This window comes from Erinaceus europaeus, chromosome 22, assembly GCF_950295315.1.
Source record: "Erinaceus europaeus chromosome 22, mEriEur2.1, whole genome shotgun sequence".
In the NCBI taxonomy this organism is placed as follows: domain Eukaryota; kingdom Metazoa; phylum Chordata; class Mammalia; order Eulipotyphla; family Erinaceidae; genus Erinaceus; species Erinaceus europaeus.
In genome coordinates this window covers 10393270-10465358 of record NC_080183.1, presented here as the reverse complement: position 1 = coordinate 10465358, position 72089 = coordinate 10393270, and positions in this window count along the sequence as shown.

Sequence of the window (72089 nt, the reverse complement as noted above, 5' to 3'; positions counted from 1 at the left end):
AAGAAGTAGCTTTGCAATACTGAGTCTACCTTTACTGAACAAAAAGTTGATATATGTTCTTTTCAGACTCTGAACTCCTGTCAGTTGATGAGCAGTTTACCAAATATTGTCTTTTAGTCTCACCTCATGGTGCGTTGCCTGAACTTCTCATGAGGGAAAACTTCAGAAGCAGATGCCCTCTAGAGAAAGCCTGCCTAGACTTTGTTGTGTGAACGTACCGAATGACTTATTTTTTCAATAAAAGTCTCTGTGTGGCTTGGTAGTTATAGGTTACCTTCTCTCTAAATTGCCCCCGGGGCCACAGAGATCATTTCCAAAGTGAGTCATCAAACAGTGTAGACCTAACCCTCAAGGGAACAAGACCTGTTGGCATTCTTGTTGCTTTGGCCCCTTCCGCCCCTGCCTCTGAGAGAAATGGTTTGGTCCTTGCTAGTTTCCTGACCCGTTTTCTCCCTGCCCCCTATGCTAAGGACATCCAGAGTCCCAGCAGCAGCAGCAGCAGAGAAAGAATGATAGGGAAGCACATGGTGTGGTGATTTGCCCCTTTGTGAATAAAGATATACAGCTTCCCAGCCCAGCCGTGTGTCCCCGAGTCTGTCTCTGTCTACCACCGTGACGCTAGCCCGGCCTGCTGAAGCCAGCCCGAATTTTAACAACAAAGATCTGGACGGCAGGAAGAGAAGGCTTACAGGAGACTGGGGAGAGGAGACTAGCAGACAGCTGTCACTCTGTGTCCCTTAAGAACACACCGTCTAGTGGAGACTTGAAAATTCCACACTGGAAGGAGAAGGAGGACAGGCAATTTCCATAACTCATTTCTTTGTCTGTTTATAGAACCATGCTGTCATACAGGTTGCTAAATTGATCTGTTAATTACATGCATTGTGGCCCAAGCTATGACTGTCACAAGAGACATAAATCAGGTCTTTTTGATACACTTTTAACCAGAGTATTTCCCTAGGATACACTTGAGTACAATTCCAATGTGACAGAGAACTTACATAGTAGTAATAGAAAGTTTTACTTCACCTGTAAATAAATGCAAAGCTGGCCTGCTGTGGAATTTGTAAAAAGGGTGACAGTGGCTAGCAGACTCTGAAAGAAATACATCATTTTTAATGAAGTTTGCTCAGTTAATTTGAGAGTTCATAATTATTGTCAATATAGCAAAGATTGGTTCAATTAGGGATTCTGAAAGTTCATTAAACTGCAGGCTTCAGTGGATATACAATTATATACACATATACAGATAATTATGCTTTTACATACAGAAAGATATGTGTAAACAGAAGGACATGCATTCAAGGTGTCAGTCTTTGGAATGAATGGCTCTCGTTTCTCTACCGAGTAATTGTAATAACTGATTTCCTGCAAGTGAAACTTCAAACTGTCACTGATCTGTCCTATAATATTAATCTCAGCATCTACCCTTAGTTTTACTTATCATAAATCTTTTCACTCTGCGTTACAGTACTCAAGTCACTGTTCTTAAACAAGAATGTACACAAAGCAGCTAGCTTATGCTATAAACATAAACATTTGCTTTGCTAGATTACTTGAATTTTTAATACAAAAACATATAGTCATGTAAAATCCAACACAATGTAAGAATGAAAATAAAGTACACTGACTAATAAAATTTACTTAATGTTTTCCCAAAACTAGATGATTACTTGGAATTATTCAGATAAACATTTATGATTCATGCATATTGTTGTAAATTTGTTCTTGTGAAACTAGTTATCTTGGGAATACCTTATATGGATGTTGGAGAATTATACAGATGCGAGACCAAACCAATGTGAAGCATAGCAACATATGGAAGCAAGTTTAAATGTGAAAATCCAGTGAGAACTAGTAATTCTTCTTTAGATAAGGAGAGATGTTAAATATTTTTTTTGTACACAAGCTAGTCCTTATAATCCTATCTGAACTGAAAATATAACAAAACACTTTACTTGAGTTTAGAAATTATTAAAATAAAGAACTGAAATATAAAAGCATAAGATAAGGCTAAAATATATGACAGATTTTTTTGTGTGTGTGAAATAAACTTTGTATGTGTTTGGTGTGTGTGTGTGTGTGTGTGTGTGTGTGTGTGTGTGTGTGTGTGTGTTCCCAGATACACATATAAGTGTTGACTCATGTGAATTCAGAATCTCTCAACTTACTGCTGGTCATCATTATATAAAGTAGGGGTTAATACTTGTGGAAAAAAAAGGCAGGGTGGGGAGAAAGCAATATTAGGCAGAGGAAAAAGTTACTTTAAAACAGGGAGGAAAGGAAAATTTACTTTAAAACAGGCCTCACCAAATCTGGGAAAATTTTGACCAACACAGTAGTCAGTCAGTTTTGATACAAGCCCTTGTATCTTTTGGTAGTGGGTGAAATGTGCTAACACTTTCTTTACTGCCAAGACTTTGCTGGGACGACACATCTGTGTGATTGCACCACTCCAGATTTTTTTTTTATCTTAAATATTTTCCACACAAAGGGTGAGAGGCAAAGAGGAATAAAGAAAATGAGAGATAAAGAGATACTGTTAGGTTCGTAATCCAAGAAATTCACCAAGAGACCAGGGTGATGTAAAGACAAAGAGCTTTATTTACTAGCCCAGGATAAGGGCTAGGGCTGAGACCCCACAGCTGTACTGGGTGCTCAACCCCCTATCTAAGTCTTACTAGGGTTTATATACAATTCAGGATACATGGCTTACGTGATAAAGCACATGACAGTGTTACGATTATGGTTATCTGTTACATATGTATGGGGGAAGTGAGGGTCCTTTTTACAGCCCGGGGTTATCTGCTTTTCCTGCCTCCAGAGGTGTCTTCCTTTGTTATGATCCCTCACAGTGCCTCCAGCTGGACATGTCTTGTTATGACCTCTCACCTCGCCTCAGGGGTCTGCATCTTCAGTTTGCCTTTAGATTGCTGGAGTCCAGGCCTACCTATCTTTTAATTACCAATTTACATTTATTAACTCTAGCTCAATTTCAACAATACCACAGCACTTCTCTACAATGCTTGAGACTTTCATTTTGTACAGTGCTCCCCTTGCCGTGGCTGGGGACTAGCACCTGATTTCTCACATATGATATGGTATGCCTCTTAGGTGAGCTAGCGCTTACCACACGTACACATATTATGGGGACATGTGAAATCACATCCTCTGAGCTAACAAAATTGTTCACTTAGTGTATCCTCTGGTGATGACAATAAAACCATAAAAATAAAAGAAGAACTTGTAATTTCTGAAACATCAACCATCTTATGAAACAATATTCTGTGGATTAAAAAAGAAATTAAAGCAAGTAATAAAATCCTAAATCCATTGGCTCAACTCTCAGAAGCTTCTGGAGATCCTGAGGTTATGGAACTGGGAGGTGTCTGTTGAAACCATAGCCTATAGCTGGGTAGCAAGCACTTCTTTGAAAGGGGTCTTAGGAAGGTTTCTCTGTGCCTGTCACAGTGAACACTTGTCTAACACACACACACACACACACACCGATAACTGGATCCAAGTGAGTTTAGAGAGTTTGACCTGCCCCCTACCCCAGTCCCCATTAACCTCTGTTGAAAGTTTGAACCTTTGGGACTGGGTGGTGGTGCACCTAGTTAAGTGCACACATTATAGTCCACAAGGACCCAGGTTCAAGCCCCTGTTCCCCACCTGCAAGAGAAAAGTTTTATAAGTAATGGAGCAGAGCTGCAGTGGTCTCTTTCTCTCTCCATCTCGACCTCCCCCTTCCCTCTTAATTTCTGTCTCTATCCAATAATAAATACATCCAATAAGCACAGGACCAGGTGCCCCAGCAAAAGTTTGAGATTACTGTAGGAGACACCTGTTCCAGTGCTGCCAATACCATGGGAACAGGCCTGGTCAGATCACCTTCCACGCCCCTCCCTCCTCAGACAGTCACTACTTGCCCCTGGATGTACAAGTATTCACAAAGTGCATTCCCTAGTCATCTCAAAATTAAAAACCACGTATCTAGAGGTTCCCTAAGTCCCAGAAAACAAGTTAGAGTCACTGGAGAAAGCAGAGAGATGACTAAAAGATTAGTTTCTTAAATGGACTGGACTATACGTCAGCCATTTCTTTTTAAAAATACTTTTATTTACTATTGGAGAGACTGAGAGTAATTGAGAAGGGTGGGGTGACAGAGAGGGAGAGAGACAGAGAGGCACCTGCAGCCCTACTCCACCCATCGTGAGGCTTTGCCCTTGCAGGTGGGGGGACCAGAATCTTGAATCTGCAACCTTGCGCATTGCAATGCGTGTGCTTAACCAGGTGTGCCGCTGCTTGGCCTCGCCATTTCTTATTTTTTAATATCCATATAAATTTGTGACTTAAAGAATAACCCTAAGGGGCCTGGGCAGTGGTGCACCTGCTTAAGCATGTGTAATACCAAGCACAAGGACAGAGGTTCTAGCCTCTGCTCCCTACCTGCAGGAGGTCCGTTTCACAAGCAGTGAAGCAGGTCCGCAGGTAATTCTGTTTCTCTCCCCCTCCCTTCTCAACTTCTCTCTGTCCTAATAAAAAAATTTAGAAAGAATATAATAATAATGATGGGAAAAAAAGTGGCTGTCTTGACAGGTAGGTTTGTAATGTCAGTACTGAACCCCAGCATTGACCTTCATGTCCATTAAGGAAGAACAACCCTGTGACATGCTTAGACATGCTCAGACATGACAGGCTTGGACATGATAAAGGAGGTGCCACCCCCACACCCCCATGGCACCCTTGGTCCTTTGAGGAACTCTCCTGCAGAGCTAACTGTGGTGACCTCAGCAGGAGTTTGGGACTATTAGCCTACAAATGACCTCACCTTGGGGAGGTGTTTCAGAGAAGGGAATTTATAAAAGCAAGGGACTTTGAGCTCTTGACTCTCATTGCCTGAGGCTTCTTCTCCTGGCCAGGAGGATCTCAGAGGTGGTGCCCCAGGCATCCATCCGCCATGTCTACTTCTGGGAACTGAACACGTGTGGTGTGACCCTGCTAACCGGTAAACTACCCCTCTACAACCATGAGCAACTTTTACCAGAGCTGATCATTGTTTACTTATGGGACTAAACTTTGATAACCATATTCAGACTTTATAGACCTAGCGTACGCTTAACCCTTGATGATAATTGCTTATTTTGCCTTTTACCTGTTTCGCCCTAATAAACGGTGTATTGATTAAACCAGTTCCCAGCTCTCGCTGTGAATCCTTTTACTCGCGCAAGCAGCCCTGACCCCCAAATCTCTTTTTAAGTTAATTTTCAACAAAGTCTCAGTCAGATAACAGGCGAAATATTTGGGACTGAACTTAACAACATTAAGCTCAAAATGTATGCCTGATGCAGGATGATGGAAAAGGACCCATGCTGGGGTTAAGAGTGTTTTGCAGGGGTCGGGCAGCAGTGCATGGGGTTAAGTGGACATGGTGCAAAGCACAAGGATGGGCATAAGGATCCCAGTTCGAGCCCTTGGCTCTCCACCTGCAGGGGTGTCATTTCACAGGTGGTGAAGCAGGTCTGCAGGTGTCTATCTTTCTCTCCCCCTCTCTGTCTTCCCCTCTTCTATTGATTTTTCTCTGTCCTATCCTACAACAACCACAGCAATGACAACAACAACAATAATGATGACAACAACAAGAGTACCAAGGGAAACAAAATGGGAGAAAAAAAATGGTCTCCAGGAGCAGTGAATTCGTACTGCAGGCACCGAGCCCCAGCAATAACCCTGGAGGCAAAAAAAAAAAAAAAAAGAGTGTTTTGCAGACCCCTATCATGGGGAGATAAGAAGCTGGGCCAATAGCTATACCGTAACCATCAAAACTCCAGTAAAGTGATAAAAGATAAACATAAGAAAAAAATAAAAGTGGAATGGTATGTTCCCTTGTGTTTTAACGCACTTGTCCTTACGAACACCCTTTATCTTGAGTGGGAAAGTGTTGTTCTCTGACTACAGATGAAGGATGGAGGGTTCAGGGACACAAAATGGCCAGCAGAAAGTGATGTAGTTAGTCACCAGAAGACATGGAAGTTGAATCCAAGTAGGTATGTTGCTTTCTTCTCCCTTCTGTTTTTATTTCCAAAAAGGCAGCCACAAAGGATGCAAAGCAAAATATTATATGTAAGCTTTTAATAAAAGCAGTAAGGCCACACTACATATTGCCAAACTATCCAAACAATCTTCCACAGTACGGTTTATTGGAAAGGGTATTCAGCTCAGCACTAGTGCCTGAAATTCAGGCATGGTTTCCCTCCCCAAACCTGCTATCACTGAACTGCTGTTGCTACTGCTTCAGCTATTGCTGCAACCTTTGAGGTGGCTTGTCCAGTGTCTCCTGTGAGCCATGGGCTAGGTGCCCACAGCACCAACACTGCCATGGACTTTGGCTTAAGTATCACTCCTGCCCTCTCCCCCCACTTCCTGGACAACAAAATGAACTCCAAGAAAAGCCAGTTGCTCAGAGCCAAAAAATGTTGCTGATCTTTAGAAAGGTTATATCTGAAACTATTACCAGTCCATTGAATTCTCCTTCAGTCAGTCTCCAAACTTGTGAACTTGGGGAAGTTATACTCCTGCTCTCAGTTTTAAATTGTACAGTTTGGACTTCATAGTCTCTAAGATCCAGCCAATACTGAGGGTTTCAGTACTTTTTTTTTTTTCAATATTTTATCTGGCTCATGGGTAGTACTAGCTGGGCGTTGGACATGGGAGGATTAGAATCTCAGGTTTCAGAATCTTCTGCATAACTGTTATAGCTGTGACCTTCTGCTTTCCTGTAGGGGTATGCATGGTTTTACTTGGGCAGTCGCTTAGTCCTGCTGGTTTTTCACGGACTTTTTATTTTGTTAATTAGATTTCTACTATATATATATATATATATATATATATATATATATATATATATATATATATATATATGGTGTATTTATTAATGAGAAATACAGAAGGAGAAAGAGAAAGAACCAGACATCACTTTGGTACATGTGCTGCTGGGGATGGAACTCAGGATCTCATACTTGAGAGTACAATGCTTGACCCACTGCACCACCTCCCAGACCACTCTCACAGACTCTCCATTAGTTTAATTGCAAAGCACAAAGTAAGAGATTGCTTCTGAGACCAGCCTCAGTAGTGGCTTATGTCTTGCCTCGTCAATGGGGCTTTTTCCTCTTGGCATCACTCATCACTCCCAAGGAATCCAGAAGTGGATGTGGTGACTCCCAAGCCCCACAGCCCGCTGGTACCCATTCTTACCTCTGTGAGTCTGACATATTGTTGCCAGTGGTTTTCAGCATCAGTTTCTATTTAACAGACGGAACGGAACAGAGACTTGAAGTGAGACTAAGTTGCCAAAGAAATATAGCTGAGACCAAAGATCATTGAATTATTTCACTTTTGCTTCTGATAAGAATAATAAAATCACAGTTGTATCAGTTACAAAAACTTAAATAGGGGGGCTGGGTAGTGACATATCTGGTTAAGTACATTTTACTATGTGCCAGGATCCAGATTGGAGCCCCCAGTTCCCACCTGCAGTGGAGTCACTTCACAAGTGGTGAAGCAGGGCTGCCGGTGTCTTTCTGTCTCTCACCTTCTCTAACCCCCCCTTCCCTCTGGATTTCTGATGGTCTCTAACCAATAAATAAATAAAGATAATAAATAGAAGAAAAATAAAGCTTAAACAGTCATTTAACTGTTGATTACTAACAATAGGACCTGAAATTTGGTGCACTTTGTGGAAATGGATTTTTCTGTCTTTTCTTTTTTCTTTTTTAAGCTATTGAAATCTCCCTTAAGGAGAAAGAATTACATGCATATTTTAGAAATAAGCTAAAATATAGGAACACCTGTCAAAACTCTAAAGTAAACTCCAAGACAAATTACTATATAGAAGAAGGTAGGGGATTTGAAGTCAGAGATTTCAAACTCTTAACACTCACTGAAGGATGACATTGGTAAATAGCATAATTTCTGGAAGCCTCTGCAGTGTCATACAAATAGTAATATTTTGTAAATATTTGTTTTATTTATTGATTCCCTTTTGTTGCCCTTGTTATTTTGTTGTTGTAGTTATTATTGTTGTCCTCGTTGTTGGATAGAACAGAGAGAAATGGAGAGAGGAGGGGAAAGACAGAGAGGGGGAGAGAAAGATAGACACCTGCAGACCTGCTTCACCACTTGTGAAGTGACTCCACTGCAGGTGGGGAGCCAGGGGCTCGAACCGGGATCCTTATGCCATTTCTTGTGCTTTGCAACACCTGTTCTTACAGCCCGACTCCCACAAATAGTAATATTTACACTGAAAATTTTGCATGGGGATTAGACAGATAGAAAGTACCATATACAGCTTATGACAAAACGAGGGTCCTAGTAATTGTCATCTTTATCCAACAGGTAGAAGTTTCCCGTACTCCTCTTCCTGACAAATGAGAACTGAAGGATGATATTTGAGTTGGAAAGAACATTACTCCTGGGTGACCTTGAGGAAGAGGTCTAGCTTGGCCACCCTTTCATTTAGAATCAACTGTGCTAGGAATTACTGGATAGACTCATTCATGGGAAACAAGAATTTCCATACCTGAGCTACTGCCCAGAAATGGCGGCACCGCATTGGGAAAGTTCTGAAAACCTTTTGAACTTACTTTCTACAGTTTCTTGGCATTCTGTGCTGTTGGGTCCTCTGCATACCCATGAGCTGGCTGGAGCTGATGCTGGCTGTGCCAGCATATTTTCAACCTGATCAAGGCACAGAGCCCTGAAAATGTCATGAGATTCTGTTTACGTGAGATTTCCAGAATCATAGCAAGCTTTACAGATCCCAAAGGGATGCATCATTCAGCAATACATACACACACACACACACACACACACACACACGCACACACACACACACACACACATATATGGAGAGAGTGAGAGAGCAAGCCAGAGAGAAAGAATCTACTTATTTTGAAATTCAGTAGTTGGCAAATTTAATTCAAATTGAATTAGGAGCTGGATGAGAGTGTGACTTCTTAACCTTTGGTGGTGAAAATTTCTATTGCCTTTCCAATTGAACAACAGCAAGAATGTTCCTAAAACTGGAACAGAATAACACTCAGAAACACTAATGAAGACTTAGAAAAAGGTCCTGAACTGAATGAATATGGCTGTGTGCACTCCTGGATTCGCCTTTTATTATTATTATTTATAAATAGGAAACAGTGATAAAACCGTAGGCTAAGAGGGGTACAACTCCACATAATTCCTACCACCAGAACTCTGTATCCCATCCCCTCTCCTGATAGCTTTCCTGTTCTTTATCCCTCTGGGAGGATGGAGCCAAGGTCTCTGTGGGATGCAGAAGGTGGAAGGCCTGGCTTCTGTAATTGATTTCCCACTGAACATGGGTGTAGACTGTTTGATACATACTCCCAGCCTGCCTCTCCCTTTCCCTTGTGGGGTGGGGCTCTGGGGAAGCAGAGGTCCAGGACACATTAGTGAGGTTGTCTGTCCAGGGAAGTTTGATTGGCATCATGCTAGCATGTAGAACATGGTGGCTAAAAGGAGAATTAACATACAAAGCCAAACAAATTGTTGAACAATCATGAACATAAAGGCTGGAATAGTGCAGATGAAGAGTTGGGGGGTCCTCCATTTTATAGATAGCTAATAGGCATATTTAGGCATATATTCCAAAGGGCCTGTGGCTATACTAGTTTTTTTTTTTTTTCCTTTTTCCCCTGAGCCTGAAATCAGATATGTAGGTGGATCCAAGTTATTGTCTTGGGAGATGATGTCATGGCTGAAAAAAGGACCAGAAATCTGGATCAGGGAAATGAGTAGCTCCCTAATATGGGAAAGGGGTATGTGATCTGGGGCTCATATTCAGCTTAGGAGCATATGTGACCTCTGCATGCCTCTTAATCTGAGCTCACATTCTGTGGTCATGAGTAGGAACATTCCAAGCTATCCCAATGTTGACCCATCTTCCTCAGGTGTAGCATAGAGTATGTTGTCCAGCCTCCCTTCAGAGGATGGAAAGTTCTCTACCATTGTTTATCCAAGTTGAGGGCAAGTTCCAATGGGGGTCCCACAAAGGGGTCCATTTTGTTGTTCCTGATACAGATGGCAGGTAACAATGGAGGGAGGGAATTACTGAAGGTCTAGGCCCAACATGTCTGTTTGGGAATCTCAGGACTCCCCGAGTAGGGCCCCAAACTGATGGGGTGGCCTGATAGTGACTAAAGAGTCTTCCTTAAAGTATGCCAGTCTCTTGATCTTACTCAGCTTTTAAAGTCCTTGCTTTGATATGGACAGCTTTGGAGTGAGAGAGGGAAGTATAATAGGAAGTAGGTGAAGAGGGTATCTAAGTCTAAGTAGACACTGTTTCATTATGAAATTGATACTGAGTCACTGCAGACTATTGTGTACTTTTGCTCTCAGGTATATATTTTGCCTAAATTTATGGATACATGTGAACATTTGCTCTATCTCACAGGGCCTGGTCTATCTAGGTTTTGGGACTTTGTAAGGAAGTGAACCACCTGGAATGGAATTAGAGAACCCTATGAAAGGAAAGGTCTCACGGGAGTAATGAGTGTGAAGAGTTGACATTCCACACCTGATGTCTCTGGACACAGTCTGAAGTGAAGCATGCTGAGGTGGTACTCGTTGCATTGATTAGGTTGGGATCAGTGTTTGCTGGGATGCATTGGATCGACCTTCTCGTGGTGCATCCCGTGAGTACCCATTCATTGGGGAAACTGAGGATCCTTCCTAGCTGACTGAATCCACATGGATCCCAGTCACTTTCAAAGCCAGCAACAAGCAGCTCCTGACAGCTTTCAACCTGACACTGTTGACTGGCTACAGAAGAAGGGCAAACGCTAGAAGAAGAAGTGTTTGCAATGTCACTTGGTATGAATTGAGAGAAGCATGCAAAAAAAGTGAGCCCCATCCTAGAGGTTCCATGACTGGGGAAATATAGGCTCTATAGTGGAAGCAGGAGGTTCCTGCTGTCTTAGGGTTTAAGAAGACAATAGATAGTTATTGCTATAATCACATTATTTGGCAATTTGGTTAACTTTGAAATATCCCTTTGTTAGGATTTGCTGTATCATACACAACATCACCATAATTTATGGTCTTTGACATTATTTGTATATAGCTGTGTCCCCAGTTGCTTCTGTTATCCCTGGTCTAGGCTTTTGAGAGAGTCAACATATCAAAGACTCAGGCTATGTATTAAAAAGACTTAGTCTGTGCTTTAAAAAGTTTGAGACATGCAATTCATTTTCCCCTTTTGGTATTAATTAGTGATTTATATGACTACAAATTAATAGGAGTGTATTACTAATCATCATCATCATCATCAACGCCATCGCCATCATCATTTCCACCACCAAAAGACTGTCCCATCCCATCCCTGCATCCCCCTCCCCATGAAGCCTAACTTCCACCTCCACCCTCAACCCTGGGTTTTCACTTGAGTGAATTCACCTTTATGGTGTTTTTTTTTTTCTTTCTGTCCACTGCATCAGGACCTCATGCATGTGCAGTCTCACCAGCACTGGGCTAATTTTTGTTCATTTCTGTTATTTCAGGGAGAGCAAAGAAGTAGTGAGAGACACCACAGCACCCTCCATATCTTGGTACTTCAAGCAAGGTGGTGCCAGTGTTGAAAACTGGGTCATACGAATGGCAGTGTATGTACCTTAACAACTGGTCTAGCTTTCTCTTCTCTCTCTCTTTCTTTCTTCTACTTCTTCTTCTTTTTTTTTTTGCCTCTGGGGTTATCACTAGGGTTTGGTGCCTAAACGATGAATCCACTGTTCTCAGAGGCCATTTTAACCATCTTTTTCTTCTATTTTTACTTGACAGTACAGAGAGAAATCCAGAGAAGTCGAGAGATAGAGGGAGAAGAAGATAAACACAGACCTGCAGGATTCCCAGATGGGGAATAGGGGCTCAAACCCAGAGCCTTGTCTCTGGTGATATGTCTGGGGTGACATTATGTTGAAAATCTCAGGGGACTAGCACTTGGTCACACCCAGGGGAATATACACATTGCAAAAAGCTAAGAATATAGATTCAAAGCCCCAGTCTCCCCTGGAATGGAAAGCTTCACAGGCAGTAAAACAGTGCTACAGGTGACTCTCTCTCTCTCTCTCTCCCTCTGTATCTTCACCTTCCCTCTCAATTTCTCTTTATTTCTATCAGTGAAATATATTAAAAGATGAAATGTAGTATTTAACAGCACCCATCAGTAGACAGAAAAAAAAAAAAAAAACCCTGTGGGGGTTAGGTGGTGACATACCTGGTTAAGTGCACATATTATATTATGCAAAGACTCAGGTTCAAGCCCCTGGTCCCCACTTGCAGGAGGAAAGCTTCATGAGTGGTGAAGCAGGGCTGCAGTCTCTCTCTATCTATTTATCTCTCTCTTTCTCCCTCCCTCCTTTTTCTCTCTCTCTCCTACTCTATCTTCATCCCTCTCAATTTCTCTCCTCTATCCAATAATAAGTAAATAATAGTAAAAAAGGAAGAAAAGTAATTTTGAATACACTGTGTATCATTTGGAACACACACACACCAAAATCCTGAAGCAAGGAGACTTACCAAAGGTATTCAGTGATATACCTAAAGACAAAAGTACTACATAAATAATTCAATGACTAAATTATAGATCACAGAGAATTAGTCTCATTGCATGGTCCCTGGATGCCTTGATGTTATTATGAGAGCAACAGGAATCTCCCAGTTATTATCTAAGAGAATCATGTGCTTGCTAATTAAAAAAGGAAAACAGAAACACACATGATGAAGAAATATCAAACATCTAATTAAGTAATGCAGTTAAATACCATTTGACAATTACAGCTCTTATCACATGCTTGGTTATATTTGTCTTTGCCTAATACAAATTTAAAGGGTTAGTTATATCCATCCTATACACATTTATTAGGTTGAGAAAAAAATCTTTCCAATATAGAATTTCTAGAAGTAAATATTAAATTAACTTGTAAATTGATAATGAATGTTCATTTTTAACTTCATCATTTTATTGAATATTTATTATAGGAAATCAAAAATAGACTCAACCAAAACTCTTTGAATGGTAGACATTTACTCTCATGAAGCTCCTCAAAAGAAAAATTGTAATTGTTAAGTAGACTCACCATGTTGACTGACTCCTCAGGGAAAAAAAAAAAAAAAAACAGAAGCAAGCATGTTTTTAATCACTATAACCTAAATACTTAGCACAAAAACTTTCTCCAAAGTCACCCAAGGAAAGGAAGTCAAAGTCTCAGGGTTCTGGACTCAAAGAAACCGGAAGTTTCTGACAATGAAGCCCATAACTATTGATCTGAGTTTCACAGGCCATTTTATATGAATATGATGAATTTCTATGTTTTGCTTGATATGAGAGAAATTAGAAGGTAGTACAAAAAATTGCTTTCTAAGTTATAAAACAAAAACATGTCTGATCATCTAGTCTAAGCTCTGTCTGTATTGCATGAAATACTTCCAGGCCTAAGGAATCTCTTTATCAGTCATTGATCCCACTGCATGTAAATTCCAGATTTAGACAGATATTATCTATCAAATTGTTATCACTGCTCCTGGTGGCCTTTTTTTTTTTTCTTTCTATTTTATTGAACAGAACAGAGAGAAATTGAGAGAGGAAGGAAGGAAAGATAGAGAGTGAGAAAGAGAGACACCTGCAGACCTGCTTCACCACTTGTGAAGTGAACCCCCTTCAGGTGGGGAGTAGGGCTCGATCCTGATCCTTGTGTATTTTCTTAGGTGTAATCACTATATCTACATGGAGATAAGAAATGAATTATAGGGAGTCGGGCTGTAGCTCAGCGGGTTAAGTGCAGGTGGCGCAAAGCACAAGGACTGGCATAAGGATCCCGGTTCGAACCCCGGCTCCCCACCTGCAGGGGAGTCCCTCCACAGGCGGTGAAGCAGGTCTGCAGGTGTCTATCTTTCTCTCTTCCTCTCTGTCTTCCCCTCCTCTCTCCATTTCTCTCTGTCCTATCCAAAAACGACAACAACAATAATAACTACAACAATAAAACAACAAGAGCAACAATAAAGGAATAAATAAAATAAATATTAAAAAAAAAGAAATGAATTATAACACGGCAGTATCTGAGAACCAGAGCACAGGCCTTGCATGTATAATGGCCCAGGTTTGGTCCCAGCAACCGTATGCCAGAGATTACCATCGATCTAATCTCTCTTTCTCTCTCAAGAGAAAAGTAAATACATCTTATAAAATAGAGATGTGTCGTAAAAAAAAATAAATAAAGTAATAAGGAGTCAAAGAAAGTGAGGCCAGGGACAGAAATGTTTATTACAGCAGACTTCTTTTACTCTTTCCCCTTGAAGGTCAACTTGGCTAAATGTGTCCACATTCTATTCCCCCACCACCACCCCCATAACACTTCTGCTTTGGAAATGGAAGTGGATTGGGGGTTCATTCAAAATCATCACTGAGAACCAAAAGCTTTGCTTTTACTAGGTCTTTAAATTATTTATTTTACCTACTTTCTAATTATTGGCTGAAAATCAAAACTTTGGCAATGTCATAGGGAACAAAAAGGGAAGGAAGGAAGGAAGGAAGGAAGGAAGGAAGGAAGGAAGGAAGGAAGGAAGGAAGAAAATAAGAAAGGGAGGGAGAAAGGAAGAAATAATACCAACTACAAGGTTTTCTAGCTTCTTTTGGAAAAAATAGGATATTATGAATTCAGGGTCAACGTTTCTGAAACCAAGTAACAGGGACAATTTTGATCTACCATGTAATCTCTTCAAGCTTGAAGTTTCACTGCTCCCTAATTATTTTTTCCAACATCACTGTTCAGTATCACTGCACATTTTCCTCACCTGGTTCAATCTACCTGTGTGAGGTATCATCACCATGGACCTGGGATCAGAAACTTGATGTCCTATGTTTTCTGTTCATTTTTTTTTGTGACTTTATGAAAGTAATTTTAATCTTAATGGTTTCAGCAATAAAATTTGTTATTAATTCTATTTTGAAAGATCATTTCTCTGATTATATAACAGAATAGAAGAGCTTTGTATCAATCCTAAGTCATACAAGTTCCAGACAGAAACATTTTCTATTTCTATAAATTTCATTCTGTTTTTTTTTTTATTTTGCCATTTGTGAGGCTTTACTGCTCCAAGCCAACTGTTTTTTTTTTTTTTTTTTCAGATATAAAGAGAGAGATAGAGTCAGAGAGACTAGGGTAAATAGGGAGTAAGACAATTTCATCAAAACTTACTGAGTATGCTGGAGGTCAGGTCCTTGGCCTAGATCGTAAGAATATAAAATAATAATAATTGATGCACCCTCAAGTAAGCACTGTCAATGCTCTCTCAAAGTTATACATTTTGACAAGTAAATGCCCCAAAAGAATTTACTAACATTCTGTCATTTTCAGTGATAGCAACATCCTAGAACCCAACTGCTACCACACTGGAGGAAACATTGGTGTTTGGATATCTTCCCACTCTCACTGTATCTCTTTGTTTCTATTTGAAAATTCATCCCAAAGTAGTGAAATCTCACTGGCTACAACTATAGCAAAAATATTTTATCAGTGACTATTTTTAATAATTACATCCATCAGATTTATACAGGTTCAAACACAAAGTATTACATAACAGCCAGTATTTATCAAGCAAATGTGATTTATCAGAAGTTCTATTTGTTACTTTAGGTAATCTCTGGACTGACATTTTTCAGACAGCAAGATCAAGACAGAGTCAGTGAGAGGAGAAAAGATACCACACCATTGTATCATGCTCTAATATGGAGGGGATTTGGCTCAAGCCTGGGCTGTACACAATGACTATCCAAGTCAGCTATCTTGCCAGCTCACCAGAAGTTTCTAAAATACAGCACATTAAAACATGTTAAAATATGACCTAGTTTTTATAAGTCCTAGAAAAACAAATAGAAGGCATCTATAATTCCCCAGACATTGTTGCATTTAATACAAATAGATAGAGGTCTTGAGTGAATTTCAGCTTGATTTAAAGAGTAGTCACAGGTGATAGATCAAACTGCACTTGGAAGTAATAACACTGGCATAGTTCTTTTTTTATTATTGTTTTTATTTTAACCAGGGCACTGCTCAGCTCTGGCTTATGGTGGTGTGGGGGATTGAACCTGGGATTTGGGAGCCTCAGGCATCAAAGTCTCTTTGCATAACCATTATGCTATACCCCCACGATTCTTATCTAATTTATATGACAACTCAGAAACACATGTTTAAGGGGTTGGCACCTGACTAGTCCATCATCACATTTAGAGCTCTGATTCTTAGCATCAGCAGGTGCTAACACAAAAAGGTGTCACATAGCCAGTGATCACTTGCTAATGGCCAAGCTGTCATTGTTTCAGCTTTCCCATTTTAAGAATGTTTCTCTCATGGCCTTTCTTTGGTCAGCGCTTTAATATGAGAATGTTACCTTCACAGCACACCTGTTTCTGCCAGGAGGCAGGTGGCTGAAAAAAAGGCAAATGGCCCTAGTTCCTGTGACATTTTGTTAAGCAATGAATAATACAAAATGCAATCTTTTATGGCTCATCAAATCTTGCTAATAAGGCAGATGTCCTCTGTGCAGTTCCTTGGGGCCTAAAATGCAAATATTGATGTGCTGATAATCACTGGACCCTAGTTTGAGTAATTCTTTCTATGTTCACTATTTTCTATTGTACCTCATAAGAAATTCATTCTCCAAGAAGGAATCTGATAGATGGAATGCAACTGATATCAAAGGTTTAATGACCTTGCCTTCAATAAATTGAATTAAATATCTCTTAAGTGGTAATGATTCTTAAGGCATGGCAATAGATAAATGGATCATGACACGAGAACACTGAATGAAGATTGTTAAGCATCGAAACTTAACCCCATTGCTAATTGGCCATTGCTACCTATCCTTTCAGGGATATTGGTTAAATCTCCTCCTAAATATCTTAACTCTAGCTTACTTGCTAGACACAGTCTTTATTGGTAGCATGACACATCATTAAATGACACAACTGGCCACTGTCACAAACATAGAACGTGACGCCAAATGGTATTAACAAAGAGATTTGAATTCTCAGTGACACTAAATACAACGACTAACTTTGACTACTCTCTTGTTTTGCCAATCGTAGTCTCCAGTATGAATTCTTTTTGCTTGTTTTTCAACTTTATTATTATTATTAGTAATTCCATAATGATAAACAAGATGGTGGGGGTAAGAGAGGTATAATTCATACAATTGCCATCAACAGTGTCATATTCTATCTTCTCCATTTGGAAGTTTTCCTATTCTTTATCCCTCTGGGAGTCAGGACTAGAGACAGATCTCTATGGGGTGCAGAAGGTGGTAGGTCTGGCTTCTGTAATTGCTTCTCCACCGGACATGGGCATTGACCAGTCGATTCACACCCCCAGTAAGTTTCCCTACCCCACTAAAGAAAGACTGAAATGGGTGGGGTTCCAGGACACATTTTTTGAGGTATTCTGATTTTTGTTTGTTTAACAGTTTGCCTCCAGGGTTACTGTTGGGGCTTGTTGCCTGCACTATGAATCCACTGCTCCTGGCGACCATTTTCTCCAATTTACTGGAAGGTAAAATGAGAGCGAGGAAGATAGACACCTGCAGACCTGCTTCACCATTGTGATGTGACTCCCCCACCCCCACCCGCTGCAGGCAGGGAGCCGCATTTCATACTACATGTCCTTAACCTGATGCACCATTACCAGGTCCCCGTTTGAATACTTTTCATGTTGTTTTGGTTCTCCCTTAATTCCCTGGTGCTTCACTGTAAAGCCCCAGTCAGACTACAATTTCTATATAATACGTAGTAGCAATAACAATACTGAGTTGTCAGAAGAATCATATTCTATATATTTTCTCTGCAAAGATGTGGCATGATTTCTCCGACAGCCCAATAATGTAGAACTTGTCCACTTGCTCACATAGTGAAATAAACAAATGAATACAACTAGCAGGGAAGACAATGGCAAGAAGAAAGAGAAGATTTGGACAATGATGTGTAAGTTTGCTGCCATCTATAGGCTGACAGTTACAGTCTTGGCCAAAATGAGTGTCAGAAGGATGGTGAAACATTAAACTAGGTAATTCCTTCAGTAGCCTGTGCAGACTTTTTGTTAATTACTATTAGTCTATGAACAAAAACAAACAAACATAAATACGGAAGATGCTGGTAGGTTTCTATCACTCACCAGAGATAAACTTGGAAGTCATATACATAATGTACCCTTTGCCATACAATAGCCTCTAGACAGTATATACTTCCCTTCCAGACCTTTTATATCCCATCTTTTTTTCTTCCTGAAATCCTAATCGGCATTTAGTACTTAGAGCAACTAATTGAGAGATGATTGTTTTTCAAAACACTCCTCTGAAATACTGTGCATGCAATTTCTTCATGTCTTTTTTTTTTCTTTTCTTCCTACAGCATAAATATCCAAGCTTCTGTGAATTCGGGTTATGATAAGAGGTCTGACCTCTGCAGGATTTTGCCGGCCACTCTTCCTCATTCTTCTGCCTCTGGATTTAAGGGCCATTTTGAGACTTCTAGCAATAGCTCTCCAGAAGCTCTGCTGGGAGGAAAAGAAAGCCAACTTGGTCATGGACATGTCCTTACACATGAAATAGGGAACATATTGGGGCAGGGACGTGCTCTGGGCTCTGCTGGTGGCTTACTGGGGGGCCCCCGCAGCAGAAGCCACCACAGGTGGCTCTCAAAGACATCCCAGAGGAAGTATACAAATTGGTTGCTAATCATCCTGTTTCATTCCTGCTGCTGACACATGCTGTCTGAAAGTTTCTCCCAGCACGCCCTTATTGTCTTAGATTGGAAAAGCACGCATTCAAGACTTATCACTCAGTGAGCTTGTCAACCACAACTTGAAGGATGGTAGCTTTGTGCCCAGCACAGTTAGACTTGCATTTGATGACTGCATGAGAAACAAGAAGTGTTTGTCGAGAAACTGAAACAACTAAAAACTGCCACTGTGAACTGAAGTGTACAACAGTCATATTTAGTCATGTTTAAGAACAAGGAACGGGGCACAGCAGGTTAAGCGCACATGGAGTGAAGCACAAGGACCTGGCGCTGAGATCCCGGTTCAAGTTTAGCCCTACCCTACGTGACTCAGTCACAGAAATGTCACTCGCTTAGATAAGTCACAGGGACTACTTCTAGTGCCGGTTTCTTTCACTTGCAGAATGTGCAGTTCAGCCAACTAATGGAATGATGAAGTCACTTCATTGTACTAAGGCTCAACTCGCCCGTATTTAGAGTAGAATGAATTCTGTCAGAAGTATTAGTTAAAATGTGTTCCTGTACATGAAGGCTATGTGTTGACTCTTACCTGTACACATAAGCTGGCGGATCTACAGCTGTTAGAGCTACTAGACTCAGGCAGGAAAGCAATGAAGAATAAGTGCACTCATCCTTCCAGGGCCAACTTTGGGTCCCCTTCCCAGCCCCATCCTAGACTATGGAGGCAACATCTTGGTGGAGTTCTTTAGTGTACTTAAACCCTCTAACTTGCTACACTGGTTTCATCTGAATACCTCATTGGAGTCAAAGAGTTCTTCTTTGGTTTTCCTGAGAACACGCACCTGGGGGTGTCATAGAGGAGGCTCACAGAGTACAGTGCATGTCTTGCCATGGGCACAGCCCTGACAGGAGCTCCAGAAGTAAACGGAGAGTCATGGCATCGGAGGGAGATCTGGGCCAATGGTGTCTCTTCCTCTTTATCTTTTCTCTGTCTCTTGAGCTGAATGAAAAGGCAACTGAAGGGAGATTGGGCAGTAGTGAGTCAGGTTAAGTGCGCATAGTGCCTAGCCAAAGGACTGGGGCAAGGATCCCGGTTTGAGCCCCCAGCTCCCCACCTGCCAGAGGTCACTTCGCAAGTAGTGAAGTAGGGCAGGTGTTTATCTTTCTCCCCTCCTGTCTTTCTTTGTTGTAAATTAATATTAAAAAGGGGTTGGTTGGCGTCTGCTGTGATACATAAAAGGATTCACAGTGGGGAGCTGGGAACTGGTTTAAACAGTATAAGGTTTATTAGGGTAAAACAGATAAAAGGCAAAATAAGCAACTATCATCAAGGGTTAAGAGTATGCTAGGTCTATAAAATCTGAGTATAGTTATCAAAAGTTTAGTCCCATAAGATAGACAATTGTCAGCTCTGGTAAAGGTTGCTGGTGGCTATAGAGGGGTCTAAAATTTTACCAGCCTGCAGAGTCACACGTGTTCAGTTTCCAGGAGAAGTAGTCATGGTAGGATACCTGGTGCACCTATGTCGAGATGCTTCTGACCACGAGAAGAAGCAGCAGCCAAAGAGTGAGAGAGCGACTTCCGTCTGCCTGTACTTTAAAGTCTGGTCAGCCTACCCACAATGCTTTGCACGCCATCTTCTCACAGTCCACCATGCGCCTGCTCAGATCACTGCGTACTGTGTCACCAAGGCTGACGTCAGCACTGTGTCAGGACTTCCATCCATGGTCGCCAGTATACTGTGTCACCAAACACAAAGTGCCTAGCCAAAGGACTGGGGCAAGGATCCCGGGTGGAGCCCCCAGCTCCCCACCTGCCAGAGGTTGCTTCTCAAGTGGTGAAGTAGGGTGGGTGTTTATCTTTCTCTCCTCCTGTCTTCCCCTCCTCTCTCAATTTCTTCTGTCCTATGCAGAAACAATAATGACAACAACAGCAACAACAACTCAACAATGGAAAAAAAGATGGCTGCCAGGAGCAGTGGATTCTTAGTGCAGGCACCTTTAACCATGGAGATTAAAAAAAAAAAAGAAAAGCAACTCAAAGGCAATGAAGTGAAGAGACAGAGAGACCAAGGAACCACTCAGCTCTGATATATGCTGTGGGGGGAAGGGATTGAACCTGAGACCTCATGAGTGTAAGTCCTGTTCATTGCCACTGATGCAATGCATTGGGATGCATTGGATTGACCTTCTTGTGGTGCATCCCGTGAGTACCCATTCATTGGGGAAACTGATGATCCTTTCTAGCCGACTGAATCCACATGGATCCCAGTCACTTTCAAAGCCAGCAACAAGCAGCTCCTGACACCTTTCAACCTGACGCTGTTGACTGGCTACGGAAGAAGGGCAAACGCTAGAAGAAGAAGATTGCCACTGAGCTATTTCCTTGGGCCTCAGCATCTCTACTATGTCATAACCACCTGTACCATACATATTGGGAGACCCAGGAAAAAATAGGAGCAAACATATCCACACAACTTTTAAAACCTGTTTTTATTTATTTTAATGAGAAATATACAGAGATGGGAGTCGGGCTGTAACGCAGCGGGGTTAAGCGCAGGTGGCACAAAGCACAAAGACCGGCATAAGGATCCCGGTTTGAACCCCGGCTCCCCACCTGCAGGGGAGTCGCTTCACAGGCGGTGAAGCAGGTCTGCAGGTGTCTATCTTTCTCTCCTCCTCTCTGTCTTCCCCTCCTCTCTCCATTTCTCTCTGTCCTATTCAACAACGACAACAACAATAATAACTACAACAATAAAACAACAAGGGCAACAAAAGGGAATAAATAAATAAAATAAATATTAAAAAAAAAGAAATATACAGAGATATAGCATAGCATTGAGTGTTACAGAGCGAGAATTAACCACCATCCACTGCAAGGAAGCAAAAGATGTTTATTTATGAATTGCAATCTGGGCCGAGTGGTGACTGATGTTAGTCCACCAAGCTCAACCCTGAGCAAAGCTCAAACCACACAATTTATAGGATTTCTGAATACACTCAGGGAGGGGGAATATGCAAAACTAGAATTCTATTACACACTCAATAGCATTTTACAGAAAACACAGGATCCAATCATTTCAGACATTGCCATGCCCTAAGCAGCCTATAAGAATTGTCTAATTTCAAGCCTTTATGCAAAATAGGGTCATCACTCTTTCTCATTGTCTGCCAAGACCACCTGGCTATCAGCTTCCTTGTTCTTGAGCAAATGGTTGAGTTTCAAGGATTTGGTTAGGCTAGCTATTCTCTTTAAGACAAACAACAGGTGGTGTGTGTGGGTTTTGTCTAGCCTCTTATTTCATGAGAGATACAGGAATTTTCCACTGCAAGCAGAAAAGCAACTATACTTATAACTCATGCTTAAGATTTTACTTAATTCTAAAGTTACTGCTTCTAACATTGAGTAGTTCTACTTTGTGGTCGTTCTAGAGGTTGAGTCTGAGACCTTAGAGCCTTGGGCGTGAGAGCCTTTCACATGACCATTATGCTAGCTCCCCAATGCTCATGCTTAACTTTTCAAGTCATCTGCTTCATGTATCAAATCTTCTGTGCTACTTTAAAATCATCTGACTCCACCTTGTGCTTCAACCAGGGCCCAGTTTCCCAAAGGTTTTCAGTGACTTATGTTCTGGTAGATACAGTTTTTGCAGGAGACCAGTGAAGTAACTCTAATTTTTTCTATCCTGGGCTTCATCTCTTAAGCCTTGGCAGTTGATATGAGTGTGAGTGTGCGTGTGTGTGGTGTGTGTGTGTGTGTGTGTGCCTGTGTGTGTGTGTGTGTGTGTGTGTGTGTGTTTATGAGTGGAGGTCAGTTCTCAGGAGGCCATTTTTAACCACTACACCAAGAGCAAGAGGATAAGTGTTCCCCCTTTCATTCCTGGGGGACTGTTCTGAAGGTTCAGTCTACAATTTCTCAGAAAGCAGAAGACAGTCTTGGTAACCCATGAGAATAGCTTGCTACAGAGATGAAAATAGCCTTTCTTCATTCTTTCTGTTTAACTTCCACTGTCCAATATTTCTGTCTCCTGGGATCTATTCCCAAATAAGCAACCCAGATATTGGATTCTGTTACAAGCTATTTCAAGAACTCCTAGCAGTGAGATCATCTCTAAGAGCAAGAATTTGTCATCAGAATGTCATAGACCTTAGTGAAATCAATTGAAACTTTTTTTTTCTGTTACATTCTTTTAAATCCTAATGCTGAGTCTGTTTCACGTTATGGAATGAATATACAGTCATCAGGGAGATGCATACCAAGTTTAAAAATATATAAATAGATTAAGTTTGGATTAGGGGAAGTTATAGCCCTAAGGAATCGTAGAGTGTGGGTAATCAATCAGAGGTCAGTCCCTCTAAGAGTCACATTGCCTGTGATCAGCTTGAAATGGAGCTGCAAAAAAGGCTGGATTTGGGGCATCTAATATGACCATGGGGAATGGGGCAGAGATGGATGGAATGGTATGTACATCTGGAAAAAAAAAAAGAGTAGCCTCAGGGATTCCACATTTGTAACCACTAAAGGATTTCTGACAGCCAGGTCTCTTGGTGCTGGGGCCAGGGAGAAGGTCCTAGCCTTCCAGCTCTAGCCCATCTCATATCAGTGACTATTATGAGGAGACATGTGGACTCATCAGAGTAAGAGTCACTCTAAACTCATCCTGCACAATCAAAACAGATCTTCCCTTCACAGGAAAGATGGCGGTACATCTTTTGGCTTATAGCAGTACAGGGCAGTGGAATGTTTTGCCCTCCATCAAGTTTACTGAGACAGGAAGAAAGGATGTCCGAATCTCCTATCATCTTACAAATACAGAACTTTGTCCATGACCTTTATAATAATTGGAAGAGTGGTCTGTTTATCTTCCTCTCTCTCGCCAATAAAACTTAGTAAGACTATACCTCTTGTGGACACATTTCATGCATTCTACCAGAATCTGTGTAACAAAGTTACATTTTTTTCAAAATCCAAATAAATGTCTTTTGGTATTTTAATTTTCTTCTGAATGTTTCAATCAACTACAGACTGACAGACCTGTTCACTGGTGATCTTAATTCTTAATAAGATCTTTTCTATGCTTTGAATAATGTTCCCCTAATAGCCTATATGTAGAACTCTTAAGGCCCAATAACTCAGAATGTGAATGAATTTTGAATAAGCTCTCAAAGAACTGATAAGTTTAAAAAAATAAAACTTGCATCTTATCTAGGTCTAATTTAGGGTTGACCCTAATCTACACTAATAAATGGCCTTATAACCTGGATTGATAGCATAATGTTTACACAAAAGACTTCTTTGAATGTTATTTATTTATTCCATAGTGGCAAAGGATTTGAGAGGGAAGGGGGAAGGTAGAGAGGGACAGAGACAGAATCGGACAGAGACAGAGAGACACTAAGAACTTCACAGCTCATGAAACTTTCCCTCTGCAGGTGGGGACCAGGACTTGAACCTGGGTCCTTGAGCCCTATAATGTTTGCACTTAACCAGGTGTGCCACTGCCTGGCCTCCACAAAAAACTTTCAATCCGGAGGCTCTAAGATTTCTGATTCTAATCTCAGCACCACTATAAGCCTTCACTGAACAGTGCTGTGACCTCTCTCTCTCTCCCCCCCACCCTTTCCTCTCAATTTCTGGATGTCTCTGTCCAATAAGTAAGAAAGATTAAAATAAATAAATAAATAAATAAATAAATAAATAAATAAATAATAACCCTCAGTCGGCAAATACAGTGGAATAAGTGTTAAAGGATCCAAGCTATTATTTGGAGGGTCCTTGGTGAATGGTTAGTCTAATGCTAATGACCTAGGACCTTAAGAGCAGTCTCTTCAAGTGTCATGTAAGTTCAACATTTCTGCAAAAGAAAGTTACCCTGATGAAAGAAAGAAGGAAGTTAGCATCCTAGGACACTTTTCTTGGCTTGTGGAAGGCTCTACCTAGCTTTAGCCCTGGAGCTCCATGGAAACACCGTGGAATAGGGGGGAGTGCCCTTTCTGCTAGGTCTCCCTCTCTGAGTATCTTACTGGCTCTGAAAAAAAAAAAAAGATAAACATCAGAGAAATTATGCTTATATGATGAATCGAAGGGTAAATGTCACTTATGGGAACCAGTCCTGGTCTTATGGCTCCTTTCCAATAAAAACTGTTGGAAACAGGAGAGCACATTTTGATGTCTCTGTCACTGTCACAAATCTTAGATTAATCTGTCAGCAAGGACAGTGAATTTTGAGCTCAGTGATTCATACCTCATAGGGATAAAAAGAAACACCCAGAAGAAAATATAAAAAAAATGTAATTTGTAGTCGTTCTAGGACTGAAGAGCTATTTTCATTCTGAACGAATGATTTAAATTTACATAGAGGTCTTGTCCTTTCTGATGACAGGCAAATTTTTCCTTCCCAAACACCATTTCTCTTGAATAATAAAGAGTGACAAGGGGTTAATGGTTGTACAGGCACAGAGTACCTGGGAAAATTTGTTGCCATGACAATGTAATTCACATTATTAATAACTTTTACTTATCTCCTCTCTTGCCAAATAGGTGAAATTTAAGAAAGGCTTAAAATAAACTCCAAAATGTCAGAAAAACTAGAAGACCGTGATTAGCATCATAAATAGTCATATTTCCACCACTTGAGAATGATTAGAAAGAAAGAAAAGAAAATTTCCTGGTAGCAGGCTGAGATTCAGATACACGCTTGGTTTTCTTATAGACAAAATACACTGGTTGTCACTTTGAGTGGTATGTATTCATACAAGCATGTGGAACTGTAATTCATGTTTGGTTCACTTTCTATATTTCAGCTACACTGTGTGCATATTATGGTGTTCTTTTGAATAAGAAAGGGTAAAGTAAAATTAAATATAACTAATGAAGGGTTCAAAGAACACTGAACATACATACTATGGTGGAAGCATTACTGGCTTCAGGTTCATTGATTTAATAAACAATTTTTAGGAGCCCGGTGGCACATATATGGTTAAGCATATGCATTACAGTGCACAAGGACCTAGGTTCAAGTCCCTACCTGCAAGGGGAAAGCTTCACCATGGGTAAAGTAGGGCTGCAGATGTCTCATCATCTCTGTCTCTCTCCTCTCTTGATTTCTCTGTCTCTATCCAATGATCAATAAATAAAAATATTGCTAAACAAAAAACAATAAAAAATTATTTATAAAAAATGAGACACTGACAATATGATGGGCTAAGAGGGGTACAACTCCACAAAATTCCCACCACCAGAACTCCAGCTCCCATCCCCTCCCCCTGATAGCTTTCCTATTCTTTATCCCTCTAGGAGCATGGGCCCAGGGTCATTATGGGGTGCAGAAGGTGGATGGTCTGGCTTCTATAATTGCTTCCCTGCTGAACATGGGCATTGACAGGTCGATCCATACTTCCAGCCTGCCTCTCTCTTTCCCTAGTGGGGCAGAGGTCTGGCGAAGTGGGGCTCCAGGACACACTGGTGGGGTCGTCTGCCCAGGGAAGTCAGATTGGCATCATAGTAGCCTCTGGAACCTGGTGGCTGAAAAAGAGTTAAGGTATAAAGCAGAGCAAATTGTTGACTAACCATGAACCAAAAGGCTGGAATATTGTGGATGAAGATTTGGGGTCTCCACTTTGGAAATAGCTAGTAGTCCTATTTTAGGTCTATTCCAAGGGGCCCATGACCCTAGTAGTGGTAGTTTTTGCCTGTGCCTGACATCTGATACTGATCAGTGACATTGGCATGGGTATCTCTTAGAGATCTAGGCCCATCATTTCTGTGTGGGAATCCCAGGACTCCCCGACTAGGGCTCCAGGTGATGGGGTGGCCTGTTAGTGACTTCTTCTTCTTCTAGCGTTTGCCCTTCTTCCGTAGCCAGTCCACAGCGTCAGGTTGAGCCTGATGTAAAGTTTCGAGACCTCTTTTGAATCTGGAGAGGTGGCAGTCGTTGACTATGTGGGTCATAGTCTGTCTGGAGCCACAAGGGCAGTTCCGGTCTTCTCTGGCTCCCCAGCGATGGAACATAGCGGCGCACCGGCCATGGCCTGTTCGATAGCGATTGAGGAGGGCCCAATCATAACGTGCTAGGTCAAAGCCGGGTTGACACTCGCAGGGGTCTGTGATGAGGTGTTAGTGACTAAAGAGTCATCATTAAAGTGTGCCAGTCTCTTGCCTTTATTCAGTTTTTGTAGTCCTTACTTTGTCTGACAAGGTTAGCTTTAGAGTGATTGAGAGCTGTGCAATAGAATGTAGGTGAAAGGGATAACTAGGTCTAAGTAGAAACTATTTGATTAGGTAATTCATGGTTTCTTTCTAGGTCTTTCTGCTGTAAATATGCTGCTATGCTGACTATGGGTCACAGATCAAATTGATGGGGTTTACAGTCAACAATATTTATACAATTTTCCCATATTTGGGAGCTACTCTCTTCCCTGATCCAGCTCTCTGGTCCTTTTTCCAACTATGACACCATCTCCCCAGACAATAACTTAGGTCACCTGCATAAAAAACAATTTTTTATTGGAACATGTCTTCTACATAAAGGATTCTAATATTTCTGTCCAATTTTTGACCCTAGACTACTAAGACAACTATGATTCTTACTACTTGCTACAAATGTATTATTCAATTAATTTAAAAAGATCCTTCAAAAGTTTATTAATGCTCCCAGCCCATAAAATTCTACTCATGCAACAGTTTCCTATCTCCCTCCATGTTATCTCAACTTTGCTTCTGTACAGGATATTAAATTCAGTGGGTTTTGCTTTTATTTATTTATTTATTTATTTATTTATTTATTTATTTATTTTGAGCACTGCTCATCTCTGGCTTATGGTGGGTGGTGTGGGGGATTGAACCTGGGGCTTTGGAGCCTCAGGTATGAGCGTCTATTTGCATAACCATTATGCTACCTACCCTTGTCTGTACTTTTCTTCTTCTTTCAATTCAAAGAAGTAGGAATAGAAAAAAGACCACATTCTTCACCACGAACTCTCTCATTGCCATTTTTACCTCTTTGCTTTTGTAACTCTGCTAGAGAAGGTTATATGACACAATGACACATTCTCTACACTCTGTGGAAACCTGGCCCTTCTCAAAACAATGAGGAGTCTGTGGAAATGTTCTTTCAAATGCTGAAAATTTAACAGTCTATGCAGAGCTCAATTGTTTGTTTGCTTAGCAGTAAGACTTTTCATAGTTTGTAATTACTAATATGTCTCCTAATTCCCAAGAGAAGTAATAGAATATTAGGGTGTCCTAAATTGAATTATAACGGAGCCCTTCTTTTCAGACATTACACAAGATTAATGTTCAACTGAACATTCTTCGGGAAGTACTATATAAATCAAATTCCTACAGACTTCCAGGGACCATTAAGTCTATTTTCTATTATTGAGTTTTGTTTAAGTATTAAACTATTCTTTATCACACTGCTTTCTATCTAAGGCTCTGACATTTATTTCAGTGACTTCTCTAATGAAAATCAGTTGACTGAAACACCTTAGCTCATCTAGAAAGCAATATTTGTTCAAACAGAATAGCAGAGAACATGGAACATACACTTTTAGATTCCAAGATGGCTACTATCCTTCAGTCAGTGTGCACTTGAAGAGCAAGCAAGACATACTTATAATACAGCTGTGTGGCAGTGAAACGCTCTGTGGGAGTTTCAGTGAGTTCTCTGCTATCCAATCCAACAAACAGAAATGAAGCATCTTAACAGATACTATCTAGAGATCCTTTGCTGTAGCAATTAATTTAGACCATTTTAGTCCTCTGGGTTAGTTTATAAAATAGTATATCAAAATTCCAGTCAGCTGCTACTTGGAAAACACATTTTGTACCAAAACTACAAAGTCAACTTTTAACTAAAGTGTAGAATACCCGGGCTGGGTGGTGGCGCACCTGGCTGAGCCACATGTTACAGTGCGAAAGGACCCAGGTTCAAGTCCCTGGTCCCCACCTGCAGGGGGAAAGCTTTGTGAGTGGTGAAGCAGGGTTGCAGGTGTCTGTTTGTCTTTCTCCTCCTTCCCTCTTGACTTCTGGCTGTTTCTATCAAATAAATATAATTTAAAAAATTAAACAAAATAAAGTATAGAATACCTTTAGTTTTTCCCATTACACTCCTTTTTTTATCTCCTTTGATCTCTGAGTCAGAGGCCCAACAGTGAATTAAATTATCACACTGCCTGTAAGTTGTGATAGTTCTTGAATCTTCCTCTTCCTTTATGACCTTTATGCATTTGATGAACGCTGGTCAGTTATTTTCTGAGTCCATAATGTTTCTCAATATGAGTTTTTCCTAGTGTTTATTCAGTATTTGATTGAGGTTACACATTGTTGAAATGGATAGTACAGGGAGGGATGCTCTTCACTGTGTGTTTTAACATGGAGTTAATGATGCTAATACATAGTGATGAGGGTGTTAGTGGTTACTTTATTCAAGTGGTGTCTGCTGAGAATCTCCACTGTAAGCTTATTGATTTTTCTGTATAACCACTAAACATTCTGGAACAGTACTTTTGAGACAATGCAAATATCCACTTTGGTGCATAAACTTTTATCCAGTCATTCCAACATCTCATGTTGGTTCTTGTCTGTGGAAGTTCTTGCTTTATCACTCTAATGGCAAATTTCTGTATGTTTCCATTCTCCTATAGTTACTCCTTTAAACTCTCCTGTAGGAAAGCTGTTAGCTCTACTTCGTTAATTCAGTTATTAATCTTTTTTTCCCTTTTGTTGCCCTTGTTGTTTTATTGTTGTAGTTATTGTTGTCATCGTTGTTGGATAGGACAGAGAGAAATGGAGAGAGGAGAGGGAAGACAGAGAAGGGCAGAGAAAGACAGACACCTGCAGACCTGTTTCACCGCCTGTGAAGCGAATCCACTGTAGGTGGGGAGCCAGGGCTCAAACTGGGATCCTTACTCTGGTCCTTGAGCTTTGCGCCACCTGCGCTTAACCCGCTGCGCTACAGCCCGACTCCCTATTAATCTTTATTGATATGGATTCATGTACATTTAATTATTTGGGTAATAAGCCAAAACTATAGTTATTTCTTGTACTGGCTCGTTGGTCCAGGCAAAGGCTTTTAATAAGCACCAATTAAAGGCAATTACGTCATCTTTAACAGAGTGCTTGAGAGCCCTTCATGTGTATTGGATCAAGTTGAGTGAGGATGGTGGTAAGGATGGAAATGAGCTGTTCTGGAAGCCTCTCTCTGTTTTGGTTGAACTGTGTGCATACTGTGGAGAGAATTATATGCATACTGACCTTGTGGTCTGTGCTTTCTCCTGCCTCTGTTAATCTATGGAGTCAGGTGCACTGCCCCCCGGCACAAGCCATTCTCAGCAGCCGTCGTTCTATGAACAAGTGAGCAATTGACTAGACATAAACCCTGTGGACTGTCCAGTCTAAATCACCTAGACATTAACCCTGTGGACTGTCCAGTCTAAATCACCTAGACATTAACCCTGTGGACTGTCCAGTCTAAATCACCTAGACATTAACCCTGTGGACTGTCCAGTCTAAATCACCTAGACATTAACCCTGTGGACTGTCCAGTCTAAATCACCTAGACATTAACCCTGTGGACTGTCCAGTCTAAATCACCTAGACATTAACCCTGTGGACTGTCCAGTCTAAATCACCTAGCTGATCCATAACAAATAAATAAATGACCTCTCTTATCTAGACATAGCAAGTGCCGTTTCTGTAATGATGGGTTCTGTTTTTTTTAATTGTCTCTTAATTTTTATTTTTTATTATTGATGTATACTTGCTTTTTTCATTGTTATTATTAATTTTTCTTTTTCATGTATTTTTATTTATTTTTTTATTATTTTATTTATTTATTTTTATTTTTACCTCCCCCAATGTATTTTTATTTTTATCTATAAAACGGAAACATTGACAAAACCATAGGATAAGAGGGGTACAACTCCACAGAATTCCCACCACCAGACCTCCATATCCCATCCTTTCCCCTGATAGCTTTCTTATTCTTTAACTTTCTGGGAGTATGGACTTAAGGTCATTGTGGGATGCAGAAGGTGGAAGGTCTGGCTTCTGTAGTTGCTTCCCCACTGAACATGGACATTGACAGGTCGATCCATACTCCCAGCCTGCCTCTCTCTTTCCCTAGTGGGGCAGGGCTCTGGGGAAGCAGAGCTCCAGGACACATTGGTGGGGGTGTCTGTCCAGGGAAGTCTGGTTGGCATCATGGTAGCATCTGGAACCTGGTGGCTGAAAAGAGTTCTATTCACATCAAATCATCACATGGAAAAAGCCCACTAGCCTTGACTTGCTCATTTCAAATGCCTCCCCCCCGACCATCAAAGAGTAGAGTCCCATTTAGATCCGAAAGTCTTCTTCAAAGGCAGCCGTTAATTGTGTGTCTCACAACATACCATCTCCACTAAATGTTAGAGCTGGGTGTCATCAATACCATCACAAATTTAAGAAGCAGTAAGAATTTCGTTCTGAGTACTTATTTAAGTCCCGTAAGCAAGAATCAATCTGCTTTCTGATTTTTGCCTTACTTACAGTTTCCACATAATTTTTTCATTCCTTTTAGATCACAGAAATACAAAAATGTAAGCAATGGTGCTATGATTTCTGAAAGCAGAACAAAACACATATGCAGATATTCAGGATGCTATTCCTATGACTTCACATGTATTACTATATATATATATATATATATATATATATATATATATATATATATACATACATGCATAATTCTTGACAACTCACTATATATACTTCTATACCCATTTTACAGATGAGGAATTATATATGGTTAAGGAAATTACCATGGTTACTGGCTATGAGTATTAAGAACAAATTTGATGCAAACATTCATTCTCTCTGAATCTGCTGGAAACAAATTCTGTGAGACTGGGAGAATCAGTGTCCTGTCTGCAAAGGGAAAAAAGAGAGAGAGTAAGCAAGGTTCTTATTCCTAGGATCTTTTCCAGTTCCCATAGTTATTCTATTTGTGGTATTTGTCTAGGAATTGGTCTGCAACACAGTTGGAAATGGAAAGCAGAGCTCCCAACCAAAGATGCCAGGAACATCCTGAGATCCCAGTGTGCCTGCATCAGCTGTTTCACGATTGTGGTTCTGCTATTGTTGTGTGGACCTGAACACCTCAGGTCTGTCGAAGATTTATCCCATCAGTTTCTGCAAACTGATATCCTAATATCTCTGGAGGCTGAGTTTCGTAACGGCAAGTCTCTCCACCAGAGGACTATTTGGCCCCTGGTATCTAACTTCTTAGATCAAGATGTTTGATTTCACCCTCAAGGTTCTCAAGGGAAGAGGGGAAGACAGACTTGCTCTGTATTCGGCTTCCTAAGAGAGTTTCTAAAACTGCATAGCAAGAGAAAGAGAGAGAGAGAGAGAGAAATTCTGTCACCCTTTACTTGTGCATATATTTGCTCAGCGGTTCTTACCTTTTTTTCTCTGAAAGACCCTGATGCAATATGTATGATCATCAAATATTTATTTTCCAGTCAGTAGACATTGAAGGAATCATTTTGGAGAAGACACATGTACACACACACACACACACACACACACACACGCACACACAAACACACACACACGTGAAGACAGATAGCCAGATAGAAAGCCTCCTCTTTCCCAAGGAGAACAACTTAACTGAAATGTACTCCCTGCCTCGGGACCCTGAATCCAGGTGTAAAGAGATATCTATGAACTCCAAACACATGTGAGGCTTCCTCATTCCTGCAACTTCTGTTCTTCTGATGGGAAAAAAACAAATATCTGCTAGAAAGTGAGAAAACATTAGAGAATGCCAAGAAAAATCCCTTCCTCTTCAATTCCCATGAATTTGAGAGCTATTGCTAAGAAGGTCGCCCTCCTTGGGGCACCAGATTCACAGAGCAGAGGTCAAGGGTGAGCTTCTACATGCAATGGATTCTGACTAACCAGCCCCAATATCCTGCCTGAGCCATGCTGATCACCTCTTCGGGGAAAGCCTCTTCCGGGATCCTGACACCACTATTCTACTATTTCACTCACAAAGCAAATTAAAATGCCTCTCTCCTTGTCTAGGTCTTCAGCCAGTCACACATTGTTATATTTCCTTTCTGCCTGTGTCTCCAGTTGGGGAGTTCTTTCCATCTGCACTGCACTTAAAAAGCCTACTCTCACCTCTGCAGCCCTCCTTCCATAAGCAAGGTGCTTCATAAACTTATTGTCAAAGTGCCAAGCTGCCGTGAACACCCCAATTTACATGCTGAGTGTTATTAGATGCATAAAAGCAAGTTTTTTTGTTTGTTTGTTTGTTTTGCTGCATCCTGTTCTTCCTTTTCTTCTGGTAAAGTTGCAAAGGGAAGGCACAGTGATAATAACATGTCGAAGTCACTGAAAAATCACAAATAACATACGTATTGTCTGTCCTGGGCTCCTGCTTGAATATTCATTTTATTTCCTGTACACCAATGGAACAAGCAGTGAATGCCTTATTTGTCATTCAAGTCCAAGCTCAGTGCTGTCTGCATGCCATAGTGGTTGTTAGTTCAGATCAGACAGTTATTGGGTGTTTTGCTTTTCTCCTTTCAGGCTAATACTGACTTCCTCTAGAGCAGGGATTGAGTTTTGTGCCAAGTTTTGTCCAAAGCATTAACCATCTATTTAACATAATAAGTGACTTGGGGACTTTAAGTTTTTTTTTTTTCAGAGGTTAGCAAACATTTTCTCAACATGTCTAGATAGTGAATAGTTTAGGCCATGTAGATGTTGTTCCAATTATTCATTGCTGGCACTGCATCACAGAAGAATCGCACACACAACGTATACAAATAGGCATGTGTGTGTTCAAATAAAACTTTCTTTGAAAAGACTGCTGACAAGGGCCGGGCAATGCTACGCGCAGTTGAGGGCATATATTGCCATGCACAAGGATCCAGGTCCCCACCAAAGGGAAGCTTCTCTAACAGTGTAGTAGTTGGTGCAAGTATCTCTCTCTCTCTCCTTCTCAACCTCCCTCTCCCCCTCTCCCCTTTCAGTTGCTCTCTGTCCTGTCAAATAAAGAAATAAAACAGAAAAAGGGAGAAAGTAGTCAAGGAGAGTGGTAGATTCCTTGTGTAGGCATTAAGCTCCAGCAATGACCTACGTAGCAGTAAATAACAATAATAATAATAGGGGCACCGGTTGATGGTGCATCTGGTTAAGCACACATAGTACTAAATGGAAGGATCCGGGTTTGAGCCCCCAGCTCCCCACCTACAGTGGGGATACTTCACAAGTGGTAAAGCAGGGCTGCAGGTGTCTCTCTTCCTCTCTCCTTTTTATCCTTCCTTTCCCTTTCAATTTATCTCTGTCCTATCCAATAAAATGAAGGAAAAACACACACATATATATATGTTTCCAGGGACAGTGGATTTGTAGTGCTGGCACCAAGCCCCAATGATAATCCTAGAGCCTAATAGTCATAATAATAATAATAATAATAATAATAATAATTTTAGAAAATACAGACACTGTTCCCATGTTGTGGTCTGTCCATCTGCTCAGGATAAAATATTCTCATTCTATGAGAGATAATTTTATGTTGTGCTTTAATTCCTTTTTATCCTTAAGCCTGAGACAGTTATTTTTTTATATTTATTTATTTCTAATTTTTCCCTTGTTTTATTGTTGTAGTTATTGTTATTGACATCATCATTGTTGGATAGGACAGAGAGAAATGGAGAGAGGAGGGGAAGACAGAGGGGGGAGAGAAAGACAGACACCTGCAGACCTGCTCGACCACCTGTGAAGCCACTCCCCTACAGGTGAGGAGCTGGGGGGCTCGAACCAGGATCCTTATACTGGTCCTTGTGCTTTGCACCACTTGGTGCTTAACCCGCTGCGCTACCACCCTACTCCCTAAAAGCGAAGTGAGACAGTTCTTATAATCACTGTTTTCAAGAAACCCTGAGAGAAGGTGACTGGTGACATTACAAAGTAGCGTGAGCCAGAGAAGATGAAGCATGGTCAGGTAAGCTAGACACCCTGCCCTCCCTACTCATTTCCTCAACACAGAAACTGCTAGTGACCTCCAGTTCACAGTGTATCAGTTCTGAGCTGGGGAGGGAAATACTTAGCCCAGATCAAGTTTATTCACGAGTTCCTTGCCTGGACTGAACAGACTCACTCTTGCTTTGAGGCTACATTTGATTACAATACTGACTAAACCCAAGAATAATGAGAGAAATTTACAGGACCTTGCTTAAGGTTTTATTCAAGAGCAGAAGAATCTGCCTCCTCAGATGTCTGGAATAGATTCCAGAGGAGGAGGCTGGAAGGGTATCTGTATTAGAGATGGATATGTTTTATAAATCTTTATATAAAAATACTCTCGGAGTCAGGTGGTAGCACAGTCATGAAGCGTCATAGCGTGAAGCGCAAGGACAAAGCTAAGGATCGGGGTTTGAGCCCCCGGCTCCCCACCTGCAAGGGGTCGCTTCTCAAGTGGTGAAGCAGGTCTGCAGGTGTCTCTCTTTCTCTCCTCCTCTCTGTCTTCCAGTCCTCTCTCAGTTTCTCTCTGTCCTATCCAACAAGGATAACATCAATCACAACAATAATAATAACAACAACAATGATAAACAAGGGCAAAAAAAAAAAAGGGAAAGAGTGGCCTCCAGAAGCAGTGGATTCATGGTGCAGACACTGAGTCCCAGCAATAACCCTGGAGGAAAAATAATACATAAATATATAAAATAATTAATTAATTAAAAATAAATAAACTCTCTTTTAATCACAATCTCTGATAGCTGTTACGGTGTTACATATTCCTTTGGGAAAAGAGACAATTCGCCGAGTAGATTGATTTTTATTTTTGCATAGTGTACTGATTGGTGAGCTTAATATCTTGTTTTTTTAAAAATATTTATTTATTCCCTTTTATTGCCCTCTGTTAAGTTTTATTGTTGTAGTTATTATTGTTGTTGATGTCATCGATGTTGAATAGGACAGAGAGAAATGGAGAGAAGAGGGGAAGACAGAGAGGGGGAGAGAAAGACAGACACCTGCAGACCTGCCTCACCACCTGTGAAGTGACTCCCCTGCAGGTGGGGAGCCGGGGGCTTGAACCGGGATCCCTATGCTGGACCGTGTGCTTTGCGCCACATGTGATTAACCCGTTGTGGTACTGCCTGACTCCCAATATCTTGGTTTTTTAAAAAAAATTTTTAATTACCTTTATTGGATAGAGACATCAGAAGTCAAGCAGAAGGAGGGAGAGGATAGAGGGAGAGAAAGTCACCTGCATCACTGTTTCACCACTTGTAAAGCTTCTCCCCTGCAGGAGGGGGCCTGGGGGCTTGAACCTGGGTCGTTGCACACTGTAACATGTGTGCTCAACCAGGTGCACCACCACCTGGCCCCTATATCTATTGTTTATAAGCACTGTTACAGGTGCAAGTGCCAACATAGGGAGTGGTACACAAAGTTTAGCAACTATTTAGAGTGAATGATATGACATTGATGACGAAATACGTAAGTAAAACTATGGTGAGAAGCAGTAATTGGGCAAGGCTGCTGGCACCGGACAGGAAATCTGAACATGGAGACCCCACATTCAGTTCACATTACTGCTATATGCCACAAGTGCTCTAACGTCTCTTGCTCTCACTCTCTCTCTCGTGAAAATATAAATAGAAGTGGTTCTTTCTGTCCGTTCCGACACTCTCTGAAGGTCGGAAACTTGTGTTTCCTCAGCTTCAGTTAGAATAATGATGAGTGGTACTTACTAGCTAGTCAAGTAATAGTTGAAGAAGGAATAAAAGAGGATAAACAAGTGAACAGTCAACAAATGCCTCTCACATCATGCAAGAGATTTTAAGGTTGTTTAAAATACAAGGCAAGGGAAATCCTTTGTTTTTCTTGCATAATCTCCTAAAAACAGATTTTTGGTTTCAATGGCATGTGATTTTTATTTCTAACGTGTAGATAACAGACCAAAGAAACCTTGGGATTTTGCATGATAAAAGCTCAGATTAACAGACATTTACACATTGCCCTCTTAACAAAGAGATGCTTGCTCCCCCCCCCAAAGAAATAAAATGTCCTAACATAGGATCTTCCTTATTGAGCTTGTTAAAGAAAAAAGATGATTATGCATTGCTTTTCATTAAAGAATCATCACTTATCACAACATTTACTCTCTTTTCATGTGTTTTATATTCCTCACTGCTGAAGGAAGAGGTCAAAAACTCTACTGAGTGAAACTAACTGTTGATTTTTTTTTTTTTTTTAAATGATTGTTTACATTTTCTCTAAGTTCCTGAGCATTCTCCTCTCTTGGTGGTTGGGGAAAGGAGAGAGAGAGAGAGAAAGAATCTCTATCAGAGTCTCAATGAACATGATATTCCGGTGCAGTTGGTCACTAGGTTGGAATAGAATGAAAGTTAGCCCAAGGCATCACCTTGCTCCTTTACGTGAACTAGCTCCAAAAATTAACTCAACTGACATTTTATTTTGGAAGAGGCCCTAGGATAAAAGAACTAATTGTCAAAAGAAGGGAAAAGAAAACAAACAAACAAAAAAAGGAACTCAGTAAAAAGCAAAAGAAAACCCTCCCCCAAACACTTTGCAAGACAGGAGCTCTGGCCAGACAGCTGTTCTGAGCAAGAGGACTGTTGCTAAACACACTTGCACACAGCCATTCAGACGCAGCTGGAAAAAAAAAAAACAAGTCAGGTTTGGAAGGCCTGACTCCAAAGAAAATGTAAGGAAAATTTCTCTGGGGAATCTCTCCTCTGCACTTAGTGCTGAATCTTTTATCGGCTACATCTGCAGGCCTCTCAGTTAAAGGCTTCTGGGCACAGGGTAACAGGGCAGAAGACTCTGCTCTGTCTCCTGAGAAAGTGAGGTAGTGTGGGCTTCTTCTGCACTGGTGACAGATTGACAGACATTTTTGTTTATGAAAGATGTACAAACACAAGGGTAACACCAGTTATCAGGCACTCGTGCTATGCAGAACTCTAAATCCTTTTCAGTAGCATCAACAACTGTGTTGTAAACAAGTGTTTACAACAACTCTCCTCAAAGTTAAACTACTACTAATTTTTTTTTCTTTCACATTATTTGGATAAGGGGCCAGGAAAATGAGAGATTAAACATATGACCTGCGTGGTAAAGTTAGTAAGTTCCAGAGTTTGCTATCTAACCCTGTTTTTTGGCTTTGGAATCCACTTTCTTCCATATGTTGAATAGGATCAACCACAGGGTTGATGCTGTGTGCTTGTACTTCATGGCAATGAGGTTAATTATTTATTTATTTATTTATTTTCCCTTTTGTTGCCCTTGTTGTTTAATATTGTTGTGGTTATTGAGGTCATTGTTGTTGGATAGGACAGAGAGAAATGGAGAGAGGAGGGGAAGACAAAGAGGGGGAGAGAAAGACAGACGCCTGCAGACCTGCTTCACCACTTGTGAAACGACTCCCCTGTAGCTGGAGAACCGGGGCCTCGAACCGGGATCCTTCCGCAGGTCCTTGCGCTTTGTGCCACGTGCACTTAACCCACTGTGCCACCGCCAGAATCCAGGCAATGAGGCTTAAAGGCCAGACGGACTGCAATAACACACTATTGTTCTGAGGTGTGGATATGCATGAATTACCTGTCTTGTTAGGATGTAACACAGGCCGCTTTTATTTGTCAAGTCCCCAATTTGAATATTCTTACCAGTCAGTCTTTTTAATAATTTATTTGTTGCTATTTTGTTGGATAAAGACAGAGGGCAATTGAGGAGGCCATCAGAAGAGAGTGGGGCTTCACGAGTGATGAAGCAGTGCTGCAGGTCTCTCTCTCTCTCCCTCTCTCTCTCTTTCTTTCTTTTTATTTCTCAACCTTCCCCTTCACATTCTAACCCTGGTATTTTGGCTTCAGAATTCATCACTTTCTTTCATGTGTTGAATCTGATTAACCACACATTTTTATGCTGTATCCTTGTACTTCATGGCAACTTTTCTGTCTCTATCCAAAATAAATAAATAATTGGGGAAAAAGAGTTTAAAAAAATTCAAATCAAGGGGAAAAGAGAGAGGAGAGAGAAATACATCTGCATTACCGCTTTATCTCTCATGAAGCTTTATCCTCTGCGAGTGGGGACTGAGGATTTTGAAGCTGGGTCCTTGTGAGTGGTGATAACATGAGCATTCAACCTGATGTAATAACACCTGGTCCCCCCCACCCCATTCAGTCATGGATCACAACTCCCCTTCCAGTGAAGTCAGGATTCAGTGCCACCCATCTATTACCCTAATCAAGACATTATTTCTTGGGTATATGACTCTCTCTTTACACTTTCATTATTCAGAATTACCTGCATGCCATAAGAAGAGAGATCATCCACAGTTCTTCTAGCGTTTGCCCTTTTCCGTAGCCAGTCAACAGCGTCAGGTTGAGCCTGATGTAAAGTTTCGAGACCTCCTTTGAATCTGGAGAGGTGGCAGTCGTTGACTATGTGGGTCATAGTCTGTCTGGAGCCGCAAGGGCAGTTCGGGTCGTCTCTGGCTCCCCAGCGATGGAACATAGCGGCGCACCGGCCATGGCCTGTTCCATAGCAATTGAGGAGGGCCCGATCATAATGTGCTAGGAGGGGTCTGTGATGAGGTGTTTGTTCTTGACCTCAGCTGACTGCCAACTCTGTTTCCAAGAGTCTGGAACAGAGAAGTTCAGTGTAGGTGTAGGGGACCAGATTGGATGATGAGACGTCAAGCGTTGAACCAAGCGGGTTGGGTTATGAAATTCCCTCTGTTGTTACCATGAACCAGTGGCTAGTTGCAGGCAAGGAGTGACTCTCATTCCCAGCTTAGAGCCACTGTCTCTCAGGGAGAGGAAGAGGAACAAGAAAACTCTGCCCCTTGGTGCTATCATTCATATGTCTAGCCTTGTTTATGATCCTTCACCGTGGTACTTTACTAAAAATGTGTCTGCACTGGCCTTGGTGAGAAAGTGTATTCATAACACCTAGTGGCTGGGTTAAGGAGATCATTTCCTCGTGATTATGGGACCCCGACCCAGATGTAGAGCTTGAGTCGACGATCTAAGCATGTCATTCACTGGCTGTTCCCTTATGAACAAAAATAAAGTGCCAAGGAGATAAATGCATTGGACTGCTCAACTCTGGTTTATCTGGTGGGGGAGGGGGTTGAACCTGGGGCTTCTGAGCCTCAGGCATGTGAGTCACTTGGCATAACCATTATGCAGTCTACCCCCCTACCTGGCAACAATGTATTTCATTGCTCATCAAATTAACATAAGAAAGACCGTGTCAGGGCAGAGGGTAGATAGAATAATGGATATGCAAAGAGGCTCTCATGCCTGAGGCTCCAACATCCCAGATTCAATCCCCTGCACCACCATAAACCAGAATGGAACAGTGTCCTGGTAAAAAAAACAAAAAGAAAAAAAAAAACATGTCAATCAATCTTGAGGAAGGGTCAGTTAAACACAGGACTAAAGTACAAAGCAGTGATGGTTCAGAGTCCTTTTGCCTCCAGAGTTATTCTGAGTTCCATACACCTGGCCTTGGTCTTCCTCAATATCTTTATATTTCAACAAACCGGAGGGGTAGAGCTGTCAAGTCAGTATGGTAATGTTTGAGTTTTCACACTTAGCAAATATGATCAGCTATTATTAAAGAAATCAAATGCTTTATAGCACATTTCTCTAGGTCCTATCAAATAAAGGGGGGGGGCCCTCAGCAGTAGATTCCTGGTACATACACTTTGTCCCAGGGATAACCCTGGTGACAATAAATAAAATAATATAACATGAAATAATAAACATAAGCTTTTCTTTTGCTTATGATATGATGTGGTCATTGTGATTTTAGAAGTGCTGATTTGATGTCAACCTCAGACCAACCTCTTGATCATGCCCTACTACCTCTGCAGTTGGAATAATAACTATAGAAGTCACCAGATTGTTGTGAAGTTTAGAAGTTCTGCCACAAAGTAGGCCAGGATGTGTTGCTCTTATCATTAAAATTCCTTCAGGAACCAGGCAGTGGCATCCTGGGTTAAGTGCAGGGACTCGAGTTCAAGCCTCCCAGCTCCCCACCTGCATGGGGGTCATGTTACAAGCCTTGAAGCAGGTCTGCAGGTGTCTGTCTTTCTCTCCCCCTCTCTGTCTTCCCCATCTCTCTCCATTTCTTTTTATTTTTTTATTTTTTTATCTCTCTCCATTTCTTTCTGTCCTATCCAACAACAACAACAACAACAACAATGACAACAAATGGAAAAAAATGGCCTCCAGGAGCAGTGGATTCATACTGCAGGCACAGAACCCCAGAGATAACCCTGGAGGCAAAAAACAAACAAACAAAAAACTCCATTTTAAGCCTCTGGGGCTTTTAGTTCAACTTGTAAATCTTAGAAGTCACAAGCCCTGTTCTCCTATGAGGAAAAATTGCTGAGCACACTGAAAACTGACAACTGTCACTAAATCTTGCAGAGAATTGAGGTCACGGAGTAAACTTCTATCTTGACTAGACAGATGAGGAGATGCAGGCTAGAAGTCCACAGCTGTAGTTAATATTCCCACAGACTGAAATGGTAGTTGAAGAATTGCTTTTCTCTGTGTGGACTAGCAGGCTAACCTGAAATAAGATTGGAACACAGTTCCAAGGAACCCACCGACCTTTGAGTGTTCCCCATAAGTGTTCCACCAACTTCTCATTCTGAAGAAAAACCTCTTGTACTTCAGAGGGGAGTGGGGAGAAGTATTCTGAAATTCACTCAGAGTTGTTCTCTTTCACAAGGCTCAACCTGACACCGTTGACTGGCTACGGAAGAAGGGCAAACGCTAGAAGAAGAAGGGAAACTATTTCACCAAAGCTTGACCAATTGAAGGAAAGGAAATGCTTAATTTAAACCCCTTTTAATCTTCCGTGTGGGGGGAGTGGAGGGAAAGATAGATCCCACCCCATCCCTTCTAGCTTTTTGGCTAGGTTCACCTGAAGACTGAAAACCGTAGAGACTGCTTCTTTTCCCTAACATCTTACACCACATCCACTAAGCTCTCTGTAACAGAAATTCAGCTGCAAGCCTCACAGACTAAGGCATCTCTGGGAAAAAACAAAAAACAAAAACCAAAAACCCAGAAGTTAGAGGCAGACAAAATGTTTAGCCTCTGACAGCACAGCTACAACAAACTAAATACAGGAAGCAGAAGAGTTGTTGATGGGTGTTAGATGTATCCCTAAAACCAGTCAGCAGGATTTGTTGTTAGAAGTTGTTAGTAGTGGAGAAGGCAAAGTGACAGAAGTGGAAGGAGGCAAAGAATCAAGAAAGCCAAGTTTGTGTGTGTGTGTGTGTGTGTGTGTGTGTGTGTGTGTGATTTAATTTTATATTTTAATTTTATTTTATTGGAGGTGTTACAAAGCAAGAATTCCCATTTTTGAAAGAAAGAAAATACCGTGACCAAAGTAGGCATGAAGGGTTGAAATCAGTCTTTTTTATATATTCCCTTTTGTTGTCCTTGTTGTATTGTCGTAGTAATTATTATTGATGTCGTTGTTGGATAGGACAGAGAGAAAATGGAGAGAGGAGGGGAAGACAGAGAGGGGGAGAGAAAGATAGACACCTGCAGACCTGTTTCACCGCCTGTGAAGTGACTCCCCTGCATGTGGGGAGCCAGGGGCTAGAACCAAGGTCCTTATGCCAGTCCTTGTGCTTTGCGCCACCTGCGCTTAACCCGCTGCGCTACCACCCGACTCCCTGAGATCAGTCTTAACATGTGAAATTTGAGATGACTCTTAGCTATCCATGTCGTGCCACTGAGCAAGCAGCTGAATATGTGAGTCTGGAGTCTGGGAGAAAGTTCTAGGCTGTAGATATTAATGTGAGAGCTGTCATCAAATAGATGCCATTCCCTTAAAGCTATTGAACTAGATGTCATGGCTGGTCTGTACAATTACTCGCAAAGAATGAGCCCCACCACCCAACATTGTTTAACTGCTATGCTACCATATAATAGCAATAAACAAATATTCTACATGTTGCTGTTTTTTTTTGTGAGTCCAAAGAGTTTAGTTTAACATTTTAAGATGTAAGCAATTTGTTGATGCTGTGTTCTTACAGTCTAAAGCAGGTGTTAAAGATGGAGGCATAGGGAGTCGGGCTGCAGCGCAGCGGGTTAAGCACAGGTGGCGCTAAGCACAAGGACCCGCATAAGGATCCTGGTTCAAGCCCTGGCTCCCCACCTGCAGGGGTGTCGCTTCACAAGCGGTGAAACAGGTCTGCAGGTGTCTGTCTTTCTCTCCCTCTCTCTGTCTTCCCCCTCCTCTCTCCATTTCTCTCTGTCCTATCCAACAACGACAACAATAATAACTACAACAATAAAACAACAAGGGCAACAAAAGGGAATAAATAAATAAAAATAAATATTAAAAAAAAGATGGAGGCATATAAAGAATACATGAAAATAAGTTTGAGTATTTTAGAACAAATGTATTTTCCAGTCTCTCTTAACACACAAATGGAGAATTGTGATATATATTTCCCTAACCATTCCTAATCTCTGAAAATATAAGCCATTAGCAATGTACTTGAATATGAAGTGAAAGCCTTCTGAGTTATAGTGGTCTTTTAAGAAAATAGTGCCAGGTTTCCAGGTCTTTAATTTTCCTGTCACAAAGGTATGTTAGACTTGGATCCTGACTATGATAGTTCTCAGACAGAAAAATTAAAGCTCACCATCAGTGAGTTAAAAACCAGATCTTTGTCTCAAGTTAATGTTGATCTGGGTGGCCACATGGCAGTGCAACTGCCTGGCAGAATGCAGGCATGATTATGCCAAGAGTCTTGTTCAAGTCCTTAATCCCCACCTTCAGGGGAGGGAGTTTCACAAGTGGCAGAACAGTGGAGATCTCTCTCTGTGTGTTCTTCCTAATCATCTCTGTTTCTCACCCTCTTTCAAAACAGAAAGATAAATGATTAATGGCAGAGCTATGTGGACACCAGGCCCCAGCTAAAGGCTGGTGGCAAAAAAATATATAAGATAAAAAAAAAAAAAAACTGAAAGAAAAGTTCACTTTAATCTAATTATTGGCACAATAGCAAAAGTAGTCTGAATGAAATTGATCTCATCTAATTTCCTCTCCCTTGATGACTATACAGAAGATAATTACATTTCTTACAGAAACTAGCAATTTTCCGTAACACTCAAATGGGACCAAAGTATTGCTTTTTAAGTCAGCAACGCAACACTGAATTTGGCCATTTCTTTATTTCTGTTTGTGATGACAATGAACGAGCTTGATTAATACCCACAAATCAGTACAAATAAGAAATGAGAAATCAAGAACACAAAGTTTATGAAACTACAAAAATGTTCTCAGCACATTAAAAATGAAAAACAACCCTGAATTGTGAAATGTCCTAAGGATGCCCTTATGTGATTTGATTGAAGCGACCTGAGCAGTATCTCATTACTCTATACTACCCAGAATATGGAGAAGGAAAGAGAAAAATCTATGGCTCTACCCACTCCCCTTCAATTACTTTCCTGGAATAAATGTGATTCCCAATCCTCTTGACAGAACTCCCTAGACAGAAAACGGTGTTGATCAGAAATGTTTCCTAAATCATGGAGAGAGTGAAAATATACTACAGGAAAGTAATGAGAGAGGAGATGAAGGCCTAAGGAGATTTTTTTTTTAATAGGTCCTGCTATGGGGATCATTTGGAATATGGTGACCACGTCATATTTTAAAGTGAGAAATACACTACCTCAGAGCTCTGGGATCCCCCAGGAATGAGAGTGTTGATACTGTGTGTAGGTACTACCCCTCACTTCTTTCTTACTCCAGTCACTGTGGGAGTGGGGTTGGAGGCTGGTCTGTCTACAAAGCCATCACAAAGCTGCCAGGAGCCATTTCTCTGCTTGATAGATGATAAGCTTTGAGACAAGGGAACCCCTCAAGACAAGTGTTAATTCCCCCCTGGGCAGGCCATTTCCCCTTAGGTAAACCATTTATCAGTAATCAAGTGAGTCAACACAAGTGAGTCAACACAGTTTGGTTCCTGCCATTTGTTGCAAGGAACATTCCGCTTTGAAGTTTGCTCCCCCTCCCCCCTCCTCCAGCATTCCCTCTCCTTCCCCAAAGCCTTATAATGCCTGTGTTCACAATAAAATTTTACAGCTTGATCAGAAACTTGACTTGCTGTCATTCTTCGTGTCTCATGTTCCTTCATTTCAGGTCTCATTGGGTTCCTAGCCCCTGTTCACCGCCCTGCTGGTCGGGGCATAAAGCCTTCTTGCCTCCTGAGCCTTGGCTAAAGAGAGACGAAGAGCTGGGACAGAGATCTAGACTCTCAGTCTCACCTCACCTCCCTGAAAGACGATAAAGTAAGTTACTTTGTTTCTATTACATCAAGGTTGTACTTCCAGTTACTCACACTTAATCAAGGTCTTATTTTATTTCATTTTATTTTCACCAGGGTTATCCCTAGTACTCAGTGCCTGCACTACGAATCAAATGCTTCCTGTGGCCGTTTTTCTTTTTTTTTTTCCCTTCCTATTTTTATTTGACAGGGCAGAGAGAAATTGAGAAAGAAGAGAGAGAGAAAGAGAGAGAAAGAAAAGACAGACTACCTGCAGACCTGCTTCTCAGCTCATGAAGCATACCCCCTGCAGGTGAGGACTGGGGGCTTGAACCCAGGTTCCTATACATGGTGATTATGTGTGTTTAACAAGGCGTGCAACTACCCAGCCTCCCATTGAGGATTATGAACTCAAGTTCAAAAGCTCCCCTGAACTTATGCCATGTGGTCCCAAGGGGAAGTTAACATGACCTGTTGAGTTAGATGAACTAAACTTTTAAGTCATCATTCATGAGGTAGGGACTAGTTAATCTCCTGTTGACAAATTCTTCTGATTTCAAGCTTTATTCGCATTTCTGCATACAGTGGGACATTCTTCTTTTCACAGCTCAGTTTCTGTTTTGAAAAGTGGCCTTTTTTTTTCAGGTGGCCTTTTTTTAGCTCACCTTGATGGTTTGCTTGCTTTGTCACCTGCGCGGTCCTCACCTCCTTGGTGCAGGAAGTATTGCTTCTCTTGCCTCTGGTCCTCTCTAATTCTAGCTGAAAACTAGACTGAGAGTAACTAAAAGGTATCCTTAGAGCTAGGGAGAGAGTAAAATTGACTTACATGCCTGAAGCACTGAGACCCCACAATTAGCCACCAGGATTAATCACCTTAAGCCAGAGTTTAACAGTGCTGTGGCCCTCTCTCTCTCTTTCACTAAAACAAACAAATAAAATATTTTTAGGGGGCTAGGTGGTGGCACTTTTAGTAGAATGTATCTGTTACAATGTACAAGGATCTGGGTTGAAGCCTCAGACTCCTACCTGCAGGGGGAAAGCTTCACAAGTGAGGAAACAGTGCTACAGATGTCTTTCTCTTTCCCTCTCTACTTCCCCTTTCCCTCTTGATTTCTCTCTGCCTCTATCCAATAAATAAGGACATTCAAAGATTGTTTTAATATTTATTTATTATTTATTTATTTCCTTTTATTGCCCTTGTTGTCTTATTCTTGTAGGTATTATTGTTGTCCTCGTTGTTGGATAGGACAGAGAGAAATGGAGAGAGGAGGGGAAGACAGAGAGGGGGAGAGAAAGATAGACACTTGCAGACCTGCTTCACCACTTGTAAAGTGACTCCCCTGCAGGTAGGGAGCTGGGGGCTTGAACCGGGATCCTTTTGCTGGTCCTTGTGCTTTGCGCCACCTGCGCTTAACCCGCTGCGCTACCACCCGACTCCCATTTAAGGATTTTCTAAAAAAAAATCTTAAAAAAAAAAATCCTTACTTCAGGGCCCAGTGGTGAAGCACTCAGTTAAGTACACATATCACCATTTGCAAGAATCTGGGTTCAAGCCTCTGCTCCACAGGTACGGAGAAGACACTTCATGAGTGGTGAAGCACATCTGCTCTATCCCTCTCCATCTCTCCCTCTCCTCTCAATTTCTCTCTTTAAAAATGTATTCATTATTGCATAGAGACAGAGAAAAATTGAGAGGGGAGACAGAGAGGGAGAGAGAGAGAGGGAGACATCTGCAGCCCTGCCTCAACACTTTTGAAGCATTCCCCTTGCAAGTAGAGCCTGGGGGTTTGAATTTAGGTCCTTGTGCACTTTACTCTGAGCATTTAACCAGGTGTGCTACCACCTGGCCCCTCTCAACTTCTCTCTGTCCTATCAAAAGCAAGAAATCGAAAGAAAGGAGAAGAAAAATGAGAGTGTGAGAGAGAGACTTAATGCTAGCACAATATTAAAAAATATATTTGTAAGAATTTTAAACTAGACCAAGGTTAAGCCTGCGAGTCACTCAATGAAGAAACCCCTGTTTGCTTTGCTTTATTATTTAATTTTTTTTCAATAGCTGCAGCTCGATTGAAAATAAAAATGCAGTTAAATATTCTTCTCTGCAGAAGGAAAGTCACCAACATTTAGCACCTCAGAGAACAAGGCACATAACCACATTATTGATTTTAATGAGCAGAATCATCAGCGTGAGAATGACACAGGCACCCCTTAGCAAGATCAGAGTTCCCTTGACGTTCTGCAGCCCTTCTGAAGTCAAAGCATGATGCCAAGCCCACTTCATCTCTCAAGACCCACAGTTACTAGTACCTTCCACAGGATCATGTTGTTTTCATCATGGAAAACCAGCCTTTGGACTGTGGGTCCAAGGATCTTTCCAATCTGCATTAATTTTGTTAGGGTTTGGTTTATTTTAGATAGATGATAGATAGATGATAGATAGATAGATAGATAGATAGATAGATAGATAGATAGATAGATAGATAAGGACTGAAAGGAACATCACTGAAGCTCTCTTCGAAGGGGTGAGGACCAGGCTTAGGTGTAGGCCTTGCCCATGGCAAAGCAGAACCCAATCCAAGTGAGCTTTTTGTTTGTTTGTTTGTTTGTTTTGCCAGCTCAAGATTCATTCGATTTTTAAAGGAAACAGTAGTGGTCTCTGGTTCCTAGAACTAGAAACATACCTGACCTAACCCCTCAATTCCTCTCCTTTAGTGATGTTTCTAAATAACTTGGCCTTCACATGTAAAGCCATTGATGCCTGGATTTTTTTTTTTTCCTAGACAGTAATCTTGCCATTGGAGTTGAGTGTGATTTCGTCTTAGTGTGAGTGTGTGCAGAGAAAAGTGATCCCTGAATGCATTCGAGTAGACTCCAGTTCTGGCCAGCTAGAGTTATATTTAAACATTGAGTGATGTAAGGGAGTCGGGCTGTAGCACAGCGGGTTAAGCGCAGGTGGCGCAAAGCACAAGGACAGGCATAAGGATCCCGGTTCGAACCCTGGCTCCCCACCTGCAGGGGAGTCGCTTCACAGGCGGTGAAGCAGGTCTGCAGGTGTCTATCTTTCTCTCCTCCTCTCTGTCTTCCCCTCCTCTCTCCATTTCTCTCTGTCCTATCCAACAACGACAACAACAATAATAACTACAACAATAAAACAACAAGGGCAACAAAAGGGAATAAATAAATAAAATAAATATTTTAAAAAATTTAAAAAAATTGAGTGATGTAGTTCAAAGACTATCTCTACTTGACTTATAGGAAGGAGACCATTTCATTCTACACAACATTGGTTCCCACAGGTATTCTAAGCACTCTTTGAGGTCGCTTAGTTTTGTATATTTTTTTTTTAAATTTTTTATTTCTATAGTTGAGAAGCTAGTAAGGTGCATATGTGAAAGGAAGTACCCCCACCTAGGGAGACAGCATAACGGTTCTGCGGAAAGACTTTTGTGCCTGAGGCATCAACTACCCTGCTTCAGCCCCAGAGCTGAGTAGAGCTTTGATAAAAAGAAAAAGGAAAAGAAAGTTACTGGTTAACATGCAAAATTCTTCTGGGGCTTAACAGTGGTGCAGCTGGTCTATAGCACATGTTACAGTGCACAGGGATCCTGGTTCAAGCCCCCAATCCCCACCTGCAAGAAGGTGAAGCAGGGCTACTGGTGTCTCTCTGTCTTTCTCCCTTTTTATCTCCCTCACCCCTTCTCAATTTTTCTCTACCTCTATTAAATAAATAAATAGTTTCTAAAAGAGCTTCTCATGGACATTGCCTTAGAGTGAGTGGGAGAAGAAAATATTAAAAAAATAATAAATTGCATGAATACAGTCATCATTGAGAGCAATTATGACTTTCAGACCAACTAAATGTCCTCATCTGTATGTGTAATCATTGCAACTTTAGAGCAGATACATTCTTGATTTCCTTCTATGGGGATTATGTTTCTAGATGCTCCTGAAATCGTGTCCATACTAAAACATGATAGAGTTCTAAAAGGCACTTAAGAGATTCGTCAGCAGAAAACACTTCCTGTAATTGTTTTTCAAACACATATTATTCACTCTCCCTCACTGTACGTAAGGACTCTAATTAAGATTGCCATTCTCTCCCCACTTGCCTCCATCCCCCTACCCCTCCTCATTTTCCTCTTCCTTTCACTTCATTCAGCCTCAACCTCTTTTCAGTGTGATAATGTAAATGGAGAGGGTTATCAGAGTCTACCCCTCCATTCTTTTCTTTCTTTACCTCTCTCACATCTGTCTCTGTTTTTGCTTAAGACTTGGTAAAAATGAGGTTCAGGAGTTGAAGGGGGCTGGGCAGTGGTGCACCTAGTTAGGCACACATAGTACAAAGTGCAAGGACCCTCTCAAAGATTCTGGTTCGAGTCCCAGGCTCCCTGCTCCCCACAAGCTGTGAAGCAGGTCTGCAGCAGCACTGTATCTTTCCCTTTCTAATTGCCCTCCTCTCTGTCCTACCCAATAAAATGGTGAACGAAATGGCCACCAGGAGCAGTGGATTCTTAATGCTGAGGCTCCTGACCCCAGAGATAACCCTGGAAGCAAAAAAAAAAAAAGAGCCAGAGCTGAACACATAATATAAAGTAGTGTCCCTATGGGTCTACATTTATATTACCCACCAGCTACATAAAACAAGAGGAAAAGAAACCAAAAGGAAATAAATCAAGCAACTGAGCAGTTGCATGCTGCTACTATGACTAGCTAGACAAATCATTTATTCTCTCTGCCTCAGTTACTTCATTTACAAAATCAGAAAAGCACTCAGCTCCCTTGAGTGCATTTTGTGGAGACTACAGAAGAGAATGTCACCAACGCATCTGACATAGAACAAATAATACATACTCTTTATGACTGCTTCAGATAATGTACATGTCAGCATATTAGAATTAATTATCGTCTATTCAATATAAGGTAGGGATAAGTCCCAAACACTACACATTTATATTCATTTGTTTTTACACACACACACACACACACACACACACACACACACACACACACCACACACCACACACCAGTATTTAATTATCTAAACTATACTTGTAGCAAATTTTCCTTTTTTTTTTTAAACCAGAGTATCACTTAGCTCTGGCTATTAATGTTAATCAAGAATTAAATGTGGGGAGTCATTAACAGTGGGTCAAGCACACGTGGCGTGAAGCGCAAGGTCTGGCTCAAAGATCCTGGTTCAAGCCACCGGCTCCCCACTTGCAGGGGAATAGCTTCACAAGCGGTGAAGCAAGTCTGCAGGTGTCTGTCATTCTCTCCCCCTCTCTGTCTTCCCCTCCTCTCTCCATTTCTCTCTGTCTTATCTAACAATGATGACATCAATAACAACAACAACAACAACAATTGTAACAACAACAATAAAACAAAGGCAACAAAAGGGAAAATAAAATAATTTTTAAAAAGAATTAAATCTGGGCCTTCTCACATGCCAATTCTATGCACAACCACTACACAATCTCTCCCAGATCCAGATTTCTAATTCTTGAGTTTAATGCTAAACTCTCTGAAATAACTGTACATAGCACCTTTAAATTCCAAAAAATGTTCTACATACAATGGTAGGTGAAAATCCAGATTGACTTAACTATAATGGGGACATGTGCAATTGGGTATATAGTTAATCACTTAGTTGTTTTCCATAGCTTCTTCTTGGCTTTATCGTATTGTTCTAATGTGAAGCATAAATTGTACCTGCTTCTATAAAAAGTTAACCAATCTTCGAAGATTAAAACAAAACCATATGTTCAAATTATTCATTCAGTGATGATTTCTAAAATAAGCTGTGCTCTGGGGCACCAGTGCAATAAATACATTACTCAATTTCCAGTAATAGATACATGCTTTAAGGCTAGGTGTGTATGTGTGTGTGTGTGTGTGTGTGTGTGTATTTGTATATATATATATATATATATATATATTTTTTTTTTTCAACAAAATTGGACATTCTGTCAGCTCTAAGCCAAGTGCCAAAATTCAATGTTAAGTTCTGTTATTGGCACATTTGAATTCCTGCCACAAGACATAATGTGATTCTGTATCCATGACACAAAGAAGCAATGAAAATAATAGGCAGCAGGCATGTCTTAGTCACACTGCACTGCCATTAATAGAGCCATGTTCCAGCTCATCACTGTGGAATATTTGAGTTGAGATTGTTGACACAGCCTCTTGGTTTTATCTGTAAGAATTAGGGGTCACTATCAACACAGCTCTGTAAGAACAAAACTGGTTATTCTAACATCGGTGTTGGTTTGAACTCATTTTCAATTCTTCTTCTAGCGTTTGCCACTCATTTTCAATTAAATCGAAGGTTGATATTGGCCTGTCCTGCCAGAATCATACCTATGCTCAGCTACCTCAGATGGAAAACAGAGTGTAAGGAAATCTGTCAGGTGTTAATGAATGCATCCATTTATGTGGGCTCAGTGCAAACTACATGGTGATGATGGGGATGGTAATTTGCCACCAGGGTTGGTTATTGCTGGGGTGCTTTGCTTCACTGCAAATCTACCCACTGCCCCAGGTGGTCCCTTCCTTCCTCCTTCCTTCCTTCCTTCCTTCCTTTATTCTAGCCTGATAGAAATGAAGAGGGGAGGAGAAACAAGAAAAAGACCAATTATGCATTTCCTGTGGTGTCAAAATATCACAATGAAAAAAGCAAGACAAAGTTTAGAAAAATAGTAATTTATATTGAAAGCATTTGCGGGGAATGTCTCATCCACAATTTGCTCTTATGTAAAATGAGTGTAATCATTTCTGCCCCGCTAGACTCCAAGAGCTACTATAACAATTAAATGGGTGTCTTTATTTCAGAGTGCTGGAAACAATAAGAAATGAGATAAAGTTAAAAAAAATAAAGTTTAAACTCTCTGCCTGTTTTATTCCTCAGACTCTTCTTTTCTCTGAAAGGAAGTCCTGGGGGTTGGGTGGTGGCACACACAGGGTAGAGCAGAATGCAGGCCCCCGAGGCCCATCAATAATCCTGGTGGCAGAAAAATAAATCAATAGATGTAGATATATTGAAAGAAAATTGCACTAATTAACCTAGATAATAACAGTGACAATAACAAAAAAAAAAAAAATGTTTCTCCAACTTAAAACTCCTTCTAAGCCCCAAGGTGATCCCTTTCAGTTAGTTCAACCTTCTCAAGTTTTCCTGGTGATTCCCACTGCATATACTGCAAAATGAAGCTCACATCCTTAGCACTGACAGCAAGGTACTTCAAACTAGACCCAGCTTCCCTGCCTTACATCCTCTGTGATTCCCCTCAGGAAGGTTAACTCCCAGACACACAGGGCATTCCTTCATGGTCGTTCCCTGAACCTGCTATTGGCATCACATCTTATTTTCTTATGTCCCTGTCTTGATCCAGCAACTTCTAAGGAACTAATTTCCTTAATGTCACACTGCACTAAATTAGTGATGGATTTGTCTCTTACCATCCCTTTTCCATCATGACATTCCTACTTTGCAAACTATTCAAGGTCAATTCACTGAACTTTTCTGTTTTTTTTTTTTTCCTGGCATAGCAGCTAGTCAGAAAAATGTGTATTCTTTGAATTTTTGCAGGTGTAAGTAACAGAGGGAGGCAGACACATATTTGGGTTTGAGCTGCATGTTTTACTTGACAGAAATATATTAAATAATCAAACATGCATGGGATGCATGGGATCGACCTTCCCGTGGTGCATCCCGTGAGTACCCATTCATTGGGGAAACTGACGATCCTTCCTAGCCTACTGAATCCACATGGATCCCAGTCACTTTCAAAGCCAGCAACAAGCAGCAACAAGCAGCAACAAGCAAGCGTCAACCCGGCTTTGACCTAGCACGTTATGATTGGGCCCTCCTCAATCGCTATCGAACAGGCCATGGCCGGTGCGCCGCTATGTTCCATCGCTGGGGAGCCAGAGACGACCCGAACTGCCCCTGCGGCTCCAGACAGACTATGACCCACATAGTCAATGACTGCCACCTCTCCAGATTCAAAGGAGGTCTCGAAACTTGACATCAGGCTCAACCTGACGCTGTTGACTGGCTACGGAAGAAGGGCAAACGCTAGAAGAAGAATCAAACATGCCTTTGCTCCGTGTCCCCTATGCAAAATTATTTCCCTTTCACATTAGTTAGCAAAAGAGAGTAGATATCAAGTCAATATTCCTAAAATCCTTAAAAGTAACTGGGTACTTTATTTAAGTTTGAGAAAAGGGTAATGTTAAAAAATCTTTCTTCCTACTCATACTTACACATTCCAACACTCATGCAAATATACTTACACTCCCAGTCAGTTTGGAATTTTAAAGAAACAATGAGAACATAATTTGCATATAAACATGCCAGGTTTGGAGTCAGATTGGTCTATCACTTACTAAATGACTGTGAGAAGTTCCCACATCAATAAAATGGTGTTGTTAGGTGGTCTTGAGGATTAAATAATTGCAGGCTTTTCCCCCCCTAATTAATTAATTAGATAGAGACAGAGAAAACTAGAGGAAAGGGTGAAACAATGAAGGGGGAGAGAGAAAGAGAGACACCTACAGCACTGTTTCAGTTTATGACGTTTCGCCCCTCTCCTGCAGATTCGAGCTGGGGGCTTGCACCCTGGCCTTTGTGCATTGTAAGATGTGTGCTTAACTGGTGGTACCACCACCCTGCTTTTTTATTTAATTTTTTATTATGCATTTCCTTTTTTCATTGGGGGGCAGCTAGTAGATACATAATAAACTCACCAAACTCAACAATTAAAAAAAAATTGCAAAATGGAAGGAAGATATGGGCAGAATCTTCTCCAAAGAGCATACAGGCCTATGAAAAAAAAAAATTCAGTCACTGATGATAAGGGGAATGTAAAACTGTTAGCGAGCATAAATCAAACCACCATCCACTACAAGGAAGCAAAGATGTTTATTGACGAATTGCAATCCGGGCCGAGATGGTGACTGGTGTTAGTCTACCAAGCTCGACCCTGAACAGGGCTCAAACCACACAATTTATAGGAATTCAGACTACACTCAGGGAGGGGGAGCACATCACCTTATCAACCTACATCCAAGAACAGGCTATAGCAAACACAAAATCCAATCATTTCAAACTAAGCAAAAAGCAGGGTCCATACAAAGCAAAGCACGGGCTAATTTCAAACCTTGCAAAACCAGACAACCAATAAGACTTGACCAGGTATTAGGTCCTCACATCCCCCTACCGTCATACCAGGCCATCTGGCGACCAGTATACTGCTGGGGCTGTGCAGAGGTCCTGATAAGGCTAGCCCTCACACAGAACTTCTGCAAAACACCTGATAGCCTTCACCGATTAGTCCCGTTCTTCAAAGGGAAAAGGGCAAGGAATTTTCCACCTCATACTACAAGCAACTCATACTAAAAGCACTTAACAAACAACTGCATAAAAAGGGAATTTCAAGGCTACTGCCTTTTACAAAAACAAAACAAAATAAAACAGTGAGATATCACTTTATACCTGTGACAGAAATACCAACTGTCTGGGAGTCAGGCGGTAGTACAGAGAGTTAAGCGCAGGTGGCACAAAGAGCAAGGACTGGAGTAAGGATCCTGGTTTGAGCCCCCGGCTCCCCACCTGCTTGGGAGTCGCTTCACAAGTGGTGAAGCAGGTCTGCAAGTGTCTGTCTTTCTCTCCCCCTCTCTGTCTTCCCCTCCTCTCTCCATTCCTCTCTGTCCTATCCAACAATGATGACATCAATAACAACAACAGTAATAACTAAAACAATAAAACAACAAGGGCAACGGAATGAATAAATAAATATTACAAAATCTTAATAAACAATTAAGAAAGAAATACCAAGTTTTGGAGAGGCTGTGGGGCTATAGGGTTTCTCCTACATCACTGGTGGAAATGTAAGTTGGTTGGTCCAACCATTATGGAAAACAGTTTGCAGACACATCAGCTGAGACACTAGGAATGGACCTACCCGTGACCCAGTAGTCCCTCTCCTAGGGGCCTACCCAGGGATAACAAAAACACCTCTCCAGAAAAACGTCTGCACACCAATGTTCACAGCAACACAGTCTACAATAGCCCACTCTGCATTCTTAGCTAAGTGTAAACACCTATTGACTGTCCACTGCATGGTTAAGGAAGAAAAGGAGCTAAATATAAATAGTACATTACAAGTATTAAAATTTCTCTTTCTTTCTTTCTTTCTTTCTATCCTGCTCAACCCCCCCCCCACTTTTGCTATTCCCACAACATTCTTCGATAATCAGTGTGTCAAAAGGTAATACAATAGTAAAAGGCCACATATCTTACCTACTAGGTAAAGCAAAAAACATTCTATCATTAACAGTTCTTTTTTGCCATCTACACAATGTATTAGTGTGACTTTGATTCCTCTACATTCTACGCTTCATGCTCATTTATCTTGTGGCAAGCTCCATTTCATTGTAAATGTGCCATTATGTTTTTGATCACCCCAAACTATTTTCATTTTAGGTGAGAAAGAAAAACATCCTAAGATATGACCAGTGACTTAATTTCTACTTTTTAACATACATGGACTTTTTTCTATATCCCATTTGGGTTGATACATTTTCACTTAGAAATATATATATTTATTTAAAAATTCTATAAATTACATTTATCTCAGCCTTTGGTGAATGAATAGCAAACATAATAATAATAATAATAATAATAATAATAATAATAATAAGTTCCAGACCTTTCCAGTCTTCTCCATTCTTGCTCACATGAGGTCCCATCGCTGGAGAGAGACAAAAAAAAAAAATTCCATTTCCAATGTTTACATTGGATTCAGCATGAATATTCACCATTGCCTACAAAGCTCGTATACCTCCACCACACTGGAATCTGGGTTGAATCTCTTGACGAAAGGCAACCTGGTTTTCTTGAACGAACTTCCTATCTACTCAGTCTGAGTTTCTCAAACACCAGACAGAAAGGTACTAGCAAATCATGTGGAAAAAATAAATACCCCCCCCCCATAATTTTCATCATATTGCAAAGCTCCTCCTTTGGATGGGGTGTGCAGAACCAAGACAGGACTGAGTGAGTGAAGCCAAGCATGGACAGCTCTCTGGAAGTCATGTCAGAGAAGCTCTTAGCACGTAGAGATTTTTTTTTTTGAAATAAGCTTATATTCTTTGGAGAACACTACCATACCTTAAAGACCTGTGGTTCATTTTTGAACTAAACTCTGTCTGACTCTACGTCTGCTGATCTGACTTTCTTGGATTACTTACCTGGTCTTTCTCTCTCTGACCATAGTCACTTTCAAGTTCAGATCCATGTCCAACTCTTGACTTTTACTATTACAGTGATTTCTACCTCACTTCTAGTCCAACTGCATTCTACATTGGTTTCCCATTGCTGCTGCAACTAATTGCTTCCAATTTGATGGTTGACAGCAAAACACATGAATGTGTTATAGAACTGAAGGTCAAAATTAAAAAAAAAAATGTATCACGTTGGGTGACCATCCACAAGGCCATTTTTTTTTTTTTTTGGAGGCTTCTAGAAGTCACTCACTTTCCTTGCCCTGTGGTCTGTTTTAAAATGGTACAACACATGAATGAGTTTTCCTCATGCTTCCATCTCGGTTGTGTTTGTTTGTTTGCTTGTTTTTGCCTGTTTCTTATGTTAGTAAAAATATTGGTAATTGCTTTCACCTCACCTTCACCAGTTTTCCATTTCCAAGTGTTAAGTGCAACCAGCTCAGGAAATTCTCTTCTGTCATGAAAAAGAAATATAGTCACAGGTTTGGGGCATTGGAACATAATCTCTTTATGTGTGGAATAGTCTTTCTTTGACCAATTTTTTTTTTTTGACAAATTATCACTGCAGTGATCTATCCAAAGTTGAGAACAGGGCATTTAACCTCACCTAATAATCTGTACTGCCTTTTGTCTCATCACCAATGATTTGACCATAACTTTCCTAAATCCAGATGTTTCCATGTCTTTGTGTCCTAAATAAGAATGCACAGCAACAAATGACACAGTGCATCTTAGTCTTCTAGTCCTTATACATAAAATAAGAACATGAATATGTTTTTCACAAGTTTGCTTGAAGGCAAAAGTAATTCTAATATTGTTCAAAAAATCTTACTTTCCCATATTAATAAAAGTCTCTGATGTTTATTTCCATGTTTTGTATCTGAAAGTAGCCAATAGCACATGTATTGGGATGCATTGGATCGACCTTCTCGTGGTGCATCCCGTGAGTACCCATTCACTGGGGAAACTGACGATCCTTCCTAGCCGACTGAATCCACATGGATCCCAGTCACTTTCAAAGCCAGCAACAAGCAGCTCCTGACAGCTTTCAACCTGACGCTGTTGACTGGCTACGGAAGAAGGGCAAATGCTAGAAGAAGAAGCACATGTATAACTAAGTTTCAAATATGTGCATAGAATAACAGTCTGAATTTCCTCTCTCCATCATAGTAACCATTAATTTCTGGCATATCAGGCAGTACAAAGAGAGAACACTCCCAAGACCATTAAAGCTTGACTTTCATTTGAAAATATTATCCAGTGAGGCCAGGTGGAGGTACACCCAGTTGGACGCATGTGTTACCATTGCCAAGATCCCAGGTTTAAGCCCCAGGTCTCCACTTGTCAGGCTTGGGGGAGGGAAGCTTCACAAGCATTGAAGCAGGTCTGCAGATATCTCTCTTCTTCTCTTGTTGGTCTGCTTCTAAATTCTGCTTCTAAGACCCCTTCTGTTTCATTGGTTTAATCCCCCCCTGATTAACACTGTATTCTATTTACATCACCACTGTTAACTAAGCACCGCCCTGCCTCCAGGGCATTGGTTTAATCCTCACTGTTTACACGCTTTTTCCTTCTCCCCACTCCCTATCCTATGTACATCCTCTTCGGACCTGACTCTTCCGCCTCAGGAGATAGAAAGATAGGATTGTGATTAGAGAGAGCTTAGACTGTGCTGCGCTCCACATGAATAAAGACTGAACTGCATGCCACTCAGCCATGAGTCCCTGGTTGTCTCTCTCTCCCTATATTCCTCTCCCCTTTCAATTTCTCTCTGTTCTACCAAATCACATAGAAAGGACTTTTTTAAAAGGGGAAAAAGAAAACGTTATCATATAATATTAAATTAAACTACATAGCGTCACTCTATTTTTTGTGATGCCAAACAACCAACCATCACCAGTACCAAGTGATTTAAGTACACACCTTTCAGTTCCCCAACAGCTATCATTTCAAACTCAACATTTTCAAGAGGAGTACTATATCCTCCTTACCCTAAAAAATAAAACATGCCAGCTAAGAATTAAAATAAGCCCAAACCTGGCATATGCTCTGCTCTATTTCATATGCAGAAACATTATGAGCAATTTCCATATCAGATTTATAAACTAATCTTTTAAAAACCCACACAATAAATGTGTCCTGCATTTGAAACATGGCTTTTTACAAACTGGCCTGCATCTTGGATGTTTGCACCTGGAATTTTCTGATTTAATATGTGTATTTAGCATTCCTAAAGTGTTCTTGGCAGCAATAAACTTGGCTCTTCAGGTTTAAATTTTTAAAGATGTAATGGCCACTGTAGGAAGGGACTTTTTTTTTTTTTGGCAATTTAATGATACACCTAAGACCTATGTTTGGATTTTGGGGAATTTCTATAAAATTTCATGAAGCCCTATGTTAAATTTCTCCCCAAATAACTTAAACATACTGCCCAGAAATGAGATTCTGTTTCTTAGTTTCTTATTTAGTTATTGTGTGTTCTGTAAAGGAGTTGACACAGCTGTAGACAAAGAGTAGTAGTTTGAAAATGTGACAGAACCAAGGAAAGAGAGAGAGAGAGAAAGAGAGAGAGAGACAGAGATGTATATCTGACATCTAGCACAAAATTTGACATCTTATGGGTGGTTGATAAATATTTGTGAATGGCTGAAATATAACTAAGTTTAAATAATGAAAATAACAGCTATTTAGTTTTATAAAGTTATGTGAACTATTTAGAACTGTTAATAAAGTAATAATAATAATAATAATAATAATAATAATCATGCATTAGATCTTAGAATGGCAGTTAGAGGTCAGGGTAGATAGAATAATGGTTACACAAAGAGACTTTCATGCCTGAGGCTCCAAAGTCCCAGGTTCAAACCCCCCCACCACAGTAAGCCAGAGCTGTGCAGTGCTCTGGTGTTTCTCTCTCTCTGCATCTCTCTCAAAAATAAATAAAATACTTAAAAAAAAAAAAAAGAATTGCAGTTAGAATCTGAAATGTAGTGCCAGGGAGACAGCATAATGATTCTGTTATGTGCCGGAATTTCTGAGGTTTCAAGTTCAATCACCAACACCCCAGAAGCCAGAGCTGAGCAGGAAATTGTACTCTCTCCCTGTATAATTCTTTCTATAACTCTTGTTTATTAAACTCAATAAATATGCCAAAATATGTTGGAGAGTGGGGCCCACTGTCCCAGAAAGTCCAAACCATTGTTTCCATGAGGTCCAAGCGGGTTGACCCCCAACTCTCCCTTCGGGTGCAGACAAGGGCAGGTTCCCCTGTTTTCTGGAATTTATGGTGGTTGGACCCTCTGACATGGGCACCTTTCTCCACATGCCACCCCCCTTTCTTTCTTTAATTAAAAACCATGGATTACTGTGTTAGCTTTAAAACTCCAGGAAACATTGCTCAGCTTTTCCCCTCTCTCTTACTGCTCTAAAGTGCCTCTGGAAAAATGTACATTTTAAAGCTTGTGACCAAACCTTGTATGGTAACCTTTTACTTGTAATCAAACAGTCTGTTAGTCAAAATGTGACGATGCACTGTGTTGCTCTTCATTTGGTTACCCCAACCTCCTCCCCTGAGTTATGGCTATATTTACCTGCTTTTTCTTCCAATAAACACATTGTACCACTGAGTCTTTCATAGAGCTGACTGCCCTGTCTCTCTGTACATTTTGCCCTTGGCACATGGAGCTACCCCAGGACTCCCAGGGAGATGCTCTGACCCTCGCCTCCATTGGCCAGGGGTGAGGGGTACCCAGAGCAAGCACACACAAATATATTAATTATATATTAATTTATTAATCATTTTTAATCTGAAATGTACATCATGCAAAACTTGCTTAGAGATGAATCCAAAGATTTCCAAAATCTGCACTTGTATCTTATTTAGTGGAATCCTGACATAGCAACAACATTAGAGCACTTGCCATAATTAACCACAGTAAGGTAGTTTGTTTGCATACCAATGACCAATAAAAAAAAAACATTCTGGTCTCTTTCTGATGCAAACAAGTTTAGTCTTTGCAGCTGTTCTCAGAGCCATTGACTAAGCTGACTTTGCTCACTTGAAAGATGAGGAAACTAAAACACCTAGACACATCAAAGTTATTCAGTTGTTACAAACCAAAGCCTTTTCATTTAGAAACTTAAATGGTGATGGTGGAGGGTGATAGAAATGTGGCTTGCTCATGTGTAATTTGATGGTTCTAGAAAACTTTTTCATTCAGAGAGAGAGAGAGACAGAGAGAGAAGATCTTAGAAACTTCTTTCTTAACCATCATATATATACTATCTCAGTGGAAAATTAACTACAGCACCTCATACTTTTAAAAAGATGTACATGATTCTATTTATGAGTGAGAATGAGAAGATCTAAATATCATTCTGGAACATGCTGAGTCTGGGATTGGATTTAAGACCGCTAGAACCGGGGCAGTATTGTTTCTGTGCTCTAGTGCAGAGCTATCTCCCTGGTAGAAGATATCACATTGGTAGAGAGAGGGAGAACCGGTCTCAGAAATGCTTGGTTGCTTTTATTTAAGGTATCCAACCAAAGATAGATAGGAAGATGAAAATAAGACCATAGTTGAGTGGGATGTTGGGTGAGAAATTGCTCTGCAGTCAAATAATCAGAGTTTTGAAACTATCTATCTTGACTTGTTTGGGGGTGCTTTTTTGTTGTTGTTGTTGTTTGTTTTGTTTTTGGAAAAGTTTAATTTCTTTTTATTTATTTATATTGGATAGAGACAGAGAGAAATGGGGGATAGATAATGAGGGAGAGAGACAGAGACACTGTACCCCTATTTCACCACAGGTGAAGTTTCCCTCTGCAGGTCAGGACCTAGGGCTTGAACCTGGGTCTTTGAGCACTGTAATGTGTGAGCTTAACCAGGTGCCTGGCTCCAAAAAACCTTAATTTCTTAATCACTTATTTCTTTTTATTTTAATTGATTTTATAATGATCGACAAGATCATAGGATAAGAGGGGTGCAATTCCCACCACCAGTTCTGCGTCCCACCCCCTCCATTGGAAGCTTCCCTATTCTTAATCTCTCTGGAGTACAAACCCAGGATCATTATGGGGTGCAGAAGGTGGACAGTCTGGCTTCTATAATTGCTTTTCCACTGAACATGGGTATTGGCAGGTCAATCCATACTCCCAGCCTGTTTCTTTCTTTCCCTAGTGGGGCAGGGCTCTGGGGAGGTGGGGTTCCAGGACACATGGGTGAGGTCATCTGCCCAAGGAATTCAGGTCGGTGTCATGGTAGTATCTGCCACTTGGTGGCTGAAAAGCATTAAGATGTAAAATAGAACAAATTGTTTAATGATCAGGAACCTATAGGTAGGAATATAGCAAATGAGATTTGGGGTTCTCCGTTTTGGGAAAAGCTAAGAAGGCTGTTTATTAATGACCCCTTAGCTGTAATGCTTGTTACTGATTGATAGTTTGGTGATTTCAATGCTGAACTAATTTCCTAATTACTGAGAAGCTATGGTCAGAGCTAAGAAAATGTTACACCACCTGCTATCTCTCATGCTCTTCCTTCTGGCTATTAAGCTATTCTTAGTAGCTCCTGGCTACTAAGCTACTAAGCAGCTGGTAGATGTCTTGAGCTAATGAACAGCTTGGTCTGCAAGACCCGGCGGCCATAGGCCTAAAGTTGCAGGCTGTGACAAACACTGCCACCACCAGACCATGGAAATTATGATGTGGACCCAATGCATAAGTGCCTACTCTGTAGCCAGAGGATTACATGATAACTTGGATACACATTCACTGTCATAATCTGTGTACCCCTCAAAGATGTTTTTGATACTTCTTGTTCCATGCTCTGATGTAGTGAAGACTTTTTTGATAATAAATATTCGGTTGGAATTTTGGTTGAGGTCACACACAATTACCAAAGCCCACAGAGAGATGTGTGTGTGTGTGTGTATGTGTGTGTGTGTGTGTGTGTATGCCCATGTGCAGACCTCTTGATTCAGCTGCCAAGAATCTCTGAAGATTTCTCTCTCAACCCTGGGATAGGAATCCTGTTCTCTGACTTCCCTGATACACAGCATGATATCACAATGTATTGTCTTCCTATCATGGTCTTAAACATCATAGAGGGAAAAGAGGGAGCTTTCAACCCCTAATCCTGACTTAGTGTCACTTTATCTGTTTTCCATCAGTACTTTGATTCTCATGAGCTTGCCTGTGTACCCGGGGAAAGAAAAAGGCATTGTCTTTTGGGAGGTATGGTTTCTTTGAATGACAGAGATGGGTGATGTAAAACAGATGACCACCTCTCTAGCCTGAGATCCAATTGGAAAATGAAATTACATTCCCTTTCAAATAGGGGAAAAAAAACAATTCAACTTCAAAGGCCTGCAGCTAATAGAGGAGCAGATACTTCTAAGGCAAAATCCTGGGAGATATATATATATATATATATATATATATATATATATATATATATATATATATATGAAAATACAGTCTTACAATCTTATTCTTCCGGGCTAGGAGCTCTGCTTAAACCATCATAGAAAAGGGAAAGGAATCCTTTCCATGAGGAAGCCTTGTGGTTCTGTTTCTTAAATATTTGCATGCTCACTTTCTTCTATAGAAACCAGCACCATGTAAGCTTCTCTCTGCAAAACTGAAAGTCTGTGCTGAAAAGTGATTTTTCTGAGCATTCACAAACAGCATTTGAATAAACTGAAGCCGATTACAAAACCAATTAGAAGCAATCCTCAATTCTAGAATTACCTCATATACTTTTGTTTTGTATTTGTGATTTGAGTATTCATTTTAAATCTTGGCTTGTTTGTATTTTTGCCACCAGTGTTGTCACTGCGGTCTCCAGGGGCCATTTATGCACAAATTTTTATTTATTTATTTATTTATTCATGTGTTGGTCTGCTTAGGTTTGATTGTATTACTTACGATGTGGTCTATTTACATAATCACTGTTTTAACTGGGTCCCGCCCTGCCTGCAGGGTATTGGTTTAATCCCCACTGCTTAGATGGAAGCTTTCTATGTTCTGTTCCTGCTCTTTTTTTGCTCCACCCCCTCTCCTGGTCATTTCCTTTCCCTTGTCACTTCAGGTGAAGAGATGCATAAAAGGCAATGTATCTGATTAATAAACGAGATACTGCTTCCCAGTTCAGCCATGAGTCCCTGGTCGTCTGTCTCCCTTACACGAAGCTAGACTGGCAAATGGCGCCTGAACAGGGACTGGCATTCATGTATTTACTTATTTATTTACCTTATAAATAGAGAAAGAAAGAGAGAGGTTCTGAACCTTGGTACTCCTACCTGATAATTTGTGCCCATACTCAATTTCTTTCTTTGCATCTTATACTTAAGACTTCTCCACTTGGTATTAACAATATGTGGGAAACATCTTCAATATTTTGTACCAGACATCAAAATGTTCAAAATGTACTCAATAATTAAGTAGGTAAAGATATGAAGGCCTTTACACATAGGTCCATGGCATCAGGGGTCCTTTGATGCTCCTCTCTGAGGTTGAGACTGTGTCTTCAAAGACAGATACCGTTACTTATTTGTGCTCAGGATAAATAAATTATGTTGTATTCAATTAAGCCAGACTCAAAGAAAACATAGAAAAAAATCCCCCAAAACTATGAGAACAACAAAATAAACATTTTCCTTTTAAGATTTATGAAATATCAAGTTTTTACAGAACTTTATTTTGACATTGACTTGTATAGTTCATGGTGTCAGTTGTCTATCATCTTTAACAGGTATTGAAAGTAACTACAAAATTCTCTCATCTTAAAAATTTAGGATTTATTGTCCCTATATGGTCACTTAACATGCAAAGTGACCATCTAGGGAACTGTGCTGATCTTGGTTGACTGACAAATATGAAAGGGGTAAGATTGCAGTAGATTGATCAACGCTGGTCTTGGTTTGGACAACATGATAATATATCCAACATAAAATTCATCCTACCAGAGCTTAACCAGGGCACATTCTCCTGATCTGAGGTACAGGGGAGTCAATTTCACCAGTGTTATTCAAGCCTGTGCTCCCATCACACTGGCTATATCTCTATCCAAAGAGAGTCAGATGATTGAGTGCAAAGTAAAATATGAAATGCTATTTCTGAAGCAGAAACTACAACAAAGTCATAAAGTTCAGTCTTACATCTAGGAGGGCTGATGGACTGAAGTCAGCTGGAAGTTGCTGTCTATGGAGGGTGAGATTGCATAGTGGTAAAGCAAAAAGGATTTCTTGCCTGGGACTTCCCAAGTTCTGGGGGTTGGGCAGTAGTGCACACAGTTAAACACATAGGCCACCAGGTACAAGAAACCAGGTTTGAAGCCCTGCTCCTCACCTGCAGGGGAGACTCTTCATGCATGGTGTAGAAGGTTGCAGGTGTCTATCATCCATCCATCCATCTATCTATCTATCTATCTATCTATCTATCTATCTATCTATCTATCTATCTACCTATCTATCTATCTATCCATCTATCTTCCTACCTTTTCCTCCCCTCTAAATTTCTCTCTGTCCTGTCAAATAAAAGGAAAAGAAATGGGAAAAAAGGGCCAAGGGAAGTAGTGAATTCGTAGTGTAGGCAGCAAGCCAGAGAGATAAGTCTGTTGACAATTCAAAAAGAAAAAGAAGGAGGAGGAGAAAGAGAAGGAGAAGAAGGAAGAAGAAGAAGGAGGAGGAGGAGGAGGAGAAGGAGAAGGAGATGTAGAAAGAGAAGGAGGAGAAGAAGATGAAGAAGAAGAAGAAGAAGAAGAAGAAGAAGAAGAAGAGAGGAGAATAGAGAAGAAAAGAAATGAAATGAAAATAGGAAAACCAATCAGTGGAAGATGAGTGTCCATGTTAACATGTGCAAGGCCTTGGTTTTAATCTCCTAGTCCCCAAACCCAATCTGCAGAGGGTAAACAGTGAAGAAATGCTGCAGGTGTCTCTCTGCCTCCACCTCCTTCTCAATTTCTCTCTGTCCTGTCAATGTTTTAAAAAGATTATAAACAAGTAAGTCTTTCAAAATTGTTATTGGGGGCTGGATGGTGGCACATTGGGTTAAGTGCACAGCATGTGACGTGTAAGGACCTGCAAGGATCCTGGTTTGAGCCCCTGGCTCCCCACCTGCAAAGGGGTCACTTCACAAGTGGTGAAGCAGGTCTGCAGGTGTCTATCTTTCTCTCTCCCTGTCTTCCCCTCCCTTCTCAAGTTCTCTCTGTCCTGTTGAAAAAAAAAAAAAAGAGAGAGAGAGAGAAAATGGCCACAGGAACAGCAGATTCATAGTGCAGGCACTGAGCCCCAGCGATAACCCTGGATGCAAAAAAAGAAAAAAAATGTCATCTATCATTTATAGAAAAAACAATAAGTTAATATAAATATTCAAACAACTAATGAAACTATAGCATCTCTGAGAAAGCTTAGAGGATATATCTGAGTACTAGTGTGATTTATGTAGCTTTAGCAGTTCCTGATTTCAGTCCCATCTAGACATTAAATTATGATTAGATACTGGCTACACTGTTTGAAGCAAAATGGGCAGAGGTAAATGCTATCATCTGTAATCTTTAAGCCAGGTTTAAATTGGCTATTGCTCAATATAATATGTGAAATCAGGAAGGGTTAATCCACATATTAAATTTCTAGTCATGAAAGGATTTCTAGCCATGAACAGTGAAGCTCTGTAACGATGCCTGTATATTAGGGTGCACATTTCTGCACTGTCACACCTTCTTTCTCCAATGTCTTGTGCGTCCAAACATCAGGTAAACATTTCTTCATGGCTATTTATCTTTCGTGATAAAAACAAAGAATGACCTACAAAGTCCCCCCCCCCCATTTGATGAATAATGATGAACGTACAGGGGGAAAAATGAACACAAGCGAACTTGTGATATTTTAAAATTCAAAAAATGCTTTGAGTGGAACTTGAGCCCTGATCCCAGGTAAAGATGTCGTAAACACTCATCACCAAATGACATTTAGGCACTTGACTATTTTTTGTCACCTGTCATCTCACTCCCTCTCTCCTGTATAAATGGCATTTATCTCTGTTGACATCCTGATTCTAATGTTATCACCACTTTTCACTTATTTCTCCTAACCCATGACAGGTTTCTTTATTCACATGCCACTCATCTGACATTTATTTGCTTTCCTTAATTTGTGTTTAAATATGAATTTCTCAAATTTGTCTTGATTGCATGATACCACTCTTTCCCATTAAGAGTGATCTCTGCAGAAAGCAACTCGTGATACTCCTTCCCCCTGTTGGAGCATTTTTACAGAACTTTTAACAATAAGTAAAGTCGGGGGGTGGTAGTTTTCAAACTTAAAGTTTGATAGAACCAGAGTTTAGACCCCCCACACACAGAGAGATCATTATTATGTTATGACTTCAGAAATAGAGACATAAGGGAAATATGATGTAGCAAGTCTATGTTTTAACCAAGATGCTCCCACTGGCTGCACAGTTTTTATAATAGGGTGATAATGGGAACATAAACACAGGAGGGAATAAAGGGAATAAAAGCAGTGATTGGAGAAAGACTGCTTTGGAACATGGAATTCTTGTGATCAAGGATAATGAATCTGGAAACTGGGTAGAACTTGATCTAGATATTCCTTTGATCTGGTCCAATACATTGTTGTAAGGGAGCCAGACAGTGGTGCACTTGGCTGAATGCATATGATAGAATGCACAAGGACCTGGGTTCAAGCCCACGGTCCCCACCTGTAGGGGAAGAGCAAGCCATGAAGCAGTGCTGCAGGAGTCTCTCTCTTTCCTTCTCTTTGATCGATAAAGAAATCAATCAAATAATCAATCAATAATAAATATAAATAATCAATCAAATGTAATAAATAAATGATAAATAATCAATCAATCAAGTAAATACAATTTTTACATAAGAGTAATAGTAACTTTTTGTAAAGAAGAAAGAAGCGACTACATCTAGCTATGCAAGGACCACAGGACAGATGCCCACTGCATCTTTTATTTTTATCGGGAGGTCAATGGTTTTCATTACAGTTATTGACACACAGGGACAAAATCCCCACAAAAGACTCACCTTCCCAAATTAGGTCCATCGTCATGTACTATGGTCTGAATGCTCCCCTCCCCCATCTCCCTCCTCACTTTCCTCTCCCAGAGTCCTTTGCTCCGGAGCAATAGATGGACCCAGTCCAAATCTCACTTCAAGATTCCCCCTTTCTTTTCTCGTTTCCTATGAGACCAAACTTGGACGCAACCCAGGTCTTTAATAACAGATGAGTGTCTAAGGAAGATGTGGTCTACATACACAAGGAATATTATAGTTTAGGAATTATAAAGTCACCTTCTTCACCTCATCCTGGATGGAGAAGGAATTGTGTTAAGTGAGATAAGGAAAAAAGTAAAGGAGGCATATGGCATGTACTCACTCATGGGAACAACGTAAGAAATAAGATACTATAATGCTTTTAACACACTTGTGTGATTTCTTTTCCTTATCTATGTAGAGACTAATTATTGGGATACATTTCTCTGTAAGAAAAAAAAATGAGAAAAAGAGGAAAAAACATGGTTACCAGGAATGGTGGGGTCATTTAGTGTGTCCTGCTTGCAATAAATTCCAGCAATAACTCTGGAGGCAAAAAAAAAAAAAGTATCAAGTAACATCCATGGTATTCTGAAGCAGAACAACTTATGAGAAGCAGAGATATATTTCTAATAGATTTAAATTCTTTTATTTTTTTTTATTTCAATTCCCACCACCAGAACTCTGAACCCCATCCCCTCCTTTGGAAGCGTTCCTATTTTTTTATCCCTCTGGGAGCACGTATCCAGGATCATTATCAGTGCAGAAGATGAGAGGTCTGGCTTCTGTAATTACTTCTCCACTGAACATGGGCATTGACAGGTCGATCCATACTCCTAGTCTGTCTCTCTCTTTCCCTAGTGGGGTGGGGCTCTAGGGGATTGGAGCTCCAGGACACATTGGTGGGGTCATCTGCCCAGGGAAGTCCGGTTGGCACCATGGTCCTGTCTGGAATCTGGTGGCAGAGTAATACATTGGGAGGACTGACATTCAATGCCTGAAGTCTCTGGACACAGTCTGAGGTGGTACTACTTGGGATCAACAGGTGCAGTATCAATAGGTACAAACAGAGAGAAGCTCACAGGAAAGCAAGTCCCACCCCAGAGGTTCCAGGACTGGGAGAAATATGGCTTACGTAGACTTCTGTTCTCAGAGACTTAAATTCTAAGGCAGCTTCCCAGGGTAAAAGTGAAGCCCGCCTGCAGTGAGGAAGGTCAGGCTCATGCTTTGGAGTTGGGAAGAACAGACCAGTTTTGGTTTTCTGAAAACAGGACCTCATGTAAAACAACCTCTTACAAAAGGTAGTGGGACCCTGCTCTTGGCTGAACCTTCTTCCCTCCCCCACTCCAGTGTGCTGGGAAGTAGGAGCTGATTAAGTGTAAATTTAATGGATGAGCAAGTCAACGGATAGAGCCAAGTGGCCAAAATGATGTGCAAGACAAGCAGCAGCAGAAGTGACAGGTCTGTCCTTCTCTTTGATGAATGTGACTGCCAAGGCAGAACCGGGGATGACAGAGAGGAAGCTGGTGGAGCACAGAGCAGGGGGGGCAGCCTTGGTGGCGGCTGCTAGAAGTATGTGGAGAAGGGCCACCGGACTGTTGCTTCTTGCTCCCACTCTGTGGAAGAACACAGCCAGGGACTCCTTTAATTCTTCACCTTTGTAACATTGCTTTCACTTGATCCTCCTCCCACTGTCATCTTTTCTCTTTCTTATTTATTTATTTGTTTGTCTATTTTCCTGTCCACCGGAAATGCGGGCCAACCTCAGTTTTCACCATGTATTCTTTCCTCTGAACTTTCACCCTTGGAGCACCCATTTGTACTAGTGTGTACCCACACCTGTGCTGACAAGAAGCTCTCTTACCAATGTCCCCAATGGGTAGGAGGTCTACTTCCCAAACAGCAACTCACAGAGGTCTCTTGAGATCATCTAAAACTCAGCATGAATGCAGCTGAGCTATTCCCATCCATCCATCCATCCATCCATCCCTCAAAATTACCTCTACTTCTCTATGTTCATAAAGTGATAATGATCACTTTATGAACATAGAGAACACTGGTTTGATAAGTCTGATATATATATATTAAGAAACAGAGAGACAAAGAGTGAAAGAGACCACAACACTGAAAATTTCTTCAATATAAGGGGTGTTAGATTGAATCCTGGGTGTGCATATGGTAAAGGAGAATATGGGAGCTGTTTCACTGGTTTTTAAATATATATTTATTATTCATTAATGAGAGAGAGAGAGAGAGAGAACACACCAGAACATCAGAGTATCACTCTGGAACAATCCAGAGCTGGGGATAAAACTTAGCACCAGGAGTTGGGTGGTAGCACAGCAGGTTAAGTGCACGTGGTGCTAAGCACAAGGATCTGCATAAGGATCCTGGTTCGAACCCCGGCTCCCCACCCGCAGGGGAGTCGCTTCACAAGTGGTGAAGCAGGTCTGCAGGTGTCTATCTTTCTCTCCCCCTCTGTCTTCCCTTCCTCTCTCCATTTCACTCTGTCCTATCCAACAACAACTACATCAATAACAAGAATAATAACTACAACAGTAAAACAAAGGCAACAAAAGGGGATCAATCAATCAATCAATATATTTTTTAAAAAACTTAGTACCTTCTGTTTGAGCATCCAATATCTTCCTTACCCATTGCACCACTTCCTAAGCCTCAGATCTATATATTGTCTACTGTCTCTGTGATCCACAAGTCGTAATCTAACTTGACTTTCTCTGTGCCTGGTATTTGCTTTCTGGAAAGGAGGCTTCCCTAGATTCCTGCTGTCTGATGCCATGTGTGTCTGATGAACACGCAAAACACACGAAGTTGAACCAAGGTACAGCATTTTCTGTTTATTTAAATTAATTAAAATGTAGGCAAAATAGGGGAGAATACTAACATTTTATCCTGATGACTTACCCAAATCCTACTATAAATGGACATGATATATGATTAAAACTAATGCTGTTTATTATTTATTTATTTTTTGCCTTTTTATGTCACTAGGAGAAAACTGAAAGTAGCAGATTAGATGTGTACTAAGCAGACATGGTCTCTAGACCATCTCCAGTGTAAATGCAATGGGAGACTGATTCTGAATACTTAGAGCACACAAACAAAATATCTGTGCTTGGGGCTGGGTGGTGGCACAGCTGGTTAAGAGCACACGTTATAATGCACAAGGACTCTGGTTTAAGACCTCAGCCCCCCAACTGCAAGGGGGAAGCTTTGCAAGTAGTGAAGCAGGGCTGCGGGTGTCTCTCTGTCTTTCCCCATCTCTACTTCTCCCTTCCTCTCTCAATTTCTGGCTCTCTGTATCCAATAAATAAATAAATAAAGATAATTTTTAAAATCTGGGCTTTCCATCACAGAATATTCAGAGTTTCTTTTTTATTTTTCTGATAAGCAAGTCATAACATTCCTTAATTTTCCCATAAAAAGAACTAAACAGAATAAGGAGAGAAAGATCAGCGGCTAGGCAGGGGTGTATCCAGTATACCATATGCGACCATGCACATGGATGCAGGATCAAGCCCCATATCCCCGCCTGCAGAGGGGAGGTTCAGGGATGGTGAAACAGTGCTGAAAATGACTCTCTTCCTATTTCTCTCTCTCTCTCTCTCTCTCTCTCTCTCTCTCTCAATTTAGTTCTGTCTCTATAAAAAATACATACGTAAATGAATATTGAAAAAAGAAGAAAAAAAAACAAGGAGAGAAAAGATCACTCTAAGATTGCAAGGTTGGGAACTGGGTTATGGTACACCTGGCAAAGCGTACACAGAACCGTGTGCAAGGACCCAAGTTCAAAGCCCTGGTCTCCACCTGCAAAGCAGGGCTACAGATATCTCTCTTCCCATCTCTCTTTCTCTCTATTTATGTATCTATCTCTATCCATCTATCTCTATCTATCTATCTATCTATCTATCTATCATCTATGTATCTATCTATGTATCATCTATCTATCTCTATATCTCCTTATTCTCTCTCAATTTCTCTCTGTCTCTATCCAAAGATAACTAACTAAAGAAAGAAAGAAAATAATTTTTAAAGGGAATCCAGCGGTAGCGCAGCCCATTAAGCACACGTGGTGCAAAGCACAAGGACTGGCATAAGGATCCCGGTTCTAGCCCCGATCGGCTCCCCATCTGCAGGGGAGTCGCTTCATAGGTGGTGAAGCAGGTCTGCGGGTGTCTATCTTTCTCTCCCCCTCTCTGTCTTCCCCTCCTCTCTCCATTTCTCTCTGTCCTATCTAACAATGATGACATCAATAACGACAACAACAATAAAAAACAATAGCAACAAAGGGGAAAATAAATAAATTTTAAAAAGAAAACATTAAAAAAAAAAGATTGCAAGGTTGATTAAGAACAGAAGAATTCAAATCCGGACCCAGTGCATTTCTGCTTGGCCCATCTGCGTGCTGCTGGAAGAGCCTTGGGTAGCACAAAGGCTTGGACAGACTCTAAGGAGTCTGACGCTGGTAACTGCAGCTCATGGGGTCCCAGGGCTGTGCCATGTGGTTTGGTGTAGAAGCAGGGAGCAGCTGGCTTGGCACCCCAGTACTAGGCACATCCTGTGACACTCT